The sequence below is a fragment of the Cricetulus griseus genome, chromosome 3 (genome assembly GCF_003668045.3).
Source record: "Cricetulus griseus strain 17A/GY chromosome 3, alternate assembly CriGri-PICRH-1.0, whole genome shotgun sequence".
NCBI classification, from domain to species: Eukaryota; Metazoa; Chordata; class Mammalia; order Rodentia; family Cricetidae; genus Cricetulus; species Cricetulus griseus.
The window spans coordinates 254,742,613-254,814,701 of NC_048596.1; the positions used below are offsets into that span (position 1 = coordinate 254,742,613).

The window sequence follows — 72,089 nt, forward strand, 5'->3', positions numbered from 1 at the left end:
AGTGGGAAATGAGAGAGGTGGAGGCTCTTCGTTCTGGCGTTCAGTAACTCTCTCCTCATACCTTTCCCAATCACCTTTCTCCACATATGCTTCTTTTCCTTGTCTTTCTTTAGTAGGGATGGAGGGCCTCGTCACCCCACTAACTGGTTCTGAGACAGATATCCCCTGTAACTTAGTGCCTGCTTCTAAGCTCTCCCTTATCATTGTCCATAACCAAAGAGTATCTGTAGATACACTTTCAGGCCCCTGTTCATAACAATGCTGTGGGATTCTCAATCCAACCTCATTCCATAAGTTGGAATCTATATTCCCATGTTCAGGAAACTCAGGCCATATCTGCTTTACAAATTCTACAAAATTCTGTATGCGTTGCTGGTCAACTTCTGTTCCTTTATTTTTCAAAATCACGCTGACTGCACCATCACCTGCTTGTTATTCCTTAGTCCCATATTTAGAGTTATATACAATTTTACTCCTGATCTAACGTCGTTCACTCACCGCACTTGATCACTTCTTTCTGCAAGCGCTTCTCTTCTATTTTTCTGCGGTGTCCATCACATCTGTCCCCCGTACTCAGTCCCAGGTTTAGGCACCAATTGTTCAGGACCGATGTCTTCAGGACTGTGGACGGAGCCAGCCGTACAGTCCCGGGTCTGTGGAGGTGTGTGGACTAGGGAAGTTTAATTACCCAACAATGCTAATGATGAGACAGGAAACTCCATATCATCTCAGGAGGGCTCCCAGCTGACACCGAGCAGCCACAGTTTATTGAGACGTCCATTTAAATAGTCCTCCAAGGGCAGGGACAACCTCAGGAAGCATTTATCACAATGCATATAGCTAACATCAAGTGATTCTGTTGCCTAAACAACTCTTGGTCAAGCAGGCAGAGTCTTCAGCCCAGGTATGGGCCTACTCAAGGCTTAAGCTACAGAGATGCAAATTAGGAGGCATATCACCTTTGGCTACAGTAAACAGTAACATCCTAGTGTTAATTAACAATATAATGGTGACTTGGAGCTCCCTGGTGCCACTGCTGTTTATGGCGGCCAGGGCCTAGAAACCAGAATATTCCATAACAGGGATATTCGGTCCCCCACATTACTTAATAAGAGGTACATCACAATTTCAAAGGTAGTGAAAGAGGTGACCCATATGTGTAATTCCAGCCACTGGGGTGGAGTAGCTGAGGCATGAATATGACTACAGCACCAATCTTGGCAACAATGATGAGAGAAAAAACTTCAAACAATTGAAGATAGCCATTGATAGCCATTCACCAAGAGACTAAGCCTATTGTCACCAGTCAATAACAGTAAATATACTTAACTTCCATGCATTACTGTTTGGCATTACTGTCACAGTTAAACACAAATGGTTTAGGAATATTGCAGGGTATTTCAGTGGCCTTAAAGAGCACAGGGGTGAATAATATGCAATATGCAGGAGAAAGCTTTGGAGAGGGTGGATCTAAAATCCGGAGTTCACTAGTTTTGAATATGTTTTCACAGGAAGAGAAAACCCCGAGCCAATTTTCAAAAGCCACAGAAAGTTTGGAAGTCCACACTGAATTCTAAAGTCCCATCTATGGGGACACAACCATAAATTGAGTGGTAAACTCCTGGTAACTGCTCAAAGGACTGTGGTGGTGTAGGTAGCGATGGGGTCTTCAGTTCCTGGTCCTCAGGAAGTTTATCTGAGGGCCATGGCAGTAAATAGAAAGCTAATTTTGTCTGAAGGTAGGTGGAGTGGGTATCCTGTGATGAATAAAATACTCTAAAAGATACTTTTCAGAAGTGATTTTTAAGCAATATAAAATTTTTAATTTTATAATAGAGTTAGTTAATGGAGGACAGAAGAGCTCAACCATCACAGGCTGGGGAGGCTCTGACTCATTCACACAAAGTCATCCAGTGGAGTCTGCCTCTGGGCAGTTACAAGTAACTGAGTCCACAAAGTTGTCCTTCCCTTCTAACTGCTCTTACTTCTGACATTAATTGCGTGTGAGTGCCAGGAGAGGGTGGTTCTTAAGACCACCTCATTTCAGTAATCCATTAGAAAGATTCATGGCACCCCTGCAAGCTGTGGTCTTCATGGTTACAGTTCCTCACAGGGAAAAGATGCAAACTAAATAAGCCAAGGGCAACATCTCAAAGGATAGCTCAGAGCAGAAGGCAGTGTGATACTTCTGTTCTGTCCAGAAGAGTTAGAGAAGGGAAACCCTGATTGATGGGCATAAGATAGTGTGCATCGAGCCTTGCCAGCAAAGATCCTATCGACAGGGTTAGTGTCTAGTTTTTTCCAGGACTTTCAAAATAAAGGCAAACCTGCCTAAGCTTAGGCCACCCTATACCTGAAATTCACTGCTAGACTCTCCAGGAAAGCCAAGGTAAATGACAAGCCTGACAGGTCATGGGGTTAGAGAATACCTCCCACCATGTAAGGACAAAGTCTTTTTAAACAAGTAAAATTCTTGACTGTGCACATTCATGATAAAGACATGTTCATGTCAATCATCTAGTAGAAAACGAAATGACAACAGAGTAGTTCAGCTTGGCAGCTACACCAAGGACGTCTTTACCATTAGATTCGAAAGTTTTCTCAATATCAAACAGTTTCTAAACATTCACAAAAGGATGAGTTACAATAGGCAATTAATCCAATTGAACATAATACAAGGAATCTAAAACATCCACACACCACCCTAATTCCACCATGAGTATTTACTATGTATTTCTCAAAGCTCATTTTATTACGTAGCCAATGGCACCATTAACAATAACCAGAACCTCACTGAGTAATAGTTGCTAAAACTCAGTCCAGATTCAAATTCTAAACAAAGGGAATCAAAGGAGGCTCAGACATCTGACTGTTACCTCTTTTACATCTCTTTATTTAGGAGAGACACCCAGGCCTAATCTGTGCTTTAATAGTCTTTCAAGGGCTAATCCTAACATAAAAAGCAAAACAAAACAAAGCCTGCATACAACCCCAAAGTGGGTCAGCTATGCAACCCAAACATTCAAGCTGCATGTTAAAAGGAGTTCATAAAGTTTTAAAGATATTTTTATCTTTATGTATATGAGAGTTTTGTCTGGTGTATGCCTGGAAGTGGGGTTAGAGATGGCTGTGGAAGGGGATGTGGGTGCTGAGAGACAAACCTGGATCCTCTTAGAGGAGTAGCAAGTGTTCTTAACAGCTGAGCCATCTCTCCAGCCCCCTCAAAGTGATTTTAAGCTACATCGGATCTCAGGGTTACATTGCTTATACTTGGTTTCCTGGGTCCTGCTGCAAGAGTTTCACTTGGTTGATAGCATTTTTAAAGTCTTCCTGACTGGTTCTCATCGTTGGTCTTTCCAAGTGCACCTGAGCCACTGGGAACTTAAAGACCTGCAGGAGACTACAAACAGTGGTTTCTATTTGTTCCTAACCCTTCATATCGGCCTCAGGATTGATCATTTGTCCCAAGCCTTACAGAACAAAATGCCATGCTCATTTCTATTTTCTCTCTGGTGTCCCTACACACTAGCTTTAACTGTTTTCTGAATAAAATCTGTGTACAAATTGTTTCCCTCCAAAAAAAAAAATCTGTATTTTATTTTAATCTGACAAGGGGGCATTTTCCAAGGAGAAAAGATAGGAAGACGTAAAATGGAACGGCTCAGACAAGCAACTTTCCAGAGACTGTGGTGCAAACTTATTCAAACAAAGTGTAGGTTTTGCCTTTTGAGAAAGTCGCTCATGCCACCGCTTTACTGCAAGCACCAGGTTCCAGGCGTTGCTCCTGATGGGAAGGTTCTTTGGGCTGATACATATCATATGGGTCACTCTATCCAGCCACTTCTCTCAACATAGCGAACCCACTGTTTGAAACCCACACTGCTGATAAAGGACTGCAAGTGTGAGGCGCTTAGCTAACTAGTGTTGCCTTAGCCTGGCACTGAGAGCCCTAAGAGGTTCTCAGTTGGGGCTGCAGGCATGGGCATTGAGTAGACAAGAGCTCGCGGCTCACCCAGACTCGCCAGGTGGTTTGAGTACGTCTATCCTTACCCTTCAGGGCATGCGAGGTCACTGTTTGGAGCTCGCTTGCTGGAAAATCTCCAAAGGAGTATCCTGCTTTCCTGCTAGCCAGAGCAGGTGGCAGAGCGGGCGGCTCCGCGGGCGGCATACAAATTTGCTGGCAAATTTGGGCTAGAAAGCCTAGGCTGCAAGTTAACCTTGGACACCAGCACCTTGACACTCTCCAGGTCCGGGGAGCTAAGGCCAGCATTGAGAGAACACTGAGCCCTGAAGCTTAAGCCAAGCTGGAACCTGTGGGAGGGACTGAGCAGGGGGGGATCCGGATGTGAGTCCTGGAAGTGGGTGGAACTAGGGACTCAGGGAACGAACAGGGGAAGGAGCCAGTAGGTGAGGCCTAGGCACGGGTGAGGTTGGGGGCGTGGTCTGAGTTGGGTATGGGCAGGTTTCCGGGTTGGGCCTGAATAAAGAAGTAAGGACTTAGGGGACAGAAGCAGGCACTTGGCTCTGATCACCAAGGACAGGACACTTTGGGCACGGAAGGGCCTAGGGTATAGAGTGCAGTGGCCAGGATTTGGGAACTGGGTTCAGAGAACAGGCCCCAGGAGATTGCATGCAGAAGGCAGGGCGCTGGGCTTTGGTGCAGGAGGCAGGGGACCTGAGTTAGGCAAACAGGGGAGGGCCCTGGGCACAGAGTGCTGGGCTTGCTGGCAAGGTTTCTGGGTGCAGGGGGCAGTGGGCACGGTGCTGGCTTCACGTGACCCAGGGCAATGGTTCAATGAAGGAGTCGTACATGGAAGATGAGGGCTCTTGTGGTTCCCTGTAGAGCAGTTCAGGGCTGGGGAACAGTTGTCTTATGAGGGAAAAACACTTCCCAGGGAAACTCATATAGTGTGAGGAATGACTCTGACAGCCTTCCCAATCCACCGGGAAAGGTACAAATCTGGAGGAGCCTGAATCCCTCTGTCTTACTGCTGGCTTCCCTCCATGGATATGTTGTCTGCCATAGTTGTTCCTAGGCTTCATCTCCGCCCATCTCCCCCTCCCCCACCCGACTCAGTCTTTCTTCAGGTCTCACTGTTTCTGCATTGCTCTTACTTGACCAGCACTGACTGGGTTTCTCTGACTCTCACATCTGCAGCCTGTTATCCCTCTGTTCCCCCCCCCTTTTTTAGTATTTATATAAAAAGAGCAATAATGGCAATATGTTATGCATCAATAGCAGCAACAGCTTTTCCAGGTTCGGCAGTCATTTGAACAAAATTGTAGAGATATCCAGCACATTCCATTTAACAAAAAATAAACAAACAAACAAAAAATAAAAACAAAAAACCAACCAAACAACAACAACAACAAAAAAAGTAAAAAACAAAATCCCAGAAAACAGCACAGTTCTGTTACTCTTGTGGTACTTGGCACCATTTTTTTTTTAATTAGCTTCTCAGTCATCATCTGGGAGGAAACCATTCTGAGCAACATCATTAAAAACAGCTCTGATAAAGCATGGTCACTACTATGTATCATAAAGCAGGTCCACATATGAGTGAGTACATATCATGTTTGTCTTTTTGTGATTGGGTTACCTTGCTCAGAATGGTTTCTTCGAGTTCCATCCATTTTCCTGCAAATTTCAAGATTCCATTGTTTTTTTCTGCTGAGTAGTACTCCATTGTGTAAATGTACCACAATTTCTCTATCCATTCTTCAGTTGAGGGGCATCTAGGCTTTTTTTTTTTTTTTTTTTTCTTTTTTTTTTTTTTTAGGGGCATTTGGCTGCTTCCAGTTTCTGGCTATTACAAATAATGCTGCTATGAACATGGTTGAACAGATGTCCTTGTTATATGAATGTGCTTCTTTTGGGTATATGCCTAGGAGTGGAATTGCTGGATCTTGTGGTAGACTCATTCCCATTTTCTTGAGGAGTCACCATACTGATTTCCACAGTGGCTGTACAAGTTGGCACTCCCACCAGCAGTGGAGGAGTGTTCCTCTTTCTCTGCATCCTCTCCAGATATGAACTGTCATTGGTATTTTTGATTTTAGCCATTCTGACAGGAGTAAGATGGTATCTCAGAGTTGTTTTGATTTGCATTTCCCTGATGACTAAGGATGTTGAACACTTTCTCATGTGTCTTTCAGCCATTTTAGATTCCTCTATTGAGAATTGTCTATTTAGTTCTGTACCCCATTTTTTTAATTGGATTGTTTGGTGTTTTGGAGAATAGCTTCTTGAGTTCTTTATAAATTTTGGAGATCAGCCCTCTGTTAGATGTGGTGTTGGTGAATATCTTTTCCCAGTCTGTGGGCTGTCTTTTTGTCTTGCTGACTATGTCCTTTGCCTTACAGAAGCTTCTCAGTTTCAGGAGGTCCCATTTATTAATTGTTGATCTCAGTGTCTGTGCTACTGGTGTAATGTTCAGGAATCGGTCTCCTGTACCAATTAATTCAAGGGTATTTCCCACTTTATCTTCTAGTAGGTTCAGTGTGGCTGGGTTTATGTTGAGGTCTTTGATCCATTTTGACTTAAGTTTTGTGCAGGGTGAAAGGCTTGGGTCTATCTGTAGTCTTCTACATGTCCATCCAGTTTAGCACCAGTTGTATATATTTGGATTGTTTGTCAAAAATCAGGTGTTCATAGGTGTGTGGGTTAATATCAGGGTTTTCAATTCTATTCCATTGGTCTACCTGTCTATTTTTGTGCCAATACCAAGCTGTTTTCAGGACTATAGCTCTGTAATAGAGCTTAAAGTTAGGGATGGTGATGCCTCCAGAAGTTCCTCTATTGTACAGAGTTGTTTTGGCTATCCTGGGTCTTTTGTTTCTCCATATAAAGTTGAGAATTGTTTTTTCAAGGTCAGTGAAGAATTGTGTTGGGATTTTGATGGGGACTGCATTGAATCTGTAGATTGCTTTTGGTAAGATTGCCATTTTTACTATGTTGATCCTGCCTATCCACGAGCATGGGGGATCTTTCCGTTTTCTGGTATCTTCTTTAATTTTTTTTCTTTAGAGACTCAAAATTCTTACGGTACAGGTCTTTCACTTTTTTGGTTAGTGTTACTCCAAGGTATTTTATGTTGTTTGTGGCAATTGTAAAGGGTGATGCTTCTCTGATTTTTTTTCTCCACCAATGTGTCATCCATATATAGTAGGGCTACAGATTTTTTGAGTTAATCTTGTATCCTGCCACTTTGCTGAAGGTGTTTATCAGCTGTAGGAGATCCCTGGTTGAGTTTTTCGGGTCACTTATGTAGACTATCATATCATCTGCAAATAGTGAGAGTTTGACTTCTTCCTTTCCGATTTGTATTCCCTTAATCTCCTTTTGTTGTCTTATTGCTCTAGCTAGAACTTCAAGGACAATATTGAAGAGGTATGGAGAGAGTGGACAGCCTTGCCTTGTTCCTGAATTTAGAGGAATTGCATTGAGTTTCTCACCATTTAATTTGATGTTGGCTGTTGGCTTGCTGTATATTGCTTTTATTATGTTGAGGTACATTCCTGTTATCCCTGATTTCTCCAGGACCTTTATCATGAAGGGGTGTTGGATTTTGTCAAAGGCTTTTTCAGCATCTAGTGAGTTGATCATGTGATTTTTTTTCCTCAGTCTGTTTATATGGTGGATTTCATTGATGGATTTTCGTATGTTGAACCATTCTTGCATCCCTGGGATGAAGCCTACTTGATCGGGATGGATGATTTCTCTTATGTGTTCTTGGATTCGATTTGCCAATATTTTATTGAGAATTTTTGCATCAATGCTCATGAGGGATATTGGTCTGTAGTTCTCTTTCTTAGTTGAGTCTTTGTGTGGCTTGAGTATCAAGATTATTGTGGCCTCATAAAAAGAGTTTAGTAATGACCCTTTTGCTTCTATTGTGTGGAATACTTTGAGGAGAATTGGTATTAGCTGTACTTTGAATTTCTGGTAGAATTCTGCACTGAAGCCATCTGGCCCTGGGGTTTTTTTGGTTGGGAGACTTCTGATGACTGCTTCAATTTCATTAGAGGTTATAGGTCTACTTAAATTGTTTATCTGTTCTTGATTTAATTTTGGTAAGTGAAATCTGTCCAGAAAATTATCCATTTCCTTTAGATTTTCAAATTTTGAGGAATATAGGTTTTCAAAGAATGACATGATGATTCTCTGGATTTCCTCTGTGTCTGTTATGTCCCCCTTTTCATTCCTGATTTTATTAATTTGCATGTTCACTCTTTGTTGATTGGTAAGTTTGCATAAAGGTTTGTCTATCTTGTTGATTTTCTCGAAGAACCAACTTTTTGTTATATTGATTCTTTGTATTGCTCTCCTTGTTTCCATTTTATTGATTTCAGCCCTCAATTTGATTATTTCCTGGCGTCTGCTCCTCCGGGGTGTATTGTCTTCTTTGTTTTCTAAAGCTTTCAGTTGTGCTGTTAATTCTCTAGTGTGATTATTCTCCTGTTTCTTCATGTGGGCATTTAGCGCTATGAACTTTCCTCTTAGCACTGCTTTCAAAGTTTCCCATAGGTTTGAGTATGTTGTGTCCGCATTCTCATTGAATTTTAGGAAATCTTTAATTTCTTTATTTCTTCCGGGACCCATGAATTGTGCAATTGGGTGTTACTTAATTTCTATGAGTTTGTAGGTTTTCTGTAGTTCGTGTTGTTGTTGAATTCTAATTTTAAAGCATGGTGGTATGGTAAGACACAGGGGGTTATTTCAAGTTTTTTGTACCTGTTGAGGTTTGCTATGTTGCCAAGTATGTGGTCGATTTTAGAGAAGGTTCCATGTGGTGCTGAGAAGAAGGCAAATTGTTTTGTATTTGCATGGAGTATTCTATAGGTATCTGTTAATTCCAATTGCGCCATAACTTATATTAGATCTTTTGTTTCTTTGTTAAGTTTCTGTCTGTTGTTTCTGTCCAGTGGTGAGAGTGGGATGTTGAAATCTCCCACTATAAGTGCGTGCGGTTTTATGTGTGATTTGAGTTTTAGTAATGTTTCTTTTACCAATGTGTTTGCCTTTATATTTGGGGTGTAAATGTTCAGAATTGAGACTTCATCCTGATGGATTTCTCCTGTGATGAGTAGGAAGTGACCTTTTTCATCTCTTTTGACTGATTTTAGTTTAAAGTCCAATTTATTGGATATTAAGATTGCTACTCCTGCTTGTTTCTTGGGTCCATTTGATTGGAGGATCTTTCCCCAACCTTTAATTCTTAGGTACCGTCTGTCTTTGAGTTTGAGGTGAGTTTCTTGTATGCAGCAGAAGGAAGGATTCTGTTTTCTTATCCATTCTGCTAATCTGTGTCTTTTTATAGGGGAGTTGAAACCATTAATGTTGATGCATATCAATGACCATTGATTATTGTTCATTCTTTTTTTTTTTTTTTGATTTGGTGATGGTGGTGAGATTATGTGTGGGATTCTGTCCCTTTTTCCTTTTGGCTGTTGGTAAGTTGGGATTATCTATTGCCTATGTTTTTCTGGTTGTAGTTAACTTCCCTGGGTTGGAGTTTTCCTTCCAATACTTTCTGTAGGGATGGATTGGTTGATATGTATTGTTTGAATCTGCTTTTGTCATGGAATATCTTGTTTTCTCCATCTATAATGATTGAAAGTTTTTCTGGGTATAGTAGTCTGGGCTGGCATCCATGGTCTCTTAGTGTAGGTAGAATATCTATCCAGGATCTACTGGCTTTCAGAGTTTCCAAGGAAAAGTCAGGTGTGATTCTGATAGGTTTGCCTTTATATGTTACTTGACCTTTTTCCTTTGCTGCTCTTAATATTTTCATATTTTCTCTTTGTTGTGTATGTTTGGTGTTTTGATTATTATGTGGCCAGGTGACCTTTTTTTTTTTTTTTTTTTGGTTCAGTCTATTTGGTGTTCTTTAGGCTTCTTGTATTTCCATTGGTATGTCTTTCTTTAGGTTGGGAAAGTTTTCTTCTATGATTTTGTTGAATATGTTTTCTGTGCCTTTGAGTTGAATTTCTTCACCTTCTTCTATACCTATTATTCTTAGGTTTGGTCTTTTCACAGTATCCCATAGTTCCTGGATATTTTGTGGTAGGGATTTGTTGGACTTAAGACTTTCTTTGGTTGATGAGTCTATTTCTGCTAGTGTGTCTTCAACCCCTGAGATTCTCTCTTCCATCTCTTGTATTCTGTTGGTTATGCTTACATCTGTAGTTCCTGATCGTTTACCCAGCTTTTCTATTTCCAGCATTCCCTCAGGTTGTGCTTTCTTCATTGTCTCCATTTCAGTTTTTAGTTCTTGAACTGTTTCCTTGAGAGATTGATATTGACTTGAAAATTGATATCTTGTATTTTTTGGTTAGTTTTTTCTTCCATTTCTTTAAGGGATTTTCTCATGTCCTCTTTGAGATCCTCTATCATTTTCCTGAAGATGTTTTTAAGGTCATTCTCTTCTGGTTCATCTGCATTGTGATGTTCAGGTCTTACTGGTGTATGGTTCCTAGTCTCCGGTGGTGTCATATTGGGTTTTCTGTTGTTGGATGTGTTTTTACCTTGTCCTCTTCTCATCCTTTCTTCTGGTGGGTGTAGCAAGAGTTTCTTGTTCTTCTGGTGGGTGTGGGACCAACGTTCTCTTCTGGTAGATGCAAACAGATCCAATACTCTGATGTCGGTCCTCTTCTCGTGAATGGAGGTGTCACTGTTCCCTGGGTGTCGGCAGTGTTTGGGCGTGCAGGGTCCTGGGACAGGCGGGGGGGGCGGGCTGCCTCTGGGTGTTCAGAGTTCAGAACCCACTGCCGAACTGGTCCAGCACGCAGGTCGCTTGTGTCCCCCCTTGCTCCCTTTCTGATCTCCCTACACTGCAAACCTGACCGCTGGGGTTTGAACTGTGCCCCAGAGTTCTTGTTTGGGAAACATCTCTCAGTTTCTGTGTGGATGGTTTTGGAGGTCAGACCTTTGAGTAGTGACTAAGGTGAGACATTAACAAGGAGCACCAAAGCCCTGGTCAGTTGCCAGAATCTTGACCATTAGACTTCCCAGCTTGCAGAATGGCGAACTGGCTTCTGTTGTCTGTAGTTTATCCAGCTGGTGGCTTTTGGTATAGAAACATAAAATGGACCAAGACACTGACATGACTCACAACATTCTCTTGATCTGTCCTCTGTCACTGGAATCTTGTGTGGGTCCCTTTGCCTAACCCAAATCTCTTAATGTGACACACAAGGCCTTTGAGATTTGGCCCATAATGTCTAATCATCTCTTGTGTTTGCCCTTTCCATTTTGTTCATTTATTCATTACATTATTTTTTTGCTAGTCTTGTATGTATTCTAGGCTGCCTCAATCTTAGTGATCCTCCTGCCTCTCCCTCCTGAGTTCTAGGATTATAGGTTTGCACCATGGTGTTCAGCTCTTTGCTTTTTTGTCTAAAAGAATTTTCAGGCAAAATCCTACAATAAAGGCCTTTGTTGAACTTGTGTTGATCCTCCTGTCTCAGCCTTGGATTGTAGGTTCTTTCCATTTGGAAATGGGGTGCCCAGCCTCTGGGGGTCTCTGCAGCCCATGCTTTTGCAGTCCAGACCCTATTTCATGTGAGAAATCTCTGACTCCCTTAGTGAGTTCCAGGCTCCTCCTGTGACCCTACTCTCTCCAGAGCTTGTCTATATCCTAGTCCAAATGTCACCTTTTTTTTCATACCAGCAATTTGTTCAGCCCTCACCTGCCCTAGATTAAATACCACCTCCCATCTCTGTGCACTCTGCTTGTCAGGAAACATTGGCTCTTTGTTGCGTGTAAGTGAACTGTTGAAAGTTCTGTCTAGCCTGTGTGTTTCCACATGTGATGACAATATTGGGTCAATTGCCACCTTTTTGGTAAGCTGTCAGACGGTGTTCACTGGCATGACTTTATGCTTACAGGTGTCTCTTTTTCAGTGACAGTGTAAGCAAAGGAATTGGACTTTTGCCAGGTTCCTATAGTGTAAGCACCAGGGAAAGTGGTACCAAGAAAAATTACATTCACATATAATTGCAGGGCGAAGGAACCTATTATGACTTGATTAGTCACTAAAGAGTCTGCGTACCCTTTGTTCTTCTCCATGTTTTCTGCTTCGGTTTCATGATGCTGCTTGAGATGATTAAACCTGTGTATCTCTAACAGAACCAGCCAAATTTATGCTTCGGTCTGTCTTTCCAGTCCTCTCTTATCTTTCCCCTAATCTTTTGTTGTTGTTGTTAGACAGAGTCCTACGTGTTCCAGGCTTACTTCAAACTCTACTTATCTGGGGATGACCTTGAACTAACTGATGCTGGCATAAAGTGCACATGTGGCGGTGGGGCTCTGGCAGCTTTTGGCGGAAAGATTTATCGTAACAGGTGGCCATGTCTTCTTGATGTCGCTGGCTCTCCATGTCTCCCTAGCACTATTGATTACTGGAGAGTCACTTTCCTCATCCCCTTGCAAGCCTACATCTCTATGATAGGTTAACAGAGAGAGTAAAAGAAAAGGAGACTGCCACTTCCTTTGGGCTAGAGCTCTGCATGGTCCTCACTGCTTGACAAAGCCCTCTGGATTTGCCTTTTGCTCACCTTTCTGTCCAGTCTATACCAATCCCCTGCTTCTGTAGCTTGGCTCACATTGCAACTAGCTCTGTATGCCTCCTGCCACCCTTCCTGGGAGCTCACCAATATCTTATATCTTACCTAGCAGTCTCAGAGTCTCTATGCATGTGTGTCAGCCCTTTGCCCTGCTTCTTCAGAGCCTTCTTTGAACTCTGAGACTTCCTTAATCCTCTGTGGCCTGTAGCCCTTCTGTAGCCTACATATGTACAAATACATGTTACTGTGTGAGGTGTGATGTGTGACCTGAATGTCAATATAACTTATCCTAGTCACTGTTCTATTGCTGTGAAGAGACACCGTGACCAAGGAAGCTCTTTTAAAGGAAAGCATTTAATTGGGGGCTTGCTTACAGTTTCAGAGGTTTAGTTTGTTATCATCATGGAAGGGAGCATGTGGCATGAGGTCATGTGATGGTGAAGTGGCTGAGAGGTACATAGAGAGAGAGTTAGAGAGAGGGAGAGAGAGAAAGAGAGAGACTGGGCATGGTGGGCTTTTGAAACTTCAAAGCCAACCCCTTGAGATACACTTCCTCCAACAAAGCCTCACCTCCTAATCCTTTTAATCCTTTCAAATTGTGCCATTCCCTAGTGAGTAAGCTTTCAAAGCTATGAATCTATAAGGCCATTCTTATCCAACGCTCCACATTAGCAATTACATTCATAATAAAATAACCAATGTTTGCCAATGGCCATCTATCAAGGGAAAGTGGGACAACTAGGCAAGTTGCAGCCTATAACACCCATATACAGCGTATGAAATTGTTGTTATTCTAGACCAAAACAGGAACAATATACCTTGTAAGTTAAGCATTCTGTTTGTAATTAAATCAGTTAAGAATAAATTCCTGTTTGCTCATAAAAGTTAATGTTTCTATTTGTAAGTAAGTATAAACTGCTGTTTCTTAGTCTCAGATAACTGCAAAACATTGTTTAACCTTCAGTAAACTTAGGACTCCATTCACATATTGTAATCCTTAGTCTTGTTCCTTCCCTCTCATTGTATGACAGTGTATAACAGCCAGCTATCTTGTCCTTGTGAACACTACATCCCAACGTAGGGTGAGATAGCCAGCTAGCTCTCCAGTCCCAGATAGAGCCGAAATACAGATTGCTTTAACTGGACAATCTTGGATTTGTCTCTTCTTCTTATGATTCTCAGTTTTAAGATTATATTTTATCCAGCAGCCTCAGGGCCCCCTGCATGTGTGTCAGCACTTTGTTCTGCTCCTTCAGGGCCTTCTTTGAACTCTGAAACTTCTGTGAGCCTTTGTAGACATTCCATAGCCTATACATACACATATTATCATATAGATGTCATGTGGGGTCTGAGGATTCACATTAATAATTAAATTCTAATAATAGAACCGATGTTTGCCAATGGCCATCTATCAAGGGAAAGTGGGGCAACCAGGTGAGCTGCAGCCAACAACACCCATATACAGCTTATGAATTTGTTGTTATTCAAAACATTCTGGCATTGTGGAAAGAGACTGTTTCTGGTGTACCATACTCCTGACATAACCTCAGAAACAGCATCCATTGTTCTACTTCATGCAATTATTTGGCCACACTGATAGATGATGTAACTCCATTTAGTTATCACTGCTGAAGTAATTCCCTGGGGCCATGATCGGCATGTCTGTGAAACACTCAGCCATTACATTTCAACACTGGACCTCTAGGCAACAGCCTGTATTGCCTCACTTCACCTGGGACAGGGTAGTTGTTCTTGGGACAAATATCACAGCCATAATGACAGATTTATTAGGGGTGAGAGAGAGGAAGTCTAGCTAAATAAACCTTCCGTCAACAGAGAACAAAACAAAACAAGAAACTGAAGGTTCCACTTTGAAAAGTGAAGAAAGAGTCCATTGATGGTCACTCGGGGTGGGGGGTGGGGGGCACATTCTCTCTCTGAAAGCTCCTTTCCCTGCACACCAGTTGATCTTCAGCACAAACCCTTCCTGCTGTATCCTCTGAGGGTTATAAAGGTATACATGGTCCCTTGAGACAAGCTCATTTGAGGAATTTTGAAAGTTGAAAAACATCTGGCTGTCTTCAGATGCATTTTGGTATAAGGTAGAGAGAATGTGTGTTTATCATAGATGTAACTCTCTCCTGAATGGATGTGACAGTGTGAGACACTGGAGTCACAGCACAATAAATAGGTTCAAGCAAAGTCTAGGAAGGGCAAACTGAAGTGTCAGCTTCACTGGAAGGAGAATTTCCCAAAGGACTGAGTTCCTGCCACTCAGGTGAGCTGCAGAAAGCCAGAACTAGCTCAAGGAAGTGTGAAATGGTTGTGAAAACAACAGGCCTCCATAACAATGGATATTTCACAGGCAGACTGGTTCTCAGGGAAGACTAGAAGGCAGACCTTGACCTAATAAGGCCTGAAGTAAATGTGAAGTCACTGTGGTGGCAAAGGTCCTGGAGGAAGCACAGAGCAGCGAAAGGAACAGAGAAAGGAGCAGGTGAAGCAGCTTCTCTAGCCCAAGGCTGCCTGGTGTGAACTGTGGCTCATGTGGGGCCTACTTCTCTGGAGGAATGCTCATTGTGAGGGGTGGGGGATGGGCTATTTCAGTTGCTGTGTTTGTAAACAATGGCACCCTAGGTCTAGAAGGGATTTTGGTTGTCTTCTAGTCTGTTATTCATTTTTCCCCATGCCAGCAACATCTCTACAGCATCCCCAGCTGGCCATTGGTGCAGCCATTTCCAAGTACAGAAAATAAATAAAGATCAACTAGGCTGTTTCCTTCTCCTGGTTCCATGTCTGTGGATCCAACCAACCATAGACCAAAACTATTTGCAAAATCAGTATCAAACCTGGGCTAAACATGCATATATATTTTCCTGTTCATTAGTCCCTAATCAATACAGTCTACCGGGTATTTGCACGGCATTTACACTGTTTTAGGTATTATAGCCAATGCATGGACTATTTAAGGTATATAGGATGATTTGAGTAGCTGTTCCACTTTCTATAAGGAATTTGAGTCAGCACATTTTGGTATCTATGGGGGCTTTTGAATCACTTCCCTGTGGATTTCCAAGGATTCACACATAATGCTATGACTTGGGTTTGACTTCTTGAGGAACAAGTTAAAAGTTGGGGATACTCAGCAGTCTGAATAAGGAGCTTTCTGATACTCAGCAGAAAGCAGTGAATCCTAATTAATGCCTGTGGGCAGAGACACTGGAGCTGTGAGAACACACAGGGGTCACCAGCCTTCCAACTCTCCTTCCAGAACACCAAGGAAAATCTGCCTTGGGGAACAACTGCACTTGGGGTCTGACCATCTCCCCTGCTCCTCTGTTATCTGTCCCCTTAGCAATTCCTGCCCCCTTTTGCAGTTACCAGTGGGCTGTAAAATCTCCACTACTCGTGGTCAACTTTGACAGTAATGCCTGTCATGTGCTCTGATGGAGCTGATGCCAAGAGAAGCCCCACAAGCACCACCAGCAAGCACACTCAGTGATTTGGTTGTCTCCCTTCCCCCAGCCCTTCCAAGTCCAAGCCAGAAGTCACCCAGTCCTTGTACTGCCACCTGGTGACAACAGCCAGCAATTCTTCAGTTCTTAGGGAAAATTTTTAACCAGGTTTCCAAAGTAAGTTTGGAATTTTCTTGCAATGCTCCATTTCTACTAAAATTAAAATCCATTTACCTGTTTAAAAAAGTTGAAAGAATTGTCCAGTAACAATTTGTCTTCACTTTCAAAATCCTAAAACTGTATGGTAGGAGAAAGGGGATGAACACAGGGAATGTTTAGATGGGATGGGGATGTGGATGGTAGGGAGAGGAGGGCAGGGCGGAGATAATGAGCACTAAAGATGTTTGCATATGCTATATGGAAGAGTACAGTATCGGTGGGGTTCTCTGGAGGAACAAAACTGGTGTGTTCTTGTTCTTCTAGAATAAGATGTATGTATCTTACTAGAGTAACTTACAGGTTGTCATCAAACCATTTCCATAATGGCTGTCTCCAGACCAAAAGTTCCAGAATCCAATAGAAGACTTGACATCTCAGATGCTCTTCAGCATATACTGGAATCTGGAAGAAGTAGGCTCTAATACCAGTGAAAGGACGAATTTGCCAATACGAGAGGGCAAGCAGGCAAAGAGCAAGAGCTTCCTTCTTCCATGTCCTTTACATAGGCTGCCACCAGAACGTGTGGCAGAGATTTAGTGTGGGTCTTCTCACATCTAATGATGCAATCAAGAGAAGTTCTTCACAGTTATACCCAGCAGCTTGTGTTCTGTAGAGTCATCACCTACTATATAATGGAGTGTGTGTGTGTGTGTGTGTGTGTGTGTGTGTTTAGTTGGAGTTATACTTTACCAATTTTTCCATTTGAAAATTTCTCCTTGACTTTATTTTTAATCAGCTGAAATTTCACATGTAACCAAGTGTGAGTTTCTTGGCCTTCTGGAACAGCTAGAAGATCTGCTTTGGTCTGTGTGACAATTCCACCCTCTGGGTAATCTCAGAATTGATCTACCTTGTCCTTTTCATTGAGAATGGTCAGACTTCTGTATGAGATGTGAGGGTGTACAGGGTCTTGGACACTGTGACTATAACCCTGCACAGCCTCTGGTTTTGTGACAATCATGTGGAGGATTGTTTTAGCAAGTACCCAACCTGGTGTGAATCAGACAAGAAGCTCATTCTTGATTTCCTGTGAGTGGTAATGACAATCCCACTGTGATTTTCCAAGGCTTTGCTTGCTACATTTGTTTGCATCTGTCCTGCTCATGAACCCGAGACTTGAGGTTCAAGGACAGAATTAAGTAGAATTCTTTCTTTAAAATACAAGATTCATTCTTTATGTGTATGAATGTTTGTCCTACATGGATGTTTATGCATCACATGTGTGCCTGTTACCTGCTTGGATGCCTGGAACTTGAAGTTACAGGAGGGTGTGAGCTACCACATGACTGTTGGATATTAAACCTGTGTCTTCTGGAAGAGCAGCCAGTGCTCTTCCTCTAAGAGATCTCAGTCTGGAACATTCTTCTTAGCTTTGGATTTTCTTCTCACTCTCACTTTAATCCTCAGGGAGTCCTCAACCTGGACAGAGAGGTGTTTTTGTTGTTGCTGTCATTTGTTTTCTATGACTTACTTTTAGCTGGCCACATCGTAGCCACATCAGTGCCCACCACAGCAGAGGTCTACCTTTGAGGCAAAAATCTCCTGCTCAAAAGAAGCACCAACAATGTTGTATTTCCCATCCAGGGAAAGCTGCTTCTCTGCATTTGGGTGGCTTTTCATGATCCACCTTTTAAGAATTAATTTGTACATATTGGTGTGTGCTACATATGTTCCTGGTACCCACAGAGGCAAAAAGAGTACATTGGATCTCCTGGAACTGTAATTACAGAAAGGTTGTGAGCCATGTGGCTGCTGGGAATTAAACCTGGATTCTCCGGAAGGGCAGTTATGCCTCTTAAATCGAGATACCTCTCCATCCCCTCATGATCCAATCCTAATTTAAGGACCCTCACATAGTTTCTTTTCACATTTTGTACAGAGATTTTGCAGTGAATAGGAGCTTTGGGCAGCACTTGGCTTCTGGGGTGTGGTGGTGCTAGACTCTGCCTGGCTTCTTAGTTGAATTTTTGGCACTTCATAGTCATTTCACACTAGAAAAGCTTCCCTCTCTCTGTCTTAGCATCTCTGCCTGTGAAAACAGTGGTAGCAATCTCATCTTTGATCTCTGGGCATCATTTGCAAGGGATAAAATATGATGGGCATCAGATACTAGTAATTTGTTAATAAACATTAATGGGTATTTCTGTTCACATTTTCATAAAACTGAACATTGCAGACTAAGATTATCAGAATAAAAAATTAAGATCGGAAATATTTGCAGGTATTGACATTACAGCTACTGGAACATAATTGCTGAAAGAAAGATAAAAAAGTAGCAATGTTTTCGTAAGGAAAACACCCTATTGTTGCTTCTTATCTGCAGTACAGCAGTTGCGCCCGAACCTACCCCTGCCTCCGCTGCTAACTATGTGTCCACCTCAGACTCTGCAGCCACTGCTGCCTCCCTGCTGATGCCGCTGCCAGGGAGAGCCTTCTTGTCTACCACGGCTGCCTCAACTGCCTCCACATAGGGAGGCAAATATTCTTTTTGACTAAGTCTCTATCTTTTTATTTTACAAATAGACTCAGGAGTCAGATACTGGGGTGAAACCCTGCTGGCTCAGAGAGGAGGACAAAGCAGCTGGCTGACTTTCTCCTCTGCCATGGTCTCAGAAAGAGGATTTTCTCCTATACCATCTGAAACAAAACTCCTCCAACTGGATGTTCCTCCTTTCTACTTCCTGTGCCTCTCTGTCTCTGACACCTGACTTCCCCTTACTCTCTATGGTTATTTCCAGTCAACTGGTTGCTTGCCCGCCTCTTGATCTAGACTGAAATTTATTTAAATAATGCAATCTCAGGGTTCACAGTGTGATCAAATATCCCACAACATTCTATGCCAATTGTGGGCTTCAGCTCGCTCACCAAAGGCCTTATCAGTTGACATGGATTGCATTAATCAAAATGTCAAGGTAGAAGGTTAGGCATCTTGCAGGTGCCTCACAAAAGTCCACACTCAAGAACAAGGATTGTATGAGGAACATTGCTTTTTCCAATGAAATGACCCACTGCTCCTGTCTTGCATCTTGAGTAATGGTGGAGGTCTGTGTTGGGGAAGGGGTGGAGTAATGGTTTGAATAAGGCCCACACAGGCTCATAGACTTGAATGCTACATCACCAGGAAGTAGCACTATTAGGAGGTGTGGTCTTGTTGGAGTAGGTGTGGCCTTATTGGAGGAAGTGTGTCACTGGGGGAAGGCTTTGAGGTTTCATATGTCTGCCTCTCTTCCTGCTTGCTGCCTACAGATCCAGATGTAGAATTCTCAGCTACAGCTACTTCTCTAGCACCATGTCTGACTGCATGCCACTGTGATTCCTGTCATGATGATAATGGACTAAATTAGTGAACTGTAAGCCAGCCCCAATTAAATGCTTTCCTTTATATGAGTTGCTGTGGTCATGCTGTCTCTTTACAGCAATAGAAATCCTAACTAAGATAACTGGCAATGAAGTGTCTTATTTATTTTCCTCCTTTGCCAGATGGTTGGAAAAGAAATTACAATTCAAAGATTACCTCAAAGACTCTTGGTGTTTGACCCAATTTACTTAGTCACCACGTGTGGAAGATAAACTGTTATCGTGGTGTCAGAGATATGATCTCAGCATATAAGGCCATAACATTTTCCAAAACAGGTCTCCAAGTATACTGTCCTAGGGTTCATGGAGGCATCCATTCATGTCAAGCAATGTAAGACTTTCTATTGGCAAAAACCCACATGAAGTCTTTTTTTTTTTTTGGTTTTTCGAGACAGGGTTTCTCTGTGTAGCTTTGGAGCCTATCCGGGCTCTCGCTTTGGAGACCAGGCTGGCCTCAAACTCACAGAGATCCGCCTGGCTCTGCCTCCCTAGTGCTGGGATTAAAGGCGTGCGCCACCAACGCCTGGCTCCACATGAATTCTTAAGGCCTGATTTATGAAAGTGTTTATTTGTCAGTGTTATGAGACAGTCTCATCATAACTGAGATGTTAGGCAAGGAAAAGGCACACTCAAGTGTTTGTCGTTTAAATCAGAAACCGGAACTCACAGAACATAGTTCCTCTGAGAAGTCTAACTGCTCTGGAGGTCTTCACAGCTTTGCTTTTCTGGATACGAAGTTCATGATGGCATTAATGCATTCCTCTGACAGCCACCTTGCTTTGAGGGTAGTGCACTCTTCAGCATTAACTGCGTGGAGCTTTTCCTTCTCATTGTTTCTGATTAATTCTTTGGAAATTCTCATGGACTGATGGAACAAAACCAGCAATAAGTTATTCCAACAGGAAGAGGATTAGTCCATTCTTGCTGTCAGATTTTAATAAGACATGTAAAAAGAAAGTACACCTTTAATGTACACAGATGTGACTCTACTAGTTGTTGGTGATAGGTCTGTTATTGTACATTTCTAAACAGCCTGAGATGGATACAAATGTTCTGTTTCCAGGATCACACACTTAATAGCTGTTGGGAGCCAAAGACCTCAGGGCTTGGCATGACATCCTAGGCCATTCTTGGCCGGCCACATAATTGTGTATTAACCTTTACATAACATCCATCTCCTTAGAACCTCAGCTCAAGAAAAGAAACAACTTGATCCAGTCCTCCACCCCCAGGCTCAGTCACCTAGGCAACCCTTCCTGGACCTCTTACTCATGAACCCTTTACCCTGCCAAACATCCTCTTTGTGGCTTCCTAATATCCTGCCTATACCAACACCTGGTGCACAAACAACCCATTCTACCCCTCCCCATATCCTGCTCTACTGACTATATAAGCTAGCCTGAGAAAAATAAAGTTTGCCACTTGATCAGAATCCTGTCTTGTGGTCATTCTTTCTGCGTCTCTTGTCCCCATTCCCTTTTCCTGACTCTCTTGCCCCAGATTGACATCCTGCAGGTCAGGACAAATAGCAAGGGCATAAGAGCAATTAGCCGCTAGCTACTACCTATACCATCCAAAGTGCTATAGTGTGAGGGTCCCCAAATACAGTCAGCCTCCTCACCTCCCACCTGAATTCCAAAGTGAGTGTTTACTGGCACACTCCTGAGTCATCCCCATGAAGGATCTCCCATTTGCCCTCGTAGTGCAGAAATGAAACATCTGTCAGGTAAGTTCTTTTTAAAAAGAGTCACCATTCCCAACATTATGGTAACTTTTAATACAAAATCCAGAGTTACTAAATACATGACTTGTCTTTTTAGGATGTGTCCTCGAGGCTAAGGCACATTTTTTTCCCTTTTGGAAATGATTTCCACATCCCCACAAGTAAAAACCAAATACTAACATTTGGTGGGAGCTTCGCATATGCTCTCAACCTGGTCCAGACCTCTTTCTCAAAAGTGCTGTCAGGAAAAACTTCAGAGACAAGGCCTTGAGCCCAAGCCTCTCTTGCTGTGAGCTTCTTCCCAAAGAGAAGCATCTCAGTTGCCTGCAATGCAAAGCGAGATGTGACCCTACCTTAATAAAGGCTTCAGTTGACTTTAGAATACCCAGCTTTGGGAGACTCAGGTGCATTCATAGCTTTTAGGTTGTCTGTCTTTCACAGGACCTCCCTGGACAAGGCTTTTCAAACAGCTGAGACCATAACTGTTTCTGTCTCTAAAGAGGCTAGAATGGCAGCCGCTTCTGGGAGGGTCTGCACCTGGTAGTTGAGTATGGGAAGCTCAGGACAGAAAAGACCTGAACCCATAGTAGCTATTAAACATTGCAAATAATAACAAAAGGGGACAGGGCAGAAAAATTGCACTCATAATGCCAACTTTCAGGCATTCAGACTCCATTCCCTTACTGGCTGTCCTAATGGTTGTACTCTAACCATCTTCTTTTCCTTCAGGGGTACTGAAATGACTCCTATGAGACTGACTGGACGGGACAGGGGGATAGCTTATAATGCATTTTCATACAGACCAAGGCCAATGCGCAAATGTGCTTTCTATTGTTGCATTTTCTCTTCAAAAACCATAAATTCCAAATGTTCTAACTTTGAGGAGCTGGTTCTGCTTAACTTTCCAATGCATAAGAGATTAATAACTCAGGCTCTGTGATCTGAACACCATGAAGTTAAAGAAGTGTATGTACAGATAATATATATGTAGGGCACATGAGTGATATTCACAACAAAAAATCTAATTGTCACCAAACAGGTTCTCTTACCGTATTGAGATTGTGACCGATTTCTGCTTAGCCTTTCTCTCTGTCCTTCTGCTGTCTAGTCCCTGGAGCCATGCCACAGAGGACAGAGAACTAGATTTGCCCTAATAGAGAGTTAGACCTGAGTAGCCAGTGGGCCACCTTGGGAGTCTTAACACAGCAGAACAACTGGTGAAAGATAGCTCTGACTGGGAGTCACAGGGGCTATGACTACATGGGGCTGCTAAGAGCCTGCAACTTCTGGCACTTCACATGGTCCCAAAGAGAGGATGTCACCATGTCACTCATCCACATTCTTAGGTGTCTCTGAGCTGATCACATCTGTAAAGGCTTCCCAGTCCTGGGCCTTCAAGGAATGTCACACAGCTGCATAGGACAAGGCCTTGTGCTGCCACCAATGATCCAGCTCTAGGTCTCCTGCTTTCAGACACTGTCTCTATATTAGAAATTGCAGAGAAAGTGTCCTGATCCTTTCCTTATATCAGATCTCCCCTTAGCTGGGTTCTTCCATGTTGCAGAGCAATTAACCATTCTGCAAGCTCTGCCCAAGGGAAAGAAGACAGAGTACAGGATGACCCTGGCAACAAAGAGGACACATTCACTTTCAGTTTTTTTCTAAGTTACCTTTGCTGAGCCCATCATCTTTGGAAATGTGTACGAAGAACATGCTTCTGGGCTCTGACCGAGGTGGCTGAATGGAGTATGAAATGTTGCCTAGTTGGGATAGAGGAAGAAAAGTAAAGCATTTAAAAATTGCTATTTGATTTTAAATTCGAAATTGTGCATTTGTGTACTTGGATGGATTTCTCTATCTCGCCTGGTCCCTTTTCTAGAATATTACATGGAATCCTATATACAATAGACCCTTGTTTCTTGCTCCTGTCACTTGGCATAAGGTTTGGGAGTCACTCATGCACTGCAAACTGGTATCCTCTTTGTCATTATTGCTGCTTTTACCATGTGTGTGTGCCATCATTTGTTGACCTATCTGGCACTTACTACTTTTACGAATGCTTCCAGTATTGTGGCCATTATTAGTAGGGTCAGTGACAACCATGAACTTGTTTGATATAATACATACAATTCCCACTTGTCAATAATATCTCAATGAAGCTGAAAAGGTCCTTTTCAGATTTATTCTACCGAAAAAGAAGGAGCTGTGAATTAAGTGGCTGTATGATCAACATTCCACATTGAGAGCCCCACCTGGTCCATGTCAGATTCAGGAGAACATGTAGCCCAATCATGTCACTATGTGCATAGTGGGGTGTTACGTTTTCAGTTTATATGTCCTATATGACTAAGGATGTTGAGAATACATTTGTATACTTACTAGCCGTGTGTAGTAGCATCTTAGGTGAAATAACTGCTAGCATGTTTCCTACTATTTTTCTTTCTTTGTTTTGTTTTTTGAGACATGATTTCCTTGTGTAGCCTTGGCTGTCTTAAAATTAGTTCTGCAATCTAGGCTGGCCTGGAACTCACAGAGATCTGCCCCCAAGTGTTGGGATTAAAGGTCTGCACCATCCCTGCCTGTAATTTCCCACTATTTGAAAAGTTAAATTATTTGCCTTCTTATTTTTGAATTGTAAGGGTTCTTTATAGACACAGGTTATAAGTAAGGATCATTCAAAGAATTTTTACTGGTCTGTGGCTTATCTTTCCTTTTAAATAAAAATAATGTTTTGGATAAAGGGTCTTTATCCAAATGCAGCACAGGCTGGCCTCAAACTTGGATCAGTTCTCTTGCCTCAGCCTTGGGGAAGAGTGCTGGGATACAGGCATGGGCTTTCATATGCTGCCGGCCTTTTGCAGGTGGGTGAGGGAGGGTGTGGAAGGGGATCTCATGCTGTCCAGGCTAGCCTTGTTATGTAGCCAAAAATGACCTTGAATTCTTGACAGTTTACACACTCTTGTCCTCAAGTCCTACGATTGTATCTATCTACCATTACACTCAGCTGCCTCTGCGTCACAAAAACTTTAAGTTACATTTATTTATTTATATGTATATGTGAGCACTGGAGCAAATGCATGTACATGTGAAATGGGTCAGAGGTCAATTTGTTGCAACTGTTTTTCTCCTTCCACTATGTGAAACCCTGGGATTAAAGGTTTATGTTGTTGTGTGGGCTAGTTTGATGTCAACTGCACACAAGCTATGGTAACCTGAGGAGGCAGAACTGTGCTTGAGTAAATGCTCTCATAATGTGGGTCTGAGGCAAGTCTGTAGGGTCATGTTTTGAGTAATGAGTGATGTGGGAGGGGTAATCCCACAGGGAGTAGTGCCACCTCTTGCCTGATGGTCCTGGGTGGTATAAGAAAGCAGACTGAGCACACCATTAAGAGCAATCGAATGGCCTGGTGTTGGTTGTGTACACCTTTAATCCCAGCTCTCGGGAGGCAGAGGCAGGCGGATCTCTGTGAGTTTGAGGCCAGCCTGGTCTACAGAGCAAGTGCTAGGACAGACTCCAAAGCTACACAGAGAAACTCAAAAAAAAAAAAAAAAAAAAAAAAAAAAAAAAAAAAAAAAAGGCAAGCCAGCAATCAGCACTCCTCCATGGCCTCTGCCTCTGCCTCAGATCCTGCTCCAGGTTCCTGCCCTGACTTCAATGATGGACTGAGATGTGGAAGTGTAAGCCAAATAAACCCTTTCCTCCCCAAGTTGCTTTTGGCATGGTGTTTCATGGTAGCACTAGAAGCTCTTAAGACAGTTGGCACACTCAATAGAAAGTACCTTCACTGGTTAAGAAATCTTGCCCAGCCCCTAGAGAAGCAGGCTATTTTTAATGCTCTCTTTCATAGTTTGAAGAACCAGATTGTTTCATTTCTTGTATGCTATTTATTTCTCCTCAATATCCATTTTTCCACTAGATTTCTGATCCATTGCTTTATAGATATACTTTAAAAATATTTTGAAGTGACCAGCTTTTGTTGGGTGAGTTGAAAAAATGTTTTCTAAATCTTTCATTTGTGTTGGTTTTACCCCAGGGGTCTTCTGGCTGGCTTCAGATTCTACTTTAGTTTCAATATTTGTGGTTTAGGTGATAAACATGTTCATTTATTTCTATGATTAAGAAAAAAATAGTATAAAACAGGTTCTTACTCTATAGCCCAGATAGGCTGGCCTCAGTCTAATGACACTTTTCCTGCCTCGGCTCTCTAAGTGCTGGATTTATAGGTATAAGCCAACAAACCCATCTATTTATATGTTTTTTTGATGAATAACAAATATATATGAAGGCAAATTACTTCTATAAGTAGACAAATACTTAATTTCCAATAGTAAGACATAGTAATTATTTTAGGGGATATTTATGAGAATATATTCTTTCACTTTGTATATAGAATATTATATATATGTATATATATATATATATATATAATCATATAAATAAAAGGTGAAATACTCTCGTTATTATAATTTTTTTACCCCAGAAACCTTGATCAAGAAAACATACTTCAAGAATATAATCAAACAACATAGCCTCAAGAATATAATCAGAGAAGCATCCACACCTAAGTTACCATAAACATATGAACTTGACAAGGAGAAGTTATTACAATGCTTATTTCCAGAGATAGAATGGTGGATACATTTAAAGTCTGAGGCTCTAGCAATGGCTTATTAAAGGCTTTGGGACAATCCCTTACCCTCCCTGTCACATTTTCCTCTATTTGTAAACCTATTAAGACCTCACAGGGCTGCTGTGTGTATTGTGCAAAATATATATATATATATATATGTGTGTGTGTGTGTGTGTGTGTGTGTGTGTGTGTGTGTGTAATGTGTATCAACAGAGCATCTACAAATTGTGAGCACACTAACACTCATTTGAACATGGAAATGGTCCATTTACTGATAGAGAAGCTACTAGCATTTTTAGCCACTAGCTGTATTGAAGACAAGTGTCCATCATTGACAAAGGCATAGTAATGGGTATTTTAATAGGGTTGAACATGAATCCCTTCTTCAATACAGTATTTGTTTATGAAGAACATAAAACCCTGGGGAATCTCTTCAGTGGTTAACCAGGAAATTTTAGCACCCCCTAAGGAGAAGACACCAGAGGAACCCAGGGCTAATGGTCTATAATTCTGGTGTAACCACTAAGATAACTGTTCATCACATCTGTGTTTACTATAACAGAACTCAGAATCACCCTAGGGTTTCAGCAGCCAAACCCTAACTTATAGAAACCATATGCTAGCATTGGTTTACATCTGAGTGATGAAATGAATGATTTTCCCTAATTAATAAATTTTATGATGCATATTTAAGGTAGATAATACATTAGTATGATATGTATGTATACACACATATATACAGTAAAATTGCTGCTTTAGTGAAACTAATGAACTGGTATATTCACATTCCAGTAGAGCAATAATTTATTCATTTGCCAAAGTTCTTGAATACATTCCATTATTATTGACTACAGTCCTCACACTGCACATTAGATACTTTGACACCATGTATCTGCCACTGTGTCTCCTTTGACCAATATGTCCCTAATCGTCTCACCCCCTCCCCCATCATCCTTTAGATTAATATTTCTTAAATGTCCTGGGGATCCAATATAGAGACTTTAGTTTACTAATCAACACATCCATTCACATTTTTTAAAAACAAATTCTTTTCTTTGTATTTTATATATTTTTAGAAATTTTAAGTTTGACCACTACAGAAATATACTATGGTAAGAATAAAAAGAAAAATACAAGTCAGACACGGTGTAATACACCTTCAATTCCAGTAATTTGGAGGCAGATGCAAAAGTATCTCTGAGTTAGAGGCCAGCCTGGTCTTCCTATATAGTTGAGTTCTAGGCCAGCTAGTATTACACACTGAGACCCTTATATTCTCTCTCTCTCTCTCTCTCTCTCTCTTTCTTCATCTCATACACTCACACTCACACACATACATGCACACACACAGAGAAGCTAAATAGAATGGTAAACACAAGACTGACGTGTATGAGGGCTCAGAATTTCTCAGGACTTTAAGTTTTCTTATCTGCAAAGGAGGGAGAGAAGTGAATGACCAAACTCCATTCTTGGTCTAGAAGCCTAAATACTAGGCTTCCTGAACTAGGAAAAGAGGATCAAGCAAGCTGCACAGAAGTTATGGCCTCTCCTACAAGCTTTCAAACATATCCTGAGCATTTTGGAGTGACATAAAAACTGAAAATTGAACAGCTTTGTACTCTGATTAAAATACAGAACCACTAGAGTTGGGGCAATGTTCACAACAATATTGGCATTTAGAAAAATGAATTAACAATGAAGGAAAAACATAAATTGTCAAATTATACTAAGTCTTTAAGAACTATCTAAATTACTGCATCCTACCAAAGTCTTATTTTGCTTCCTGTTGCTGGGATAAAGCACTGAACAAAAGCAACTTGGGGAGGAAAGGGTTTGTTTGGCTTACACCACAACTGAGGATCACCTGCACAATAATAGTGCTGTCCACAGTAGGCTATGCCCTCCTGAATCAACCATCAATCAAGGAAATGCCCCACAAATATGCCCATGGCCCAATCTGAAGGAGAAAAATTCCTCAGTTGAGGTTCCCTCTTTACAAGTAATTCTAATTTGTGTCAAGTTGACAAAAAGCTAACCAGCACAGCCACTAACCCCTTGTAATATACTCGTGATAGCCACAATAAAGGAGAATGAAGTACTCAGTGCTTGACCTATGTTTGTGGAAGGAGACTTACCTTGTCAGATGCATAGACAGCATCAAACAGCCCCAGAAGGGTGACGGCGATTCCTACAGCTGGGCCATTTACTACTGCAACCAGAGGCTTGGGAAAGTCTATAAAACTGTTCACAAATTCCCTACAGAAATGGAAGTAGAAAAATCATTAAACATCCCAAAGCAGCACCACTAACTATAGAAAGGAATGCATAAATCTGATATGACATCACTCTATAGGGCCACTGCCCCAGATTGGCCCAGTGTCACTATAAATGTCACCTAATGGAATATCAGGTCATGACTCCTACAGGCTAAGGCCAGTTCAAACCTTGGGCACTGAGTTCAGGACTATGGGCCAGCTGTGACCTGAGAGATCAAGGTGGGCGACTGCATATTACAGCAAGGGGGACTAAGAAACTTGGCAGAACTAGGACAGGCAGCCAAAGCCTCAAACCTCCTTCAATACCTTCCAGGACTATTTCCAGTGTGCAGCCCACATCACAGGCACTCTCTATTCACCCTTCTGCACAAGATCTCACTGACCTCTTCCTCCTATTTCTCTCCGTACACTTCCCAGCCCACCTCATGTAGAGACAGGATAAAGAGGGGATACAGATGAGGAATTACAATTAAGTGCATCAGCACAGACAAATGATGTGTTAAGAAAGAAAAATCTTGTGGGGATGAGGAGATGACTCATTGGCTAAAGCATTTGCCACATAAATGTGAAGACTGGACTAGAGGTTGAATTCCCAGAATCCCTGTAAACTCTGCAGGGTGTGGAGGCCTACTTGTAATTGGCTCCAGAAGACAGAGATGGGAGCCTAGAACAAGCATATGAGTGAACTCTGGGTTTGAGAGATCTTGTTTCAGTGAATAAAGTCAAAGAAATGCCTGCTAGTCTTATGTCAACTTGACACAAGCTAGAGTCACTTGGGAAGAAAGACCCTCAATTGAGAAAATGCTTCCATAATATTGGGCTACAGCCAAGTCTGTGGAGCATTTTCTAAATTAGTGATTGGTGGATTAAGTGGGCCCAGCCCATCCTGGGTGGTGCCACCTCTGGGCTGGCAGTCCTGGATTTTATAAGAAAGCTGGCTGAGAAAGCCAGGAGGGAGTAAGCCAATAAGCAGTCTTCTCCATGATCTCTGCACTGGTTCCTGCCTTCAGGTTCCTACACTTGTTTCCTTTGATGATGGACTGTGATATGGAAATGTAGCGGGAATGAACCCTTTCCTCCCCAAAGGTTTTGGTCATAGTGTTTCGTCAAAGCAACAGAAACCCTATTCAAAAAAGCAATGAAGATTTCTGACGTAGAACTCAGAATCCACGTCCACATACATGCAATTCATGCACACAAATATGCTCACCACAAAACAGACATACAAAAGTTGGGGAAAAAAGAATTAACACTCTAGGACCAAACACACGTCACTCTTACCTCAGTACCACAGCACCCTGGTTAGCCGCCTCCTCCATTCCACCAGCAGCACTAGTAAAGTTAGTTAGGTCATTCCCACTGCAGTAGTAGTCACCAGCTCCTGGGAACAGTCAATCAGCATAGCTATGATTCCTTAACATACCTACCCATACTAGAGCAGATGTGTATCTGCTGTGTGCAGGGCTCAGCCAGGCACCAGTAGAACACTAGTGAGTCTCATTTACACAGTGGGGACTAGGAAGGCATGGGTGTTAAAGAACATATGCAAATGGAGACTTGAAACATGGCAGATGGACATGTGGTCTGACTATGGAACAGAACTGGCCTATGAGGGTGCTTAGGGTGGAGCTCTCTCAGGAAGGCACAGCTGGACCGAGATCCGAAGAACAGGCAAGGCCAGCAGAGATGGGACAGTGTAAATGAGGTTCTGTGTCTGAGATTTCCAGAGTCTGAAAGAAGACTGAAAGAAGAGCCTCCAGGGCTGAAGCAGAGAAAGAACAGGGTTCAGGGGGAGTTCGTATAGTCAAGATGAGTAGACAAACTGTGTGGGACTGTCGATAGATTCCAATAAGAATAATCACTGTCTGTATGTTAAGAATCACTGAAATGGTGTGTTTATTATGGTATAGTTTGCCTACAGTGAAACTGTGACTTCTTAATGAGTTTTTTTTTTTTTTTTTTTGAGATAGGAACTCAAGTAGCCCAGGTTGGCCTCAAATTTCTCATGTACCTGAGGATGACCCTTAGCTGCTGATTTCTTGCCCCCACCTACTGATTGCCAGTATTTAAGTCTTATGTCACCATGCCCAGGATGGGGATCAAACCCAGGGCTTCCTGCATGATAGACAAGCACTCTATCTCAGGCTACTTCCCTAGCACTGTTAAATAGTTTTGGAAACTGTGAACACTGGAGTAATCCCAGGCCAAAAGAAGACACAGTAGTTCTCCATTTATGCTCATGAGATACATGCCAAGTTGGTCCACAAATCCCTGAAACATGGGATGGTACCAAGCTCTATAGTATGTACCTTGTTTTTTCCTTTCCAGTTGATCCTCCATACCCTCAGGTTTTATATGTATGGGTTCAACCAACAGAAAATATTTCAGGTCCAAAACCAAAAGCATCTGTACTGAACATTCACAGACTTTTTTTTTTCCTTGTGAATGTTCCTTCCTCAACAATATAATGAATGCTGACATAGCATCACTCTGTGTTAGGCATTAGAAGACACCCAGAGGGGATTCAAGATCCTTGGTCTGTGTGGGCATTCTCTGCAAATACCATGTGATTTTACACAGGGAATGTGAGTATGAAAAATTCTATATTGATGAGAGTTATGGAACTAATTCCCAGAGGATGCAGAAGGGAACTGTATTCACATACCTATGAGGAAGTTCAATACATGGAATAGGTAAGACATTTAGAGTAACAAACTTTAATAATATCAATATACTATATAAAACATACTGCTAATTTTCTAGAAACTTATACTTATTTCCAGACCAAGGTTGATGACACATAACTGAAAATCTGGGAGGCAAAAACCACTGAAAGGAGCATTCAATTAAGAGGGGCTGACACCTCAGAATGTTCCAGATGCTCTTTGTACCCTGCCATCCCCCCTGCCTGAGGCAGTCATGTTTAGACTTTATCAGCTGAACTGAGAAATATACACTCTTTCATTTCATGAATTTCACCAGGCCATTCCATAAGAATCATCCACATCTTTGCACATATGAAGCATTCATTTCTTTTCTTGCTGAGAAGATTTCTACAGATAGAAATATTGGACAGAGGAGTTGTTTTCGGTTGTGGCTCTTGTGAACCAGACAGCACGAGCTTTACTTCGTTAGTCAGGTTGGGACTTATGATTCATCAGGATTAATTATCAAAGAGCGGTTTTATCATATGCATGATAACATGGTGCATTTATAAATCAAACCACTGAAGCTCTGGAAGAGACCTGCAATCAATATCAGTTCTCTACCTAGCAAGAGACTCCCTAAAGTAGAAACAGAACAAGTCTGTGAAAATGGTCTTACCTGTGAAAACAGCTATGGCTGAGTTGTCTGTGCTGGCATTTTTAAGTGTCAGTATGATCTCCTTATACATCTATGTGAACAGGAAGATAGGGAAAAGAACAATAAAAACGAGATCCATCATCCAGTGGCCTGAGCCACCGTATCTGTCTGCAAGCCTTCTCTCAACACAGTCCCAAAGTAGCTGGTTTTTTTTTTTAACTTATTTATTTCAGTTTATATATGTGAGTGTTTTGCCTTGTGTATGTTTTTGCACCGCATAGTACCTGGCACTTTTGGAGGTCGGCAGTGGGTGTCAAATCCCTTGAAACTGAAGGTACAGATGATTGTAAGCCACCCTGTGGGTCGCTGGGAAGTGTAAGAGCCTCGAGTGCTCTTAAGCACTGAGCCATCTCTCAAGCCTCAGTAGTTGTATTTTAATGATTAAAAAGAGGCTGCCTGAGAGGATTTCCATTTCTCTGACAATTGCTGGGTGAATATGATGTACAGGCACTATTATAGATGTAACCACTTTGTTCCATAAGTGAGCAAGAGAGACATAGTCCTTGAGCTTTGGCTGGACAGTTACTGTGCTCCAATGGGGATGGGGTTAGGGAAGAGCACGGGGTAGCCCACAACTTGCTAGAACTGTTGAGGTTGCTATAGCAGGCGAGAGGGAAGGTGGCTGAGAAAACCAGCCCTGAAGCAGCATCTCAGCTGTGGCTTCAAGGAAGGGGAAGTGTCCTGGGCAGTCCGGGAAGCCATAACTAACACAGAGGCTTGATTTCTGAGACTCTGTGCTAGGATGCAAAGGCACTGGCCCTGAACATTTCTGTAAGTCTTGAAGTAGTTTTAGTTTTCAAAGTTAGTACAGATTTTACTTTAATAAGATTCAATGCAGGAAAGAGTTATGAGGAGGGTGGGTGTTTCTAAAGACACTGGAAAAATAGAAGCATATATTGAATGTGTGAATCATGATGTGACTGCTTCCCTCAAGGAAGGGGACAGGAACTAATCCCTGAGAATTACAGCATAGGAGACAGCAGTCAAGGTGATTGGCTAGGGCCAGGGTCAGGAAAGAGATGGATCAATTTAGATTCTCCTGCTTACCAGCTATAAGAACTTACCAAGTTACTTCTCAACCTGCTGAGCTATTTTGTTAAATAAGAGTGTCAGGGTTTTCTGTTCAGGAAGTCCCAAGTTTTGCCATTACAATATGCAGATGTCCCCTGCTTACACAGAAGTAACTCAGCACAAATACAGAGGTCTCAGAATTAAGTCTCTGATCAATTGGAAGGCACACAATCAACTTTCCAAGATTCTTAAGGCTTCTATTAGGCATGCTGTCCCACACTGCAGATGGCAGTCTTGACCCCCAGTTCCCTTCCAAGTGTCTGATAAACCCCCTGTAATCAGGGGGAGGGGCTGAAGTGATTAACTGATCATCAGCATAGTTCTAGAGGAAATTCAAAATAACCCTGTGAAGCAGCTCACTCAAGCAGGGTTATTACTGCTCTGCTGCAAATAAAGTCTCTCTCTAAGCTCTCCCTACAAAGAATGGTCCATAACCATGGAAAAGACTCAGGGTTTACCATCCCCTTTGAGGCTCTCTGTGCATCTCTATCAGTTCTCTTTCATTTGTACTGATTTATCAGATTTGTGCTTCCATTCATAGAAAAGCTTCATTGCCTTCTGAATATGAAGAACCTACCTGAAACTCTAAACTTCTCAACAGTGGGCAACTCTACTGAATTAAGCCAGAAACTCTAAATTTCTTCCACAAAAATAGGAATAATGCTGAAAATTCTACAGTTGCATGAGTGAAAGAAATAGAAGAAAAATGTGTTTATGCCCTGAGCATCACCTCAAATGTTAAAGCATTCTTTTTGGCGGGCCGATTGAGCATGATCTTCGTGATGCCATCTTCAGAGGTTACCACAATGTCCTTAGACTCCTGGACCTTCTCATCAGCTCCACGCTTTCCCTGGCTAGAGGCTTCAGATGAAGGACTCAGACTGGACACCAGATCCACATAGTTTTGCCTGGCAGTTTCCTGAGGATGACAAAGAACTCAGTCTTTAAAATAGCAATTTGAGAACCATACTATGCTAGTAAACACCACTATACAATAAAGAGCAGAGCTTTTGATTGAGGTACATCACATATGGGAGGGGGTGACCCATATGTGTAATGCCAGCCCCTGGGAGGCTGAGGCAGGAGGATTATAGAGTTCAAGGCCAGTCTATGCTTTAGTAGTGAGGTTTCAAAGGCTCTAGTAAGGCCTAGTTAATACCAGTAAACTTACCTTTGGCAAGTTGCCAAGGGAATTCCATGCTTCCCACTTGGCTTTATTGACAAGGTCAAACACACCCGGCTTAGGCACATTACAGGGTCCATCCGTGGCCTATAAAGAGCACAGAGGTAATTAATATGGAAGAGAAAGCTTTTGAGGAAGTAGTTCTCAAAACCTAAGAGTTCATCAATTTTGTAATCCTGACCTGTTGTCACAGGAAGTGAAAACACTGAGCCAATTTTCAAAGTCACAGAACATTTGGAAAGTCCACACAGTATTCTAAAGTCCCATCTATGAGGATAGAACCAGATATTGAGTGGTAAACTCCTGCTAACTGCTCAAAGGGCTATAGTTGGTGCAATAGGGATGGGGTCTTTAGTTCTTGGTCCCCAGGAAGCTTAGCTGAGTGCCAAGAAAACTAATTTTGTTTGAGGGTAGGTGGAGTGGGTATCCTGAAATGAATAAAATACCCCATTCAGCTACTTCTTAGAAGTGATTTTTAAACAATTTAAAATTTATTAATTTTGTCATAGAGTTAATTAGCAGAGGACAGAAGAGGCTTGACAATCACAGGTAGTGGAGGCCCTGACTCATACATACAATGCTGCCCATTAGAGTCAGCATCCTGGCAGTTACAGGGAACCTAATCCACAAAGAGCTGCTCTTCCCTCTGCCAATGGAAACCTAAGGACCTGCTGGGGAATACAGTAGCTTCTATTTGTTCCTAGTCCTTACATTTCTCCATCCCAACTGTTGACTGTCCTACCTCCTGACAGACCTCAAAGCTTAGGGCTGAGCAGTTTCCAGATCACCTCAGTTCAAATCCACTAGAAAGACTCACAGAGCCCCTATAAGCTGTGGTATTCATAGTTATAGTTCCTCACAGGGAAAGACAGAGACTTAAATAAGCTGATGGCAAAAGCTCACAGGATAAAGTTCAGAGGCCAAGCCAATGTGACACTCACATTGTCTTTTCCCCAAAAGTCAGGAAGGGGGAATGAATACCCCAGACTGATGGATATATGACAATACACGTGGAGTGCTGCCAATGAAGAAACTCTCTACAGCTTCCATGTCCAGGCTTTGCTAGAGCCCTAACCCATGGCCAAAGTTGTCTATCCTGAGCCCACCCTGCACCCTAAATCCACTGCTAGACTCTCTGGGCAAACAAAGATGCTTGTACCAGGCACGACAGTTCATGGGGTTAAAGAATACCCCTAGTACTTGAGGGCAAAGACTGTTGGGGCAAGTAAAATTCTTGAATGTACACATCCATTTTCTTAGCTAGGGTCTCTATTGTTGTGATAGAAATACCATGAGCAGAAGCAGCTTTGGAGGACTGGGTTTATTTCAGCTCGCAACACTCAGGTCTTAACTCCATCAGTCACAGGAGTCAGGGCAGTAACTGTAGACAGGAACCTAGAGACAAGAACTGAAGCAGAAGCCAGAGGGAATGCTGCTTACTGGCTTGCTCAGCATGCTCTCTTATACATCCCACATCAAACATTAACCAAGAAAATGCCCAATAGATTTGCCTATAGGCCAGTCTTACTGAGGCATTCTCTCAATTGAGAGTCCCTTTTCCCAAATGACTCTAGCTTATGTCAAGTTAACAGAGCAAAACAACCATGACACTCACATGAAGAGACACTCATACTAATCACCTAGTAGAAATGATAAAAATAATAAATGATAACATAGGAGTCCAAGGCAGCAGACATGAGTGAAGTCTTTGCCATTACAACCTTTAATTCCTCAATGGTTATAAAAAATTTCAAACATTCACAGAGTTATAGTATCCAATTAATCAAACAGCTGTTAAATTTTACCTTATGTGCTTCACCTATTTTTTGTTTATTATATTTGGTTTCAAACATCCCGAACACCACATTATTTTACCCTTAAATACTTACTATCGATTTCCTCGGACCACCAACATTTTATTATATAATCATGGCACCATTAACAATACCCAGGACATCACTAAATAACAGTTGGTAAAACTCAGTCAATATTCAAATTTCCCCAATTGCCATGAAACACCTTTACAGTGAATTACTCTAATTAGGAAGGCCTCAAAAGCAGGGGCCAAACATGAATATGAATATTGTCTCTGTCAAATCTCTATTCTGGAGCGAGCAGAGGGTCTACTCTGTTCTTTAATAGCATATCAAGACCTAACATAAAAAAAGCAAACCAAAAGCCTGGCGGTGGTGGCGCAAGCCTTTAGTCCCAGCACTCGGGAGGCACAGGCAGGCGGATCTCTGTGAATTCGAGACCAGCCTGGTCTACAAGAGCTAGTTCCAGGACAGCCTCCAAAGCCACAGAGAAACCCTGTTTCGAAAAAACAAAAACAACAACAACAAAAAAGGCAAACCAAAGCCTGCATCACACAGCCCAAAGGGGTGTCAGCCATGCAGCCCAACCATTCAAGCTGCCTGTTAGAAACATGGATTTCAGGAATCATTTGCATAGAATGTGTTTAAATAACATGAGACCTCAGGCTATTACCTGCTTATACAGTGCGTAGAGTTTTAGCTTCACTTGGTTTCCTGGGTCCTGCTTCAAGAGTTTCACTTGGTTCATTGCATTTTCAAAGTCCTGCTGACTGGCTCTCATCGTTGGTCTGCCCAAGTGCACCTGAGCCACTGGGAACCTAAAGACCTGCAGGAGACTACAAACAGTGGTTTCTATTTGTTCCTAGCCCTTCATTTCTGCAGCAGAATACCGATTGGTTCCAAGCCTTATTAATCACAATGGCATGCTTATCTGCAATCTTTTCTCTAAGTAAGCAACTTCCCACAGACTGGTACAAACTTATTCAAACGAAATGTAGGTTTTGCCTTTTGAGAAAGTCGCTCATGCCACCTCTTTACGGCAAGCACCAAGTTCCAGACTTTGCTCCTGATGAGCAGGTTCTTTGGGCTGTAACATATTGGGTCATTCTGTCCAGCCACTTCTCTCAACACAGTGAGCCGATTGTTTGAAACCCACGCAGCTGATAAGGGACTGGAAGTGTGTGGCGCTCAGCTAACTAGCAAAGTCGGGCACAGTGTCACATTAGCCAAGGCACTGAGAGCCCTAGGAAGTTCCCGTCTGGGCCTGCAGGCATGGGCTCCACTAGAACCAGAGCTCGCAATTTTCCCAGGCCGGCAGAAGTGGTCAGAGCGCATCCATCCTTACCCTTCCGGATTCAGCAGAGAAAGGACATTCGAGGTCACTCTTTAGAGCTTTCTCGCTGGGAAACCGACAAAGGAGTATCCTGCTGTCCTGCTAGCCAGACCAGGTGACAGAGCGGGCGGCTTCTCGGGCGAGCGACAAATCCCGCCGGCAACTTTGCGCCAGACAGCCGAGGCTGCAAGCTTACCTCGGACACCAGCACCGCGCCCGTCTCAAGGTCACTGCCGCCATGGCTAAATGCTCAGGACAAAATGAGCTCTGAGGCTGCTGCCGCCATAAATAGATGCACAGGACGAAATGAACCCTGAGGCTTAGGCCCAGTAGAAACTGCAGGGTGAGACCGGGAGGGGGCGGAGCCAGGTCTGAGCTATGGGCGTAGGCGGAGCCAGGGTGTGAGCTCCGGCAGTGCGACGAGCCCCGGACAATATGGCGGGGAGAGCAGAGCCGAGCCAGGATGTGAGCCCTGGGCAGGGGTGTAGCTGACCACTCCTTCAGAGTCGATAATGGGCAGGTTTCGGGGGAGGAGCCCAGAATTTCTGAACCCCGTCCAACTAGGCACATAGGTGACTGGCACAGGATCTGGCAAGGAGGGCTGGAAACAGGGCTCTGGGAATTTTAATCAGAGAGCCCAAGCATGTTCATTTAGAAACTGGACCGTTTCTCAACATGATCAGTTAGGAGCACATTCCCGAGCACGCTCAGTTTTAGGTCATGGAACATCTATTTAAAAAATTAAATGGACAAGAATGCCCCGGACATGCTTATCTTGTACAATAAAGTTTAAGCTGAACATGGAAGGCCACTGTGTAAGCTGTGTTAATGTAGGCATTTGCCCCTGAAGGTGTCTGCCTTGCTTAGCAGCTAAGAGTACTTGGAGCAGAGGCCCTGTCCTGTAAACACAGTGTCTGACTGGAGACTGGGGTGGGGGTGGAGCTGGGGGTGGGGAAGTTCTCAATGAAAGGGAACCACTGTGAGTTGGGTAGCACTCTAAACATGAGGATCACTGCGTCCATACTAAGGAGTTTGGACTCTGTGCTAAGAATACTAGAGAGCTAATTGGTGGGGCTAGAGAGTTGACTCAGCTGTTTGAGAACATTTGTTGCCCTTGCAGAGGACCTGGGTTTGGTTTCCCCCAAACTACATAGTGGCTCATAAGCATTTGTAACTCCAGGTCCAGGGGAACAGAGCCCATCTTCTGACCTCTGCAGGCACCAAATGCACAGACAGTATACATAGATACAGGTATGCAAAATCAGCCATACATAAATAAATAGACGAAGTTAAATAAAAAAGTTAAAAACATTTTTTTTTTAAGATCCAATTGGCATACTTTTGATCTAGCTCACAGTGCAGTCAGAGTTACCCAACCAGGATCCCCTGAGGGTGTTCTTTCTGCACATAAGAATGACAGAATCCTCAGCATCTCACTCAGAGCTCTACTTGCCACTCTGTTGTAGGACAAGGGTCTCCTGGTTCTTATGAAGATCTTGGGGGAAAGTGTCTGGTTAAATTAGATCCTACCTTAGAGGCGGATTGCAGGGACCAGTGTTGCCCTAGAAGGGATTTGATAAAGAACCCCAGGCCTATTGGTCACAAGAGCCAAGGAAATGTTTCAAGCCACACTGAATCTTGGGAGTTCTACTTCGCTGTATATGCTCAGTATTTTGGAAGATGTTTCTTGAGATGTAGAATGGAACCTATGATTCATGAACCTGTCAGTTTTTATTTACAATTTTAAAATCTCATTAGATCATGTTATTATCACGGCATATAAAATTTTACCACATATAGTGCCGGGAATGATATTAATTATGTTCAATCAATAGCGAAAGCTAGAAATCTGAGAACAGCCTGAATCCCTCTGTCTCACTGCTGGCTCCCCTCTATGGATCTGTTGTCTGCCATAGCAGTTTCTTGGCTTCATCTCCCCCTCCCCCACTTGACTCAGTCTTTCTTCAGGTCTCACTGTTTCTGCATTGCTCTCACTTGACCAGCACTGACTGGGTTTCTCTGACTCTCACCTCTGCAGCCAGTTATCCCTCTGCTCCCTTTCTGATCTCCCTACACTGCAAACCTGACCGCTGGGGTTTGAACTGTGCCCCAGAGTTCTTGTTTGGGAAACATCTCTCAGTTCCTGTGTGGATGGCTTTGGAGGTCAGACCTTTGAGTAATGACTAAGGTGAGACATTAACAAGGAGCACCAAAGCCCTGGTCAGTTGCCAGAACCTTGACCATTAGACTTCCCAGCTTGCAGAATGGCGAACTGGCTTCTGTTGTCTGTAGTTTATCCAGCTGGTGGCTTTTGGTGGTAGAAACATAAAATGGACCAAGACACTGACATGACTCACAACATTCTCTTGATCTGTCCTCTGTCACTGGAATCTTGTGTGGGTCCCTTTGCCTAATAAGTAAACCCAAATCTCTTAGTGTGACACACAAGGCCTTTGAGATTTGGCCCATAATGTCTAATCATCTCTCGTGCTTGCCCTTTCCATTTCATTCACTCACTCATTCATTTATTTATTATGTTAGTTTGTTTTTTTTTTTAATTAGTCTTGTATGTATCCTGGGCTGGTCTCAAACTTGGTGATCCTCCAGCTCCTGCCTCCTGAATTCTAGGATTATAGTCTTGCACCATGGTGTTCAGGTCTTCGTTTTTTGTTTGTTTGTTTGTTTTGTTTGTTTGTTTTTTGTCTAAAAGAATTAATTTTCAGGCAAAATCTCACAATAAAGGCCTTTGTTGAACTTGTGTTGATCCTCCTGTCTCAGTCTTGGATTGCAAGTAGACATCTCTGCCTGTTCTTTCCATTTGGAAATGGGGTGCCCAGCCTCTGTGGGACTCTGAAGCTCATGCTTTCTCAGGTTTTACGTGACCCCCTCATTGGTTCCAGTCTCCTCCTGTGACCCTACTCTCTCCAGAGCTTGTCTGTTTCCTAGGACAGATGTCACTAAGTTTATTTCAGGCTAGCAATTTGTTCAGGCCTCACCTGCCCTGTATGAAATGCCGATTCCCATCTCTGGACACCCTGCTTGACAGGAAACATTGTAGATATTTGTTGTGGGGATTTAGACCAACTATGACTTTCTCAGAGACTGTGTGAAAGGACATCAAGAACTTTAGTTCTGTGTCCTTGCCCAGGAGTGGATTTGGAAAGTCCAGTCTGACTGGAGCCAATGCCTTGAAGGAGGCAAGGTTGCAATTTCTGGAGACAGGACTGGGCTGTGGTTATCAGTTGTAACACAGCTATGGTTGCTATATCTTGTGTTCTTTTCCCCAGCATTATCTGATTAACCCCCTGCTAATATTACATAAGATGCTGAATTTCTTAATAAACTTTCTTGTATCATCAGCTCATATAAGACATCCTAGTCCCAGGGATTGCTTTTGCATTCATTTCTCAATTTCTGATCTTCCTATTTAACACTTTTCGCTTTGGGACTCTTATTCCTGAAGGTTCAGGTCAGTTTGTTGCGTGTAAGTGACCTGTTAAAAGTTCTGTCTGGCCTTCGTGTCTCCACATGTGATGACAGCTTTGGGCCCATTGCCACCTTTTCGGTAAGCTGTCAGACTGTGTTCACTGGCATGACTTTATGCTTACAGGTGTCTCTTTTTCAGTGAGTCACAGCACAGCAAAGGAATTGGACTTTTGCCAGGTTCCTATAGTGAAAGCACCAGGGAAAGTGGTACCAAGAAAATTTATATTCACATATAATTGCAGGGCGAAGGAACCTATTATGACTTCATTAGTCACTAAAGAGTCTGCGTACCCTTTGTTCTTCTCCATGTTTTCTGCTTCGGTTTCATGATGCTGCTTGAGATGATTAAACCTGTGTATCTCTAACAGAACCAGCCAAATTTATGCTTCGGTCTGTCTTTCCAGTCCTCCCTTATCTTTCCCCTAATCTTTTGTTGTTGTTGTTAGACGGAGTCCTGTGTATTCCAGGCTTACTTCAAACTCTACTTATCTGGGGATGACCTTGAACTAACTGATGCTTCTGCCTCCATTTTTCAAATGTTGGGATTATGAGCATCACTGAGGACTGAATCCAGGCAAGAACTGTACCAACTGAGCCACACCCCCAGACACCCCACTACCATTCTTTTGTTTTGTTTCATTTTAAGGCAGAGTTTTACTAAGTAGCCTGGGCTGGCCTCAAAGCCTCCTTATGCTGCAGCCTTACCAGTGTTAGAGTTACAGGTGTGCACCACACCCAACCTCCTCTTTCTCTTGTTCTTTTGATCTCCTTTCTTCTCTTCTTCCTTATCTCATTTCCTGTCAAATCAGGGTCCTTCCATGTAGCCCAGGGTGAGTTCTAAAACAGACAGGATTGTTCAGTCTTTCTGGGATTGCAGGTGTATACGCTATGTTTTTCTTTTGCTTCATCTTTTAACAACCTGCCCCCTCCACAGGGTGTTCTAAGTCTAAAGAGGGACCTTGGTAACGATCCCCTCCTTTATCATCTTCATGGATTCAGGTGCAAAAGAATGAATGTGTCTTTAACACTAGTACCCAGAGGTCAAGGGCTGATAGCTTTTGATGAAGAAAAAACAGAGATGAGAGTTATTGGTAAGAGCATCCCCCCTTTGTAGAAGGGCTCTTGACCATGTGTTAGTGTAACCTCATCTGCCTCATAATCCTCCTTCATGCCCTTAAGCCCCTGAAGATGGAGATCTGAGGCAGGAAAGACTGCTGTTTTCCTCAGGGCCTGTCACTGGCAGCTGGATTGAACCCGATGCAGCTAACTGGGTGGCAGCCTGCTGAGCATCCATCCTCAAGGATGCAGGGTGCTCATCTACTTGAGAGTCAGAGTAAATCCTTCACAACTCAGGGACCTCTACTCAGGAGACGAGAGTGTCCCCTAGACTCATTTGCAGGGTGAGTGAGAATGAAGCAGCTAGTGATTTTAGTGATGAAGCAGAAAGAGAAGAGGACTTGAGTAGAGTCAAGAATCTACAACAGGGGAGGTTTGTCCCTTTGTGCCTCTGCAGTGACTGTGTGTGACTCCAGGACCTTGAGGCTAATAGCTGTAACTGAGTTTAGATGTCAGGGACAGTGCTTGCTACTGTGATTCCTGTCTTAGCTACAGAATTCTCTCTTGAAGAGGAGACTGTAAGGTGCTCTGTGCTCTGTGTGAAGCTTGAGAAGGGTGGGCTAGTAAAGAGAAAATGTTGGTCAAGGGGTCCTAGATCACAGGGAGTGTGGACTAAGGCTTAGGCCATAAGCCTTGTTAAGTAGTCTTGTTTGAGATGCCCTCAGAAAGGCCAGCACAGCTCCTTTTGCAGGCTGTGGAGCTCATTAAATAGAAGCTCCAGGGTGTCAGCCAGTGAGATGGAAAGTAGAACCAGGGGGGTGTGAGGAGGCTTCTAGAGGCTGCCCTTTCTCAGTCCTGTTTCCTAGTGAGCTGTCCTGCCTCAGGCCACCAGGAATAAATCTATTTCCTTCTGATTCTGTCTGTCTCCCTGGTTTTCAGGATAGCAGTAAGCAGCCCAGATTCTGAAATCCAAGTAACACAATTAATTACTAAGCATTCGTTACAGAATCATCTTGTGTCTACTTTTTTATCTGGTCAGGCTGTGCATCGGGGTCCCACATCAAAACACATGTACTGCTTGAGTATTAACAAAACTTATGCTCAACAATTACCCTGGAATACTTTTATGTAGCAAAGAAATTTCCCTTAAGTATGATTCTCTAGAAAAATTGCAAGGGCTAGTCATTACATTTGAAAGTCTAGATTTTTTTCCCTAATCATCCATTTTTTTCTGATCTATACAAAGTTTAGTGTTCACTCTATTCAAATATATTAAAAAATGAGAATGATGGCTACAGTTTGTGATGGCTTGATGAGAATGGTGTACCAGTCTTTTTCTTTTGGGCCACCAAACAGCTCCCAAATCATGACACAGAGACTAATTATTAGTTTTGAATGCTCAGACTAGCTTAGCCTCATTTCTGGCTAGCCCTTTTAATTTAAACTAACTTGTTTCTCTTTATCAACCTCAGGGCTTTTATCTTTCTTCCTTTTATTTATCTAGCTTTCACTGTTTCTCATATCTGGCTGTTGGCTACCTGGCTTCTGGCCCAGGGCATCTCCCTCCTCTCCTCTCTTCTTCTCTTGTTCTTCCCTCTCTCTGTAACCTAGATTTCTCCTCCCACTTATTCTCTCTGCCCACCAGTACCACACCTATCCTTTCTCTGCCTAGCTACTGACCATATAGCTCTCTATTAGACCAATCAGGTGCCTTAGGCAGGCAAGTTAAAACAAATGCAACACATCTTTACATAATTAAACTCACATCCTTACATCGTTAGACAAATGCAGCATAAACAAATGTAACACATCTTTACATAGTCAAGATAATATTCCACAAAAGATTGGTCTCCATATATCTGAGTACTCGGACTCTCATTGGTGAAACCGTTTGGGAAGGATGAAGAGGTGTGGCCAGCCTCATTGAAGGAGGTATTTCACTGGTGATGGATGGGCTTGAGGTTTCAACAGATTGGTACTTCTCCCAATATGTTCTCTGCCTCCTGCTTGCTGTTTGAATGTGAGCTTCAGTTTCTACTTGAATTTCTGCCCCGATTTTGTTTCATGATGGACTGTGACTGGGAAATGTAAGCTGAAATAATCCCTTTCCACCTCTAAGTTGCCTTTGGTCACAGTGCTCATTACAGTAGGAGGAAAAAAGCAAACTAGAATACTAATTTAATTTTTTTTCAGCTATTTCAGATGGAATACTCTCCCTAGTGTGATTTTCTGTGAGTTCATTGTTGTTGTGTGTGAAGACTGATGGTTGTTATATGTTGATTTTGAATCCTGCAAATGTTCTTATATTGTTTATAGTTCTAAGCTGTTTCTGGTAGAGGATAAAGGATCTTTCAGTTATACAACCATGTCGTTTGAAAAGAGGGATAATTTGACTTCTTCTTTTCCCTAATTTTATCCCCTGTATTTGAGCATTACATTGAATAAGAGAGGTGATAGTGGATATCCTTTCTCATTGTTGACAAGTAGAAAGTGATTTCAGTTTTCCCCATATAGGATAATATTGAGGAAATGTTATTGTACATGTTATTCACTACTTTGAAGTATATTCCATCCATTCATTCCTTGATGGACTGTGGATAAATTTTTTTTTTTTTATTTTAAGCACCTGTGGAGTTTTGTGGGAGAGAAAGTCAGCACTCATCTCATATCTCTCAAGATTTTAAGCCCTTTCATAAATCTAATGGCATGATTCACTGAGATGTCATGGGAAGCCAAATGGAATCAGTGTATTAAAGTGTTGCTATCAATCACGGGCAAATAGGACAAATAACTCATTAACATGATTCATGAAAGGTGATTTATCTGCTATTCATCTGCCACAAGCATCTGCTTCCAGCAGGTGTTGGCAGCATTGACAAGGCTGGGATATTGGCAACACTCATTCATTTGTTTGTCAATCATGGTCCCCAGAAAGTATGTATTGATCATCTCTTGGGTGCCAGGTATTAGCAAAGAACACTGGAGTAAAGTTGAGGCTTTCATGAGTTGGCTGTGGACTTCAGGTCTCTACTCTTTCTGCTATACAGAGAAGGACAGTATGTTTCCATCCATATCAGTTCCAGGAAGCCACACAACAAGGATCTTGTAGTGTGGGCCCACATCTTTGCTATGTAACAACATTAGCAAGAGTTCAGTGGTGTTGAAGTTCAATAAGTTAAGCTCAACATCATCAATAAGCCACAGTTTTCCAGAGTGCATCTTTTTGTTATTTTACCGACATGGAATTGCAGCCTAGAGTCTGAGTAGATTTCAAGGTTTCGGATTCAAGATCCCCAAATTAGTGGCTCTATGATCTGGGAGCTCAAACTCATGACCACAGTTATTTATCTCTCTGTTAATTACTCTTGTGAATGAAGAGAATAAATAGCTAGAATTTCAATGAAAACATGAGGTGTTTCTGGAAGGCAATCCTTTTTTTAGAAAATGAAAAATTTTGTATCAAAATTCAAGTCACTTATTGTTTTAATGGTAACAAAGCTAATCTATGTAAAATTGGATTTAGGTAAATGAATGCAATATTGTATTTGGGTTCTCTAGAAAACAGAACTGATAGAAAGAATATATATTACAAATGGGATTAATTAGATTGGCACACACAGTGCACACTGGGTAGTCCAAGATGGCTGAATGTGCAAATGTGCACTGGTGAGGCTAAGAGCCTAGTAGCTGCTCATCCCATTAGGCTGAATGCCTCAGAAGTCCCACCTAGTGATGAAGGCCAGGAGGATTTCTGTAGAGCCCCTGGTCTTTGCACTCAGTGGAAGAGCTATATCCTGATCCAATCTGTAGGCAGACACATACACACACACACACACACACACACACACACACACACACACACACACAGAGATAGAAAGAGAGAGATACAAAGAGAAAGATAGAAAAAGAGAGAGACTGGTCATGGTGGGCTTTTGAAACCTCAAAGCCAATCCTTTGAGATACACTTTCTTCAAAAGCCCACACCACCCAATCTTTTTTAATTCTTTCAAACTGTGCCATTGCCTAGTGACTAAGCATTCAAAGATATGAGCCTACAGGGCCATTCTTTTCCAAACCTTCACATTAGCAATTAAATTCATAATAAAATAGCCAATGTTTGCCAATGGCCATCTATCAAGGGAAAGTGGGGCAACTAGGCAAGTTACAGCCAACAACACCTATGCACAGCTTGTGATTTATTGTTATTTTTAAAATCTGACATTATGAAAGACACAAATGAGACTGTTTCTGGCATAGCATACTCCTGACAAGGTCTCATAAAAAAATATCATTCATTGTTTCATGTCATGTCATCCTTTGTCTGTACTTGGGAACACTGAAAAGTTCACAGGTGATGAAACTCCACTTGGCTGTTACTATTGGGAGAAATAGCTTCACTAGTCCATGCTCAACGTATTTCTGTTAAACACCCAGCCATTACATTTCAACATTAGATATCTAGGCAATAGCCTCTATTTTGAACTACTTTCCTTGGGGGTCAAGATATATTTACTAAAGTAAGCTTGGTGCCTCATTCCAAGGGATGGAGTAGTTACTCTTGGGACAAATGTCACAGCCAATGACAGATTTTTCAGGAATGGGAGAGAGGACATCTATTTGGCCAAACCTTCTGTTACTGAGAACAAAATTAAAGATTTCACTTTAGGAAGTAAAAAAGTGCCACTGAAGGTCACATTGAGTCATATCCTATCTCTGCAAGCTCCTTTTCCTGCACACTACCTGATCTTTGGGGTAAATCTTTCCTGCTCTGTCCTCTGGGGGCCACTAAGATGGACATAGTCCCTTGAGACAGCATCATTTGAGTTTTCAGAGTTGAAAAGAATGTGACTGTCTTCAGATGCATTTTGATAAAAGGTGTTTATTATAGTTATTATAATATATATAGTTATTGTATATTATATAACTCTCTCCTGAATGGAGGTGGTGATGTTTCTCCTGAACCTCGAAGTAGTAATATTAATGCTGGAAAGATTTTACTGATAAGCTTGCTTAGGAAATATTATGTTATGCAAAGCAGGGTTTAGCTAAGGTAGGGCTGCCTCCAATGTGACTGCAGATAAGAAGTATACTAGCCAGGCTCATCAGAAACCATAAGAAAGAAAATTCAGTATCATAATGCAATTGGGGTTTGCTGAGAAAGTTTTGGCTTATGTTTATTAGTCAAGATTGACCTCCAATTAGGCTCCATTCCCATAACAAAGGACACAATTGTGACTTATAATCAGCCATTAGGCTTCCCATAACAAAGAACATAAATAGTATCTCAAGGGCAGCCAAGTCCCCTGTGCTTTTATCAGGAGAAGCATAATTTTTGCCAGATGAGCAAGATGAACCTGGGTAACAACTTTAGGAAAAGAACGTCACTGGTGAATTTAAGAAACAATTCTAATTTGGCATTCTTTGCTTTGTAAATCATTTGCAGTCTCTCTGCCTTTGTTTAAATTGTTCAAAGTGTAATCTGGGGCAAGGGTCTCAAAGAGATTAAAGGATGACCATGTATGTGAATATTGTTAGTAAATTCTTCTGTTTCAGCCAAGCTCTTCTTCGGGCACTAGCCACGGCTGACTACACACTTGTTTTAGTTAAGAGTTTTTTTCTTTACTTATCTGCCAGTGTGCAGATTGGTTTCTCATTGGGAAGGCATATTATTCCTGTAACAGTGGCAGCCTGCAGCAGGATGAACAGGTGAAGGCAAAGTCTAAGAAGGGCAAAATGAAGTGTCAGCTTTGCTGGAAGGAGGGTTTCCCAAAGGACTCCGGTGACTCCCTGCCACTCCGGTGAGCTGCAGAAAGCCAGGACTAGCTCAAGGAAGTGTGAAAAGGTCGTGAAAACAACAGGCCCTCAGAAAACTTGAAAACACAATGGACCAGAGGTAGACATCCAGGGAATAATTGAACTCCTACTGTGAGTAAGGTACTAGGGAAAGCATGTTTTACAGGCAGACTGGTTCTCAGGGAAGACTAGAAGGCAGACCTTGAAGCCTGAAGTAAATGTGAAGTCACTGTGGTGGCAAAGGTCCTGGAGGAAGCACAGAGCAGCGAGGGGAACAGAGAAAGGAGCAGGTGAGGCAGCTTCTCTAGCCCAAGGCTGCCTGGTGTGAACTGTGGCTCATGTGGGGCCTATTTCTCCTCAGGGATTCTCATGGTGAGGGGTGGGGGATGGGCTATTGTAATTGCTGTGTTTGTAAACAATGGCACCCTAGGTCTAGAAGGGATTTTGGTTGTCTTCTAGTCTGTTATTCATTTTTCCCCATGCCAGCAACATCTCTACAGCATCCCCAGCTGGCCATTGGTGCAGCCATTTCCAAGTACAGAAAATAAATAAAGATCAACTAGGCTGTTTCCTTCTCCTGGTTCCATGTCTGTGGATCCAACCAACCATAGACCAAAACTATTTGCAAAATCAGTATCAAACCTGGGCTAAACATGCATATATATTTTCCTGTTCATTAGTCCCTAATCAATACAGTCTACCAGTATTTGCACGGCATTTACACTGTTTTAGGTATTATAGCCAATGTGTGGACTATTTGACTATTTAAGATACATGGGATGGTATGTGTAGGTTCCATGAAAATACCCTGCTATTTTCTTCATTGATACTGCATTAAAAAATTAAAAACAAATCTTCGTCTTGGAGCAGGTTGGAGGAAGAGTGAGGCCAAATTGAATTCTTCACTTCTTTGTGTGTCTTCCTTCTATACGTCATTTGTGGTCTGTAGCCTGGTATGTGTATGTGTAATGTCTGTCTGTCCCTGTTGTTTGTAACAAAGACTTTTCACAGGAAGCATGGTGTGGGAAAGGATTGAGGAGTGACTTTTTTTCCAAAATAAAAAGCTTTAACAGATTTTACAAGGGAAAACTGACCCCAAGTAGTGCTCAAAACATCCATTGCTTCCAACATTCATAGGATATTTGTTTTTATTTATTATTTAGTTAGTTATTTTTGTTGTTGTTTTTTTAAGATTGCTTCCAACTTTCTGGCTCCTTTCAGCAAATAATTACCCACACACACACACACACACACACACACACACACACACACACACACACACAGAGGCAAGCACACATACACACACTTCTAGGTCAGAATCATGGAAGAGAACTTCGATAAGACTAAAGTTATGCACTTAGTTTAGGTTGTAAAAGCTGTTTACATGGCAAGTCCAAAGGTATAGTAAGGTTGGTTACATTGTTTTCTTAAAGCCAGGTTAAGCTTAACCAGGCTGATTACACAGTATTGAGTACATAGTTCTAAATGATCTCAAAGCATATGATTAACTTGGTTTCAAGGTCTGCCAAAAGTCCTGTTTCTGAAAGCAAGAGGCATTTCCAGAAAAAGCTACTTAGGTCCCTATAAGGGATTTGGTCAGCGAGTGTTGATACCTATGGGAGTGGCTGGATCTGACCCCCTTGGGGAACTCAACAGTCAGCTGTGCATTCTTGAGGCACAGATTGGAAAGTTGGGGACAAAGATCGTTGGGGTATTCAAAGTCTCAGTAGACAGAACTGAATCCTAATTAATGCCTGAGGGACAGAGAACACACAGGAGCCCACCAGCCTTCAAACTACTCTTCAGGAACACCAAGGTAGGACTGCCTGGGAGTGGGGGTGGGTCGGAGGTGGGTCGACTGCACTTGGGTCTGACAAGCTCTTCGATGCCGTCCCCACAACAATTCCTGCCCACATACTCAATTGGCAGTGGGCTGTTAAGTTAGTCCCACGATTCGGGGTACTTACTTTTAACCTGCTGTGTTGCTTCGACGCATCTGAAGCCGAGACGGAAATCTTCCCCTCTCCACCGGCAAAACACATCAAGAGATTGAGTCGTCTCCGCCTCCCGCAACCATTCCAAAGCCAATGGTCAGAAGTCACGAAGTCCATCTGCTGCCACCTGGTGACGTCACGTAGCAACTACATGGCGTAGGGGAAAGTTTCAACCACTTTAGGAAACGAAGCCCGCGTTTCTCTAATACTCGGGTTTTACTAGAATTAAAAATCTTTATCTTCATAAAAACTTGAAGCATCCGCCTTTTAATGAATTTGTCTTTACTTTCAAAACTCTAAAAACTGTATAGCCATACATTTATATACTTAAAAGTTTAATTGGAGTTACCCTACACAGAAGATAATACTCCTCTCAGGAATCATAGATTTCCAAACTAGGAAATTTCCACCTATGGAATTGATCAAGGAAGGGCTTGTCTTAGGTTACTTAAAAACATTGCAGGCTCCTGCTGGCAGCTGTGTGTTGTTAATCTCTGAGGCCATTGTATCAATCAATATCAGCCTGCAACACTAGGTGCTTAGTAATTTCTTATGAATATGTTGGGGACCGGGGCTCTTTTAGGGGTACCACAGATGGTTTGGGTTTGATTCGACTTTTTGGTGAAATCTTTCCCTGCCATTTTTCCAAATTAAATGCAGAGAGAGAGAGAGAGAGAGAGAGAGAGAGAGAGAGAGAGAGAGAGAGAGAGAGAGAGAGAGAAGAAGGAGGGAGGGAGGGAGAGAGATTATTTAATTTTTTTCAGACATGTTTTGATTGTATTCTTTCCCCTCCCCTAACTCCTCCCAGATCCTCCCCACCTTGCTACCCACACAATTTCATGTTCTTTCTCTTTTTAAAAATAAAAGCAGAATAAAACAACAAAGTAGAAAATCAAACTAAAAAAAATCAATAAGACAAAAATGCCAAAACAAACCAAAATGTGCACACAAAAACCCACTGGTCAGTTTTGTGCTGGCCAACTGCTTGTGGCCATGGCACCTATCCTGGAATATGGTTGATTACCCAGTGACATTCCACTGGAGAAAACTGATTTCCCCTCACCCAAGAGTTATCAATTGCAAACAGCTTCTTGGTTAGAGGTGGGACTTGGTGTAACCACTTCCCCCCTTGTCAGCTCTGGTATTTTGTCTGGTTCAAGCTTGGGCAGGTTTTGGCATGCTGTCACAGTCTCTGTTCTTTCATAGGGACATAAGTCCTGTTGTATCTGGAAGATGCGGTTCTTGGAGCCATCCTTCCCCGCTGGCTCTTACAATGCAATGTCTGGCTACTGTAGCTCAGTCAAGTTGACACATAAAGCTAACCACCCTAGCAAGGTGCCAGGGAGGTACCTGGCAGCTGTGTTTTCACAGCTGTCATCAAAATGTGTTCGTCCACTTAGACAGGAGCAAGCCATCCACACACCAAGACTGTGCTCTGCTCCTGCAGCCAGACAGCTGCAAAGTCTTTGGTTTCACAGCTGACTTCTTTGTTTTATTCGCATTATTTGCAAACTCTTCTCCATTAGTTTATGGTCAGCCATGTGACAGACAACATGTCTACAGATATGTACATGCTTAAAAATAAATATACTTATTTGATAGAAATAAATGAGATGGAATTGTAGAGGAAAATTAAAAATAATTCCACATCTTCACAGTTTAAAGATGTTTGTAGAGTTGAAAAGGTTCAGTTTGGGGGAATCCCAAAAAAATGACCTCAGGAGTATTATAATAATAACAACTAAAATCCATCTCTGTTTTCTGCTCAATGCTGGCTTTGGGTAGATAGTACAAGAGGCAGTTTTATCTAAGCAACCACAGTACACTGACGCTTATGAAACAGTGCATTATCTCCCTGCACTGTATGCCTTGTTAATTTGTCTTTGCTGGACAGTGACTTTCTAACAAAGGGAATTGTCGTTAAATGTTTATAACGAAAAATTGTCACTTTTGCTGTTGTTTAAATTTGAATGTATAGGATTCTGGGTATTAAGATCCCACTAGAAGCCCAGACTTTACAGATCCCAAATTGAGCTCACCTTTTACCCCCATCTTCTTTCAAAGCCCACATATGCTTAGTCATCAAGGCATAAATCTTTTGATGACTTTAGAAAGCCACATTTCTCCGATTTCCCATAGTGGACTGTAGTTCCTAGAAGAAACCATCTGTACTGAAGGTCCTACAGACTAACTGGCCAGGAATTCATAATTATGGGAAGATGGAAAGCTGTACATGGAGTCAAATATCTTCATCTATCTTTAGTCCTCTTAATGGTCATTTACTACCAACCTACGTATCTGACCTAACATCTTCATGATGTCAAGTAAAACTTTTGGAATGCACTGTAAATTTAGCAGACTACTAGCTGTCACTAAATTCAAAACAAGAATGCCACAAGATGGCACCTGAAACCTACAGAAGAAATTCCTGCTGCTCTGTCATAACCCCACCTACCTGATGTCTCCACAGAGTTATTTGGTACATGCAACGAGTTGTGATTTTCTTTTGTTCTATGACCACAAATGTTTAAGTAACTCCCTCCTTAGTGGAGCATACCATTCAGGGGGGACCTGAATCAATGTTCCCAAGCTACAGTTTCATTTTTGGTTCAGGATAAACCATTACTTATTTCCTTTGGAGGACTGGCTATGTTTTTCATTGTTACCATGTCCAGTCATCAAATTTTAGGGTTTCTCCTTCAGTAGTTCTTGCCCAGCCCCCTCATCACTCACACCATGAGTCCCATAGTAGCTCTTTACTAGGTCTGTCTACCTCCCAGCCAACTCTTATTCTGCCAGGCGGTCTTTGAGAAATGCACATCTCATCCGGTTACTCCCTGTCATCAACAGCTCAGTGGTCCCTCAGGCTGCTTGGATAAAGTACATACTGTGGTGTGGCCCAGAAGATGCCTTGTGTTCTGGTCCTTGTCTACTCCTCAGACAATCTTGTGCCCATTCCCATTGGCCCTTTGCTGCAGTCATACTATTAACCAGCTCTCTATAAAGCCGCAGAGCTCTCCTCCCCGTTGCTTACCTGATTTCTGGGTTGCCAAACATTTTAAAATCTACAACCCACAGCGTTTCCTCCTTAGTTTTCAGAGCCTGTGTTCTCTTCACCACTGTGTGCGGGGGTTGTGGATAGTTTAGCTGTAGTCTCTGGCCTCCACTGGCCATGGAGAAAGGGTGTGACTCTGCTGGGCTCCTGGGTCCTCATTTCAGATTTACCAACATGACTGAAGTGTCACAGGGAAAGACAACGCATGCCAGGAACTCTGGACTCAAGTTGTCTGGTCAGTGAGTCCTTGCTGGCTGAGTTCCATGATCTGCCTTACTTCCTGTTTGCCGGAGTCAGAATTCATTGTATTCTTTTTCATCTGTTTTGTTTTGCTTGAGTTGGTTAGAGGCATCTTCTACCATTGGAATATGTTTGTCTCCCCCACAAACTCTGTTCCTCTGTACAATGCTGTGAAGAGATGGTGAGACTTTAGGAGGTGTTCATCGTGAAGGGGATCTGGCCTTACAAATGACGTAATGTCATTTTTCTCAAAGCGCGGGCTATCTTGGGAGTTTTGCTCCCTCTGCCAGCTTCTACTCACTGTTCGACCATTATTCTGACATATAAAGTCTTCCATTAAATTCTCCATGTTTTCTATCACAAGGGTCTCACCTGGTACCAGGATTTTAAATTTCTAGATCAGTGAGCCCAAGAGAACCTCTTTACTTTATAGATCATCCAGTCATGGGTTCTTCGAGATAGCTACGGAAATTGAGTAAAACAGTCAGATCCTGTATTTAGAATATAAAAACCACAATTAACTCACCTGTTATCCTTTATAACAAAGCTTCTGGAAGACTGTCAACCCTTATCTAGGGAGAGAAGCCCTCTCCTTTGTTTCCAAGGGCAGGGATGGTATAATTGAGCATGTACTGTCTTGCTACCACGGGTTTCTCTGTAGCCCCAGTATGTCAATAGCCTGAGGCTGGATGTCTGGTAGTGTCTCTGTCCCATGACCGTCATGTGATAGACACAACTACATCCCTTCACTACAAAAAAGCTGAAGGCCCAGAAAGCACTTTGTATAGAAATCAGAGAAATAGGTATTTTTAAGAATCAAATAAAATATTTTCAACAAAATTCTTAAAATCTATAAAACATCTCTGCATTAAATATTAAGCCGAGTGAATTTCCCCCATTTGATGGCTCAGAATATAGCCAGTTGCTCTGAGCTGACAAGTGATGCTGCCCTTGGGATCTCCTCAAGAGGCCCCTGGAGCTGCATTAGGGTTGCTGGAGTGTGGCCTCTTCCCTTTCACTGTGGTACCAGCGTTTATTATTCATACTTTTGGGCATTATTAAAGACATACCTATTGGGCACTTGCCACTTGGCAGCTGCAGGGCCGAGCATTATAGTGCATGCCACAGTTACATTCTGAATGACACACATCTGGGGAGTGGGGGCGTATCAACAAGACATGATTCAAGGGTGGGATGCTCAGGAGCTCATCTGTAGGGTCCTGATCTACATGGGATCAGAGGCTTTTTATTCTAGGTACACCCTTAAGAAAAATGGACATTTTCCAAGTGAAGAGGAAGGATGAGTAATGTGTGTAGTGTGTGTGTGTGTGTATGTGTGTGGTGTATGTGTGTGTGTGAGTTGTATGTATAGTGTATATGTGTGTGTAGTGGTGTGTGTAGTGTATATGTGTAGTGTGTGTAATGTGTGTGTGTGTGTGGTATGTGTGTGTGGGGTGTATGTATGTATAGTGTGTGTGTAGTGTAGGTGCACAAATCTTCTCCATCATTCTTGCCATATCCTCTTGAGATTGGGTCTTTAACCTTGTTTTGACTAGTTAGCTGGACAAGCACAAGTGATCCTCTGTCTTAGCCCGCCACACAGCTGTGGATACAGGCTTGTGTGTGGCCAAACCCAGCCCTTTAAAAATCCCAAACCAAAACCAAAACTGAAATCAAAACCAAACCAAACCAAACCAAAACAACAAAAACAAAAACCCCCAAACTTGTCACAGTGCTAGGAATTCAAACTCAGCTCCTCAGGCTTACACAGCAATAGCCCTTACCCACTGAACCCTAAGGAACCTGCCCAGGATGTCTGTGTATGGGACTGACACTTGCACCTTCCTTTTTCTTACTATGGCTATTCCTCTGCTCTAATTCTGCAGTTTGGGAGTTGCTGGGCTCCTGGAGCGTTACAAGTTAACTAGAGCTGTGGGTGGGTGATATGGCCATAGGTGACTATTCAAGTGGGCATGCTAGCACACCGAGTCTGTAGAGATAGTCTCCAGAGTGCTCTGAATTGCCAGTGATGTCCCTTTGTGGAGATCAGAATGGTAGGATGTGAGACTGCCTGTCTCTTGCCTTGTGACAGAAACTCCACCACAGGGAGGGGGAGGAGTGGAGTCTTCTGCAGGGAGATGCAGAGACAGACAAAGGGTCCTGGGGGCAAGAACATTCTTCTTCTTGCTGTCACTGAGACTCAAGCGCATCCCTGTTCTTCTGATGGCGTGTTGGTTAACCTTCGTTTGGATCATGTATTAGTTTGTTTTCTGTCTTATGATGAGATACCAGAGGCTGTATAATTTATAAAAGGAGAGGTTCATTTAATTTACCATTTTGGAAGTAGTTATAGTTACTCTGGAGAGGGCTCCCCTGGCTGTCACAGCCTGGTGGATGACATCATGGTATGGAGCTCATGGGAAGAAGTGATCATGTAGTAAGACAGGTGGCCAGAGATGGGTCCCAAGAGAATTATGATAATCCCAAGAGCAAAATGCCCAATGAGCCAACATCCTCCCACCAAGTCCCAACATTCAGATCTCCACACTGAGTATTGAGATTCTACAAATGAGTCTTCAGGGGAACAAACCACACCCCACCATAACAGATTGCATGGTTAATGACAGTATCTTCTAATACATTCTGAACAAGTCAATGAGTAATTCATAATGAATACTAACTTCCCAAGAAGGAGCCCAAGCCATTCTCTGTGGGTTTTCCATCATGTGTCTCCAAATATATGTGGTGACAACAACAGCACCCTAATCTCTGCCCATGCACTTGCCATGACTCCACAAACACTAGAAGGTACACATTCTTGATCATAACTCTTCTGCAGGGGGGAGGATGGTTTTAGGGGGTAGTTGGTATTGCCACTCTAATGTGCTTGCTGTTCAGATAGATGTACAAATTTGAAACATTAGATTGTATTGAAAATATATTAGCAATGGCAGTAATAAGTAAGGATGCCAGATTTCCTGCAGCCATCAGAGGGAGGGTGGCAGTCACTGTGCATAGACACCTGAGCCTCTTATACCATGTACTGGCTACTGCCAGGCTGCCTTCCAGCTTCCCTTATTTCTGCTTGGTCGTTGCTACCTTTAATATAAGACTGCCCCTTCCCTGGGATCACATCTCCCTCACCCAGATGAGAGCTGTTTACTTCAGCAACCTCTCTGCAGCCCAGCCCTGCTGGCACCTTCCTGGGGCATGACCACTCTCGAGTCTGTTCTGACTTGTTATGTCCAGGCTGGAAACCTGAATGCGGCTCTGAGCCACAAGGGGATTCAAGCTAAGTGGCTATATATGAGACAGCCAGATTCTCCCAGATTTTTAAGGGAATTCTTCCTGATATTTTGAATAGCAGAGACCCAGTGTGATCTGGCACATGGAATGTTAACAGAATCCATAAAATTCCAAGAGCAAAAATAGATCAGAGGATCTAAGGCACATTAGTGTGGGACATGTGACCATGCAGGATGAGGGGATCTGGGGATGTTGAGGACAAGTTCTAATGTAAGAGTCATAAGACCCCGTGGTCTGGGAAAACTTAGACCAATATCAGTCTTTGTTCTGATATCCCCCAGGCATTTCTGTGTGCATCTAACCCAGCACTAGAGCCCCGCTTGGTTCCAGCATTGGTAATGCACAGCAAAGGCATTGCCCCCACTTTTCTGTGGGAGGAACAAAGGTCAACACCCATGTTGACTCTGTTTGCTCTTGAACTTGGCTCCCCCACACCAAACCACTTAGGGCCAGTAAAAGGGCTGGGTAAACAGCTGGCTTTTGACACCTGCATTTCAAAGTGCTGGATTCAACTTGCTCTGGTGGGGGGGGGGTTAGATTTTCCCAGATGGATTGTTGCCATGGATGCTTTTGTTTCTTGACCAGCTCTTCGGAGAAACACAAACTGATTTTTTTTACCGCTTGGAAGGGTCCTCATGGAAAGCATCTTAAACTGACAAGATAAGGTATGGCAGGTAGGTTGGGCCAGGGGCATTTTTTCTCATTTTCTGATTTAATGTGCATATTCATTTCTCTGTGACTCTAGGTCTTTCATTAGTCCATGTTTGTCCTACAAAATTTTTAAAGGAGAGATCAGAAACCAATATTTTTGATGACAGCCTTTAAACAGAGCCAATTCTTCTTTTGGAGAGAAAGGAGCCCTGGGAAGATATGAGCCTGGAATACGGAGGGAAGGTAGCAGCTAAGAGGAATAGGAAGGAGATGAAATCAGTGAAAGCTTGGTGCTGCGACATGGAAAGTCTGTTTCATGTGCTAGGAAAGAGGTCAACCAAACAAATTCCACGGGCCTCTGTTGACGCTTGAGAAGGGTGGTACAGGTCATGTACCACATCCCTGATACAGGTCATCCCTGCTGAGATTCTTCAGCCTGGATCAGGAGATTGGTGTCCATGCAAGTCAGGCCACAAAAAGCCAGCGCATTTTGTAGTAGTCAAATTAGAATCCATGGCTGAGTGATAAAGTCCCTCCTGGCTTTTTGAGAATGTGGCAGTGCTCCAAGCAAGCCTTGAGAAGGAAGGCAAAGGGTACATTCCAAAGGGTAGGGGAGAGGGAGCTGCCAGAATGAGAGCAGGAGAAGAGGAGAGGAGGAAATGGAGGAATAGAAATATTGAGTTGGGGGAAGAATAGAGGAGAGCAGGATGAGAGATAACCATATTAGAGATAGCCATTTTAGGTCCAAGGAGAGATCTGACACTAGGGAGATTTCCAGAGACCTACAAGGATGACACGAACAGACAATCCAGGCAATGGTGGAGAGTATAACCTAAACACCCTTCCCCTAAAATGAGATTGATGACTAGTTTTTATGCCATCCTAGAGCCCTCATCCAGCCGCTGATGGGAGCAGAGGCAGACATCCACAGATAAACACTGAATTGAACTATGGAACTTAGTTGCAGAGAGGGAGGAATGAAGAGCGAAGGGGTCGGTACCAGGCTGGTGAAACCCACAGAAACAGCTGGCTTGAACAAGGGGGAGCACATTGACCCCAGATGCTGTCTGGGAGGCCAGTACAGGACTGATCCAGACCCCTGAACATGGATGTCAATGAGGAGGCCTCTGCACTCTAGGGGGCCCCTGGTGGTGGATTAGTATTTTTCCCTGGTATAAGAAGGGACTTTGAGAGACCATCCCACGTGAAGGGATGCACTCTTGCCATGGACACATGGGGAAGGGCCTAGGCCCAGCCCAGGGTGATGTGGTGGACTTTGCAGAGCCCCTGTCAAGAGCCCTACCCTGCCTGGGGAGTGGAGGGTGGATGGGGTGAGGGGTAGGTCAGGGTGAGGTAGGAGGGGTATGGGCGAGGGGAGGGAGAGGGAGAGGGGAGGGAGAGGGAGAAGGGATTGACATGTGAAACAAGCTTGTTCCTAATTTGAACTAATAATAAAAATGAAATCATTAACAGCCTGGTAATCTCTTGTCATAATAAGATTTTAATTGAAGGGGAGGCATAGGGTAGAGCAACGAGGGGTGAGCTACTTCACCATTGGGAGCAATAAAAGATCCAAGGGTTCTGGGAAGCTGCCTTCTCTCCAGTCCATAATCCAACACCTCTCTGGTTTATTGGTCTAGAGCATCAGGTTGCTGTATGGAACCCCTCAGACACCAAGAAAATGGAGACATTTGTGCCCCACCCCTCAGCCACCTTGGAGACCAGCAGTCTTGACCTCCAACCCAGAGGCTATGAACAACATGACACCACAGGTTGTGGGTAATAGGTCAAGAGAATGGTGGTGGAGATCCGGAATCCACAAATTCTTGGAACAATTGCTAGCACAATTCACTGGATCTACATGGAGGATGCTATGGTTTCCCAGGCAAAGTCTTTGTTTATTATCTGAACATTTACCTCCACCTTTGGTGATACCTCGTTTATACTCTAACACATAAAGCTTGTCTGAAGATCAGAGTGTAGAGCTAGCCACTAGCTAGCCATAGAGGTCTGGAGCTCTGTATGGACTGACAGAAAGTGAGATGGCTGGCGGAGAGAGGAATATAGGCAGGATGAGACAGGAACTTGGTATCTTTTCAGTCTGAGTACTTCGTAGAGGTAAGAACTGGCTGCTCTGCTTCTCTGATCTTTCGGATTTCACCCCCTAATATCTGACTCCAGGCTTTCATTATTAAGACCTATTAGAACTCATGTTACATCCATCTCAATCCTGTGAGGAGTCCCTGGTTGTTGCTTGTTGACCCCAGTCGATCATTTCAAAGTCCCAATCAACAAATATATTAGTAAATTGGCTTTGGCCATAAGTCCTTTATCAAATTTGTCATTTGGGCATTTGTTCCTAAAGAAGCAATACTTGGAGGTTGCTTCATAGTGTGGTTGCCACAAATATACTAGGGAGTTTGAAAAGACAGACAAGGCCCTTTCAGCCTCTAGGTGACTTGGTGACTTGGAGTTTGGTGTGCCATGTTGTAGCCAACCCTTCCCATGGCTGCTCTGTTCTTCTGTTCTCCAGAGCTGGCAGGCAAGCCTGTTTGGGAACAGAAGTCAGTGTCACAGTCAACGTATGTTGAAGAAGTGGTCTTGGGATACTGCATGCAGTGAGGGTATCAAAGACAAGAAGAGAGAGAGGATTGCTTTGAACTGCCAATAGGAGTGGGAGGCGTCAAATTGAAAGCTGTCTTTATGTCTGTGGTGGTGGTGGGTGAGTCAACTGTGCCTTTGTTCATAGCCAAATAGTTCTGACCTTTGCTAAGTGCAACTTTTATTATGTGAACCAGTCTGGTTCCCAAATCTCAACCCAAGAGGAAAGCCTCCTCTGGTCTGATAGACACTCTCTGATGGCCCAACCTTTAGTGGGCCTTGGCATTGACAGTTTGGAGCCTGTCATTTAGGTAATTTCTGCACATGTGGCCACTGCTGCTTTCTCCTTTTGAATACCAGTTCTGTTCTGTATGCCGGGGTTTTTGTTGTGACCATTTTCTTTGTGTGTTTTCTGCTCCGGCATGCTCTCCTTCCCCGTCCACTCAACGAGGCTTGGAGACATTGAGTGTAAAGGTTCCTCAGTGTGCCTGGTGATCTAGGCACACAGCCGATGGTTTACTCATCATCACCTGCCCCCCGACAAGGGAGGTAGATAGTTCCTTCATTTTCTTTCCCTTTTGTAAAACGTTGAAGGTGTACTCAGCAGCAGTTCATTTGTGAGTCCCGGGTTCCATTCTCAGCACCGCAAAAGCAACAACAGGCTAAATTCAAGCCATCTTTATATTTCTTTTTACTTAACAAAAAAAGAGCAACATTATGAAGACACAATTGTCTATGCTTTAACTTTTTTTCCCCCGGTGCTGAGGATTGAGCTCAGGGCCTCATACATGCTAGGCAAGCCTGCATCCCCAGCCCACGATTAGACATTTTAACTGCATGACTTTGGGGAGAAGTGATTCAAGCACCCCGAGGAGAAGCAGCAGGCTGCAGGGGCAGAGCAGAGTCCCTCAGGGAAGAACAGGCGGGTCCACAGACCAGGATATCAGGCTATAAACATGCACTGGTTCTGGATTCTGCAGGAAGGAACAGGCAAGGCAGGGCTGGTAGGCTCCTGACAGGCCAGTTCAAGCATCTTTAGGGTTTAATCACATAGGGTCTGCCCCTGATTGTCTGGTACCTGGCCCTGAGTTGATTAGAGCAGGAGAATTGTGATCCTCTATAATATGACAGCCAGATAAGGGGAGGTGGTTGGGGGTGTGGCCTTTTTGGCTACTCAGGAAAGGCCAAGCTATTTGCAAGGGCCTCAAAACTGCACAATGAGAGAGCATTTGAGAGACTGCACTCTACTGATACTCAGTAAACTGCATACATTTCCAGTGTACAGTTTGATGATGTTGACATGTGCCTGTGGAATTCTGAGCACAATGAAGGTGGTGGACATGCCTATCACCATAGAAGGTTTCCTTGTGCCCCTTTAGTGGATTTTCTTGACCAGGCAACCGTGAATGTGCTTTCTGTCACTATTGATGAGTTTGCATTGTCTAGCATTTCATAAATAGGTAACACAGCATGCACCCTCTTTTTTTCTGACTTCTACTCAGCATTGTGATTTGAGAGTTGCCCATGATCTTGCATATGCCAGTGACTTTTTATTGCTGGCTAACAGTCACCATGTAGGTACCACAACACTGTTTATCAGTCCATCTTTTGAAAACACTTAAGTTGTTCAGTGTAGGCTGTTTCCATAGAGCTGCTGTGAGCCTCATGCACATTTGGGCACCTGACATTCCTTGTGTGTGCAGATACCCTGATTTTTCTTGTGTACCTGCACCTATACATTTCATGGCTAAGTTCTATAGTATAGACATCCCCAAGTAGTTACTGGAGATTGGTTCCAAGAACCCTCCCTGGATATGAAAATCCATGGTTGCATAAGCCCATGTATAAAAAGAGGTAGTATTTCCATAGACTCTGATTGACTCTGATCTTTAAATCATCTCTTGATGACTTATGACACTAAGGACAATGCGAATGCTATGGAAATAGCCAAACTGCATTGTTGAGTGAACAATGACAGCAAAGAAGTCTATACAAATTCAATACAGGTACCATCTTCCCTCCCTCCCTCCCTCCCTTCCCTCTCTCCTCCCTCCCTCCCTCCCTCTCTCCTTCCCTCCCTCCCTTCTGTTTCTCTCTCCTTTCCTCCTTCTTTCTCTATTCTGTTCTCTCTCTCTCTCTCTCTCTCTCTCTCTCTCTCTCTCTCTCTCTCTCTCTCTCTGTGTGTTTTACTGTGGATGGATGATCCTTTCTAGCATTTGTTGTCTTTTGTTATGTTGATCCTTTCCATTCTGATTGTGGTATGATTCAATCTCTAAGTTGTTTTGATTTTCATTTCCCCAATTGCTAGGAAAGATGAATATTTTCTTAGATATTTCTTAAAGAATTTTATTTCATCTTTTGAAAACTCTCTGTTTAGATTCCAAGCAAATTTTTTTGAATGGGGTCATTTTTTATTCTTTGGTTTTTGAGTTCTTTATATATTGCATATATTAATCTTCTGTCAGAAGTGTATCTGGAAAAGATTACATTCCATCCTGTGGGCTTCCTCGTTACTCAATTGTTTCTTTAGCTGCATCCTGTGAACTTCCTCATTACTCAGCTGTTTCTTTAGCTGTCCAGAAACTTTTTAGTTTTGTGAAGTCCCACTTGTCAATTGTTGGCTGCGATTCCTGGCAAGTGGGGCCCTATTCAGAAATTCTTTCCCTAACCCTATATGCCTATGTTTTCTAGTTGTTTGGGTATGTCAGGTTTCACATTTAGGCCTTTGATCCATTTGGAGTTAGTTTCTGTGTAAGGCAATAGACACAGATCTCATTTTGTTCTCCATATGGACAACCAGTTTTCCTAGCACCATTTGTTGAAGATTCTGTCTTTTCTACAGCGTATGCTTTGGCATCTTTGTCAAATATTAGATGGCTGTAGTTACCTATACTTACGTTTGAGGCTTTAATTTTGTCCCATTGGTCTACATGTCTCTTTTTGTGCCAGTACCATATTGTTTTTTTATTACTTTGTTTCTGCAATATATCTTGAGGTCTAGAAGGTAATCCCCATAGCATTGCTCTTTTTATTCATGATTGTTTTGATTATCTAGGGTCTTTTGTAGTTTTAGATGAATTTTAGGATAGTTTTTTTTTTTTCTTTGAGGAATGAGATGGGGATTTTGATTGAGATAGCATTGGGTCTGTAGTTGGGTTTTGTGAGAATAGTTGTTTTTTACAATATGATATCAATCTATGAACATGAGATGTCTTCCCATTTTCTAGTCTTTCTCCCTTTCTTTCTTTAGAGATTTAATATTTTAATTGTAGAGATCTTTCATCTCTTTGTTTGTCTCAAGATATGGTCTATTTTAGAGGAGCTTCCGTGTGCTGCTGAGTAGAATGTATATTCTTTGGTGTTTGGGTAGAATTTTCTGTAGACATCTGTTAAGTCCATTTGATTCATGATGCCATGTAATTCTATTTTTCTGCTTGATTTTGTCCAGATGACCTTATCTGTTGGAGACAGTGGGATATTGAAATTCCTTGCTTTAATGGGTTGATGTTAATCAACATCTTTAGCTTCAGTAGTACACTTTTAATGAAATTGGGTGTACCAACATTTGGAGCATATATGTTTAGGATAGTAATGTCTTTTAATTGTTCCATTGATTAGAAGGAAGTGTCCCTCTGTATCTCTTCTGATTAGTTTTAGTTTGAAGACTGTTTGGTCAGATATTAGGCTAGTGATACCTACTTGCTTCCTGGTCCCATGTTATTTGAGTGCTTTTGTCTACTTTTTCACTTTAAGATGGTACCTATACTTAAAGCTAAGATGTGTTTCTTGATGCACTCAGCCAGCATGTATCTTTTGATTGGAGAATTGAGGCCATTAATAGTTAGCTATTATTGAAAGGTGTGTGTTGATTGCAGTCATTGTATTGTTAAGTTTTGGTGATGTTGTTTATGTTCTCAGTGGTGTGTGTTTTAGTAATTATGTTTTGTTTTTTCTTTCTACAGTCTCTTGGCTATTCTTAGTACTCTCTTCAGTGTGAAATATCACTTCTTGTATTTTCTTTAAGTTTGGTCTGTTATATATTAATTTTTAGGCTACTCATATCGTAGAAGTTTTTTCTTTCTATGGTATATAGTTTTAATGGGTATATTAGTCTAGGTTGGCTTTCATAGTCTTTTAGGACTTATAATGCATTGCACAAGGTTGTTGTGGCTTTTAGAATGTTGAATTGAGATAAAAAGATGTTATTCTGATGAGTTTTCGTTTGTATATGACTTGTGTCTTTTCTTTTGCAGTTTCAGTACTCTTTCTTTGTTATGTATACACAGTGTTTTAATGATATACCATGGTTATTTCATTTCTGTCTGTTGTTCTGTGTGTTTCTTGTGTCTGTATGGTTGTGTTGTTCCTTAGTTTGGGGGAGTTTAATGATTTTGTTGAAGATCTGGTCTATGCCATTGATTTGGATTCTTTCCCTCATCTATGTCTATAATTTGAAGGCTTGGCTTTTTTCATTCCGTCCCATAATTCCTGCATGATCCTTTACTCCATTTAAACAACTTTTTCATATTCTTTGATTATTTTGTCTAGATCCTGTACTTTATTTTGAATCCTCATGTTTTATCTTCTGTGTGATTTATTAGTAAGGTTGTCCTTTGACTTCTCTAATTGTGTTACTGGGGTTTTCAACTCCATTTTCATTTTAGTTTGAGTCTTTTTCTGTCTATTTATTGAATTCCATTTTCAAATCCTGGACTGTCTTTATCATTTTCATCAGCCTTATGTTTGTGGTTTCTTGGGCATCACTCAGGTTTTTATTCTTCTTAAGTTTTTGAGCTGTTTCTTTTTCTTTTTGTTTTTAAATGCCTTTAATTTTTTGATGGGATTTATGATTATTCTTTTAAATTCTGTGTTCTGGCGTTCATCTAGATAATTCTCATTGGTGAACATTTCTATAGGACTGGTAGATTTTGAGGGGGGAGATACTGCCTTGATTATATTGTTTGTATTCATATTGTTTGTATTTTTTTGTGATGAGACCTAGACACACAAACTTTTGCTAGATTTGTGTTTGATATGGATAAAGCAGGTTGGAGAAGAATACAAAATGATACAAGACAGGACAGGTTGGGCATAACAGTTGGATATGGTTTAGGTGTAATGAATTCAGGTGGACACAGGGGCTAGGCAGGTGTGTATCCTGGCCCAAGCCTGGAGTCTGGGGGGTAGATCTGGGGTTGGGAGAGGGGTCTTAGAGGGGAGGATCATGCAGACTTATCAGCTGTGTTGGGCCATGTAAAATTGCATTCTGTGGAAGAGCACAGTACTTTTTAGCTATGATTTTGATGGTGACTATTACAGTGCTGTTGCTGACGATCCTTTGTGCCATCCCATTGTGTTACACTGTTGTATGACATTTGAAATAAAATGGGTTAAATCATTCCTTCTTTTATCCTCATCTACCTATGAGAGGGGTCTTATCCTTTGATTCTGCTGATGGGAAATGTCTTTCTGTGTATATTTATCTTATTGATTGTTGAATAAAGCACTGTTTGGCCAACGAGGCAGCAAGTTAGGCTGGACTAGGAGTCAAGTAGGATTCTGGGAGATGTAGTAAAAAGAAGTCTTGTGATACAGGCAGAAACTGACATAGCAGGCACACATATAAACAGGGACAAACAGGAAGTCGCTCTCTTGCTCTTCCTCTTCCTCCTGCTCTCTCTCTCTCTCTCTCTCTCTCTCTCTCTCTCTCTCTCTCTCTCTCTCTTTCGAGACAGGGTTTCTCTGTGGCTTTGGAGGCTGTCCTGGCTCTTGTAGACCAGGCTGGTGTCAGACTCACAGAGATCCACCTGCCTCTGCCTCCTGAGGGCTGGGATTAAAGGTGTGCGCCACCAACGCCCAACTTCCTCCTGCTCTCTTAACAGAGCCGCCATGTGATCCCGGGGAAGAGGACGCCAACAGAAGGCGTCCTCCATAAGTTTTATAAAATATATAGATTTATGATAATTAAGACTGAGCCAGCATATAAGAAATCCTAGTCAATTGGCCAGCAGCATTGTAAAGTAATATAAGACTCTCTGTGTTATTCTGGCCACCCACGTGGCAGCGGGGCTCTGGTGGCTGGACCAAAGATTTATCATTATATTCTGACTCTATTTTCCTTGGGTTCTTTAAATGAGAACCACTTGTATGCCTATCTGCTCATGGAAGATACATCCAGATACTCAAATTGTACATATTAACTTTGAGATTTCTATGGACAAATTTGTATTACCTTGAAATTCCTATGTTAAAGTCCTAATGCCCATGACTTTAGAATGTGAATTTATTTAGAAACAGTGTCAGTGTAAATGCAATTAGTTCAGTTAAAGTGGGGTTGCACAGGAGTAGGGTAAACTCTAATGTAGTGTGACTGATGTCCCATTTAGGAGGAAAATATGGACATAGACAGATGCACACACAGGGAAAGAACTGTGTGAAAGTTTGGGATAAATTCTCAAAGCCAAGACACTATTGGCTACCAGGAGGTTCATCTTCAGCCTGCTGGGTGGAGCATGACCCTCCCCACACCTGGCTCTTGGACTTCTAATCTCCAGAATTATAAATAGTATGTTTCTTTAATTTACTATTTAACTTTTATAATTAAAAAGTACATTTGTAGCATATGAGCTCTATTTACTTTCATTTTTCATAGTTTCCAATAGTTGCTTACAGTTACCTGTAGTCTGGAAACAAGTGGCAAGTTTTATCTTGCATGCTATACCCTTTGTCTGTCATTACCCACTCTGTATACCACCCATGCATGCTATAGCCTTTGTCTGTCATTACCCACTCTGTATACCACCCATGCATGCTATACCCTTTGTCTATCATTACCCACTCTGTATACCACCCATGCATGCTATATCCTTTGCCTGTCATGACCCCCTCTGTATACCACATACCCACTCACCACTTGCAGTTGTCGTCACATACATCAGATTAGTTGTGTACTGCAGTGCTTGAACTCAAGTGATGTATATTTTACTTAATAATGTCCTCAAAAGATGAGAGTAGTGGGTGCTGGCAATTTGGATATGCTAGAGTAGCCACAAAATGCTCCTGTAAGAGAAAATGTCAACCTTTGTCACTTAATAAGAAAAACTTGCAAAGGTTGCTGTGATCCACAGTAAGGTGTTACTTTCTAACTGCTTCTAATTTATAAGTTAAATTTCTGTCACTTGTGTGGATGTGTAAGAAAACAGTACACACGGTGTGGTAGTTTGAATTTAATGTTCACCAATGAGATTTACCTAGATGAACCCCGGGGCATAGAATTTAAAAGAACAATCATAAATCATAGGGAATGTCACTATTAGGAGGTATGACTTTTTGGAGTGGGTGTGGCCTTGTTGGAGGAAGTGTGTCACTGTAGGGTGGGCTTTGCGGTTTCCTATGCTCAGGATACCGCTCAGTGTTTCAGTCAACTTCCGTGCAAGCCAAGATGTAGCCAGCACCATGTCTGCCTACAAGAAGCCATGCTCCCCACCATGATGATAATGGACTGACCCTCTGAAACTGTAAGCGAGCCACTCCAATTAATGTTTTCTTCATAAGATTTTCCATGGTCAAGGGGTCTCTTCACAGGAACAGAAACCCTAACTAAGACACATGGGTTTGGCACTATTCCCAGTTTCAGACACACATTTGGAATGGTTAAAGGATAAGGGCGGGTCACTGTGAGCTATTATGGTTTTAAATTAATTTATTCTTCTGGGCCTGATTCCCAGGGTTCAGTTATAATACTTAGTCACTGTTTTTTATTTTATTTTATTTTATTTTTTTTATCCCGGTCCATCTGCCTTGCCAGGAAGCCCACAGAACTGTATGAAAAGGTCAATGACCATCCGGCCTTTTTTCACTCCTCTGGTACTGAGTGTTGCTTGTCTGATCCTCTAGTTTCCCCTCTAAGGCTGAAGCCTCTCCTGCCCTCAGATCAGGGAATTCTCCTCAGAATCATACTCACTAGGGCATTTTCAGCCTGGAGGGGAGGGCCATTTTGGACAGCCGGGTCTCCTGAAATAGTGCAAAATGCCAGGGACTCCTGGGTGCTCCATCTCTGCCTTCCTTCCACATGGGGTGGCTACTTCCTGAGCTCATGTCTGGCCATCAAACACACATGGTGAATACTTCCAGAGCTAAAACTAAGCCTGGTGTGCCCTGATGTGCCCTGGTGAACCCCTGGTGTGTCCTTAAATGCCCCGATGAGCCCTGGTGTGCTCTTATGTGTCCTGATAAGTCTTGGTGTGCTCTGGCATGCTCTGGAGTGTCCTGGCAGCCACCGCTTAGTCTACAGTTTGTTTGATGGTTGGTCTAACAGCGTTGGATCTGCCCAGCCCTGGCTCAGAGCTTCCTGCCACTAGTTCTATGTCTGGGAATCTTGTGATGGCTCTTCCAGCAGTTCCCAGAGGTAAGGCAAGTCTGGCCAGCTAGATATTCAGCCTTAGAATCAGTTGAATCCATTTTCCAATAAAAGTTCCATTACTGAAAAATCAGAAGAGCAAAGAGAAAGATAGCAACCTATAATCACATCACTTAGAGCAGTGGTTCTCACCCTTCCTAATGCTACAACCCTTTGAATTCCTCATGCTGTGGAGACCCTAAGCTATAAAACTATTTCATTGCCACTTCATAACTATAATTTTTGCCACTGTTATGAATTGTAATGTAAATATCTGATATGGGACCCCAACGGGTGGGGAATCACAGGTTGAGAACCACTGATTAGAGACATACATTGTAAATACTTTGATTTTTTTCTCATTCCACCTTTTTCTGCTTACTTATTTTATCAAAGTGTATTAGTTGCTTCTCTGTGGCTGTGATAATACACCATGAAAAAGGGAATTTATAAAACAGTTTATTTTGGCTTAGGGTTCCAGAGGGTTAGAACACATGATGGCAGGGACAGCCTGGCAATAGGCTGCAGGCATGGTAGCAGAGCTTATATGCTGAACTGAAAGCACAAAGCAGAGACAGCAACCTCAAAGTCTTTAAATTCTCAGAGATGCAGTACAGTGACATACTTTCTCCAATAAGGCCATATGTCCTACATTTCACCAAACAGTGCCATCAGTTGGGAAGCAAATGTTCAAAAGCCCGAAACTATGGGGGTGGTGGTGGTCATTTTTCATTCAAGCCACCAAGAAGTAACATGAGTATACATGCTAAAAAATTCGAGTGGGGCATGGTGGTGCACACCTTTAATCCCAGCACGTGGGAGACAGTGGCAGGCAGATCTCTGTGGGTCTGAGGACAGCCGCCGCAAGGAGAGTTCCAGGAGAGACAGAGCTGCTACACAGAGAAACCCTGTCTCAAAAAAAAAAAAAAAATCTGAAATAGTTCTAAAAAATTACATGTGATGCTTTCTTTACTCTTTACTGTTTGGGCTCTTTTGGGGGGCCTACCATCCAGCTCCCAAATAAATCGCACATGAGGTCTTATTATTACTTATGAGTGCCCCCCGGCCTTAGCTTGGCTTGTTTCTAGCCCTTCTACCTTTTCCATCTGGGCTTTTATCTTTCTTACTTCTTCATATCTCACTTTCCTTCTTAACTCCGTGGCTGGCTGTGTGGCTGAGTGGCTGGCCCCTGATGGTCTCCTCTCCTTGTTCTCTCCTTCACTTTCTTCTTCCTGGTTTCTCCTATTTATACTCTCTGCCTGCCAGCCCCACCTCTCTTTGCTCCTACCTCACTACTGGTCATTCAGCTCTTTATTAGACCATCCGGTGTTTTAGACAGGCAAAGATCCCAGCTTCACAGAGTTAAACAAATGTAGCGTAAAAAAAAGTCTCACAAGCCGGGCGTTGGTGGCGCACACCTTTAATCCCAGTACTCGAGAGGCAGAGGCAGGTGGATCTCTGTGAGTTTGAGGCCAGCCTGGTCTCCAGAGTGAGTGCCAGGATAGGCTCCAAAGCTACACAGAGAAACCCTGTCTCGAAAAACCAAAAAAACAAAAACAACAACAACAAAAAAAAAAAACAAAAAAAAAATCATACACTTAAAATAATATTCTACCACATCTAACGGCTCTGGCCCTTCCCCACTGTTCAGGTGTCCAAGCTATGGACTGTTGATTCTTTATCTTTATCTCTGGCTGCCATATGTGGAATCATTTCCAAACTGTAGACATTCTGTATCGGCTACGTCTTGTGCTAAACAAAGATTTGGGTTCCTCACAATGTCTCCACCTCCGCATGCCTTCCCTCACCCTCTCAGTACAAGCATTTGGTGGAGACGATATTCAGAACATCGCACACCGACACAGCTAGCTCTCACAGCAGAAGGCAGGTTGCGCCGTGACCACTGCCTCCTTTTTGACTGTTTCCCAAGAGTAGCATTGGTTCGGGTCTTTATTTACTTGTTTGTTTCTTGCTGACTCTTTGCACATATCTTATAGCCTCTCAGTGCAGTTTTCCTTCATGAGATCCACGTCGAGTGATTCTTCAGATCCACACTTCCCGTTTTGAACCTGCTGCTTGCCCCTGGTGAGCATCCTGTGCAGCTGTAACCCTGGGCTTTTCTTTGCTGGGGTTCTTCGAATTCCCTGCTGTGTTTCTTGTTTCCTGGATCTCACACTTTTCTTTCTTAATGCTGCACAAATGTTGCTGTGGTGGTCATTAATGGTCATTCATGCCATTTGCTGTATGGCCGAGCACGTTTCTCTTGGGTGGCTATGTAGGGAAGGAACTTTGGTGCATTAAGGGGTACGTATTTCCTCTACATGAGATCTTGTTGTTTTCTAATTCCCTTGGGTTTTATTGATATTGACTTCAGATGCTTATTTCCCTTCTTGGAAAATCCTATTTGTATCCTTTGTTCCAGATACTACTTTCTGACCTATTTTTTGGCCCCTAGCCTCATTAATCCTGTAAGCTGGTTCTTCAGGATACATAATGGTCCTTTATCATTCATGTTTTACTTGTAGAAACACGAAGCTGGGCAGTGGTGGTGCACACCTTTAATCCTGGCACTCGGGAGGCAGAAACAAGCCGATCTCTCTGAGTTGAGGCCAGCCTGGTCTACACAGCTACACAGAGAAATCCTGTCTTGAAAAACAAAAACAAAAAAATTCACCACCACTAATTCATTCATGATTTTATAGAACATTCATTTAGTCTTTGTTTTTTTTTTAATTTCTAAGAAAGTCAATACACATTTTCCTGTATAATCTATGACTTCCATAACTTTAGAAATCCTTCTATGTTGTATGCATTTGTTCAAACGTTTTCTATATGTTTTTCTTCTTTTGTACCTAAGCCTTTTATCCATCTGTGGGATAGGACACTACTTCCATCATAAGGATCATCATTTGTCCCAACATCACTTATTGAACAGTCCATCTTCTCCTTGTTTGTAGAGTTACTGCTTTCATATGTGAAAGATAACATATATAACAATATAACTTCAGCCCCCCTCCAATGATTTCATTTGCTACTGTTGTATCAGTTCTCTGAAGACTTGCCCTAGAATCACAGAGGCTAAGTGATGGGGAGTCAAAATCCTGTGGGAGCAGGTCACAGCCTAAGTCAAAGGAACTGGGCTCCAAATACCCCAGACCTTATCTTACATGGCCCCCAGTGCTGGTTCTGAAGGTATACATCTTAACACCTCACAGGAAATGGTTTCACCATCCACTGCTGTGACTGCAGAGCTGTTCCACCCGTTACAAGTGCCTCTTCTCCCATTTCACTGCCCAACACCTCCCTATATAAGTTGCTTACACTCAAAGGGCTTGCCTCTAGAGGAACTGAAATGTATGGCTCTCCTTCCAGGCTTTCCGTTTGGCACAATCGTTCTGTTTGTCCGTCTTCACCGCATCTAGCCTCTTTATTCTTTAGCAGGCTCACATAAAAACAGACCTCCTCGATTCTCTTGATACTTTCTCATGTGTCCTCTGTTATATGCTTGTTTGTCAGTGTTAGCATTCTGCTTCACACCCATTCTCCTGGGGCTGCCCGAGGAATTCACCCCCTAGCTTTCTGCCTCTGCTGACTCAGCACACAGTTGTGGCTCTATGGGACTTTAGACTAGCTGCACCGAAGACACTTTGAGTTTTCATTCACACTATGATTTTTGTCTACACACACACACAAACACACACAAAGAGAGACAGAGACAGAGACAGAGAGAGAGAGAGAGAGAGAGAGAGAGAGAGAGAGAGAGAGACAGAGAGAGAGAGAGAGAGAGAAAGAGAACAGAAAATTGGAAAAGGATGCACACAATTAGTAATTTATCCACACAATGTCCCTTTTGGTGTCTCTTGAATTCTTTTATTGCATCTTCAATAAGTTGCAATTACACTGTTAAAAAAAGTAAAATCGTACATTGATTTTATGAGTTTTTGTTAATTTTATATTTTCTTCAGTTTTAAAAAATATTTAATTATTTTTAAATTATGCGTTGTACTGTCTGATTTTGTGTGCAAGTAACACAAGCTAGAGTCTGAGAGGAAGGAGCCTCAGCTGAGGAAATACCTCCATGAGATCCAGCTGTGAGGTGTTTTCTCAATTAGTGATCCATAGGGTGGGCCCAGTCCATGGTGGGTGGTGCCAACCCTGGACTGGTGGTTCTGAGTTCTATATGAAAGCAGGCTGAACAAGCCATGTGAAACAAGCCAGCGAGCAGCTTCTGTCATGGCCTCTCATCAGCTCCTGCTTCCAGGATCCTGTCCTGTTTGAGTTCCTGTCTTGACCTTGCTTCAGTGATGAACAGCAATGCTAAAGTGTAAGCTGAGTTAAACCCTTTCCTCCCTAACTTGCTTTCTGGTTATGGTGTTTTGTTGCAACAACAGAAACCCTAACTAAGACAAATAGGTACCATCGGTAATGGATATTGCTGTGACAGAGCTGACCATGTTTTGGGGAGGGTTGTGGAAGGACTTTGGAATTTTGGGCGAGAAGAGCTATTGAGTGTTAA

The 72,089-nt window shown here is 42.5% G+C and overlaps 1 protein-coding gene across 3 annotated transcripts; it reads right to left on the reverse strand.

Moving 5' to 3' along the window:
• Positions 1-20,147: 20,147 nt before the first annotated feature.
• On the reverse strand, positions 20,148-49,427 carry Eci2 (enoyl-CoA delta isomerase 2). 3 transcript variants are annotated; one of them, XM_027409263.2, is made up of 10 exons: positions 49,296-49,427; positions 36,334-36,496; positions 33,835-33,933; positions 33,394-33,582; positions 31,554-31,623; positions 29,511-29,610; positions 28,089-28,209; positions 22,993-23,082; positions 21,503-21,646; positions 20,148-20,464 (listed from the first exon to the last, which is right to left on the reverse strand). In XM_027409263.2, exons 2-10 carry the CDS (start codon positions 36,439-36,441, stop codon positions 20,309-20,311), a joined length of 1,077 nt encoding a protein of 358 aa, XP_027265064.1. In that variant the 5' UTR covers positions 36,442-36,496; positions 49,296-49,427; the 3' UTR covers positions 20,148-20,308. The 3 variants fall into 3 exon arrangements, with proteins under 3 accessions (XP_027265064.1, XP_027265062.1, XP_027265063.1); XM_027409261.2 differs by lacking the exon at positions 49,296-49,427 and adding an exon at positions 37,190-37,423; XM_027409262.2 differs by lacking the exon at positions 49,296-49,427 and adding an exon at positions 37,006-37,176.
• Positions 49,428-72,089: the final 22,662 nt, after the last annotated feature.

Bases quoted from the DNA above. Each gene is read 5' to 3' on its own strand.
- Eci2 (XM_027409261.2), bottom strand. From the start codon at position 37,233: ATGGCGGCAGTGACCTTGAGACGGGCGCGGTGCTGGTGTCCGAG. The intron at 33,583-33,834 runs GTAAGTTTACTG...TGTCATCCTCAG, and splicing joins CCCTTGGCAACTTGCCAAAG to GAAACTGCCAGGCAAAACTA. The intron at 29,611-31,553 runs GTAAGACCATTT...GACTGTTCCCAG, and splicing joins AGCCATAGCTGTTTTCACAG to GAGCTGGTGACTACTACTGC.